The 54,916-nt window shown below is 30.4% G+C and overlaps 3 protein-coding genes and 2 pseudogenes across 5 annotated transcripts; 1 reads left to right on the top strand and 4 right to left on the bottom strand.

The window, feature by feature from the left end:
* Positions 1 to 13,041: 13,041 nt before the first annotated feature.
* LOC111316673 (plant cysteine oxidase 2-like) lies at positions 13,042 to 17,376 on the bottom strand. Of its 2 annotated transcripts, none has more exons than XM_022918732.2 (5): positions 16,477 to 17,376; positions 14,941 to 15,059; positions 14,665 to 14,827; positions 13,538 to 13,756; positions 13,042 to 13,444 (listed from the first exon to the last, which is right to left on the bottom strand). In XM_022918732.2, the coding sequence occupies exons 1-5, from the start codon at positions 16,772 to 16,774 to the stop codon at positions 13,320 to 13,322; spliced, it is 924 nt and encodes a 307-aa protein (XP_022774467.2). In that variant the 5' UTR covers positions 16,775 to 17,376; the 3' UTR covers positions 13,042 to 13,319. The 2 variants fall into 2 exon arrangements, with proteins under 2 accessions (XP_022774467.2, XP_022774466.2); XM_022918731.2 differs by having other exon boundaries at positions 13,538 to 13,759.
* An 18,900-nt stretch (positions 17,377 to 36,276) lies between these two features.
* Positions 36,277 to 39,260, bottom strand: LOC111316277 (V-type proton ATPase subunit d2-like; annotated as a pseudogene). The gene is made up of 10 exons (XR_016333374.1): positions 39,065 to 39,260; positions 38,745 to 38,865; positions 38,079 to 38,186; positions 37,891 to 37,993; positions 37,607 to 37,687; positions 37,423 to 37,506; positions 37,250 to 37,309; positions 37,108 to 37,156; positions 36,898 to 37,032; positions 36,277 to 36,727 (listed from the first exon to the last, which is right to left on the bottom strand). The product of XR_016333374.1 is annotated as a V-type proton ATPase subunit d2-like (transcript).
* A 1,120-nt stretch (positions 39,261 to 40,380) lies between these two features.
* Positions 40,381 to 42,648, bottom strand: LOC111315959 (AP2-like ethylene-responsive transcription factor AIL5; annotated as a pseudogene).
* A 2,827-nt stretch (positions 42,649 to 45,475) lies between these two features.
* LOC111316674 (FACT complex subunit SSRP1-like) lies at positions 45,476 to 50,942 on the top strand. Its single transcript, XM_022918734.2, has 16 exons — positions 45,476 to 45,660; positions 46,738 to 46,923; positions 47,109 to 47,214; positions 47,539 to 47,675; positions 47,847 to 47,930; positions 48,021 to 48,115; positions 48,290 to 48,398; positions 48,513 to 48,599; positions 48,684 to 48,776; positions 48,881 to 49,078; positions 49,190 to 49,335; positions 49,415 to 49,562; positions 49,961 to 50,059; positions 50,157 to 50,327; positions 50,416 to 50,494; positions 50,588 to 50,942. Exons 1-16 carry the CDS (start codon positions 45,607 to 45,609, stop codon positions 50,713 to 50,715), a joined length of 1,920 nt encoding a protein of 639 aa, XP_022774469.1. The 5' UTR covers positions 45,476 to 45,606; the 3' UTR covers positions 50,716 to 50,942.
* Positions 50,943 to 51,516: 574 nt separating this feature from the next.
* Positions 51,517 to 53,821, bottom strand: LOC111315960 (pectate lyase-like). Its single transcript, XM_022917982.2, has 4 exons — positions 53,417 to 53,821; positions 52,450 to 53,149; positions 52,115 to 52,357; positions 51,517 to 52,002 (listed from the first exon to the last, which is right to left on the bottom strand). The coding sequence occupies exons 1-4, from the start codon at positions 53,641 to 53,643 to the stop codon at positions 51,775 to 51,777; spliced, it is 1,398 nt and encodes a 465-aa protein (XP_022773717.2). The 5' UTR covers positions 53,644 to 53,821; the 3' UTR covers positions 51,517 to 51,774.
* Positions 53,822 to 54,916: the final 1,095 nt, after the last annotated feature.

The following is a 54,916-nucleotide window of genomic DNA, read 5'->3' on the forward strand; positions in this document are numbered from 1 at the left end:
AAATAGCCATCAAAATTTTTGATATAATAGCAATGATTTGCTTAAAACCTTAAAAAATCATTACTACACATGAAGTCATCAAACTTTTTATACCACTGTCTAGGAGCTTGTTCTAGACCATATAAGCTCTTCATAAGCTTGCACACCATTTTCTTTTCTTAAACCTCAAAACTTTATGGTTGTTGTATGTGAATTTTTCCTTTTAAGTCATTATGAAGAGAAGTTGTTTTTACATCCATCTACTATAAGTGCAGATTTTTTGCTATTAGCCCAAGCAAAGTTTTGATTATGGTCAATTTAATTAATAAAAAGAAAACCTCAATGTAGTCAATGCCTTCTTTTTGTTAAAAGTCTTTAACCACTAGCCTTATTTTATATCGTTTGCTACTATCATGTTCTTCTTTTATCCGATAAACTCATTTATTCTGCAATGCTTTCTTTTCTCTTAGTAGCTTTACTAACTGTCATATTTGGTTCAACATTAACGAATCCATCTCATCTTTCATGGCTAGCTCCTACGTGATTGAATCATCAACTTATATTGATTTTTATACATTTTACTTCACCTTTGTCAATTAAAAGAATGTAATTCAATAAAAGAGAGAATCTCTATGGTTGCCTAATTGTCCTTGAATATTTTTTGAGTTCTACTATTAGAATGGTTGATTAATATCTGAAACTATATTCTTTTGTTCTTTTGTAAATGTGTCTACTTGAGTTTATCAGACATTTTGCTATAACTCATTCATTGAAAAGTCTTTCAAATGAATTACCTCAAACTTTTTTCATTTTAGAATTTGTAGTTTATGAAATCTTACTTAAGCTACCTTTATATAGAACCTACTTATTGAAAATCACATCTCTACTTCTGATAATTTTTTTATTTTGATCATCCTAAAAAGAATAACCAAATTCAATGTCTCCATAGCCGATGAAGTAGCATCATCATCAATATGAACATAGGCAAGACATCCAAACACTTTTAAAAATGAAAGTTGTACCTTTTTGTTACTACAAACCTTTTTTGGTATTCTACAATCCAAAGGTATTGAAGGACCTTTATTGATCAATAAAGTAGATGTTGACTGCATTTGCCCAAAATGCTTTAGGTAGCCCAGCGTGAATTTTAATACTCTTTACATGCTTATTTAGAGTTCTATTCATCATTTTGGATTTTCTATTCTATTAAGATGTCTCTGAAATGGTTTTCAAATTTTTGATCCCATTCTTAGCACAGCGACATTTAAAATTAGTGTCTTCCATTGTCGGACTTCAAACACTTCACTTTTATATTTGTTTCATTCTCAACCGTAGCTTTCAATCGTTTAAATGTACCAAACACATCAAATTTATTGTCAAAAAATAAACCCATACCTTTCTGGTTTAGTTATCAATAAATATTATATAATAGCTAGACCCTCCAAAAGAAGTAACTGGTGAAGGCCCTTATACATCAAAATGGACTAACTTTATACATCAAAATGGACTAACTCTTTTTTTTTTTTGTGGTTTCAACTCCCTTCCTACTTTGGAGAAGCTAACTATTTTCTATTTTCCAAAAGTGCAACTTTCACATAGTTCATATTCAACAGATTTTAATCTAGAAAGTTTTTTTTTTTTTATGTAAGTATTTTCATTCCTTTCTCGTTCATATGTTCGAGTTTGCAATGCCACAAGTTAAAGTTTACATCAACATCAATTACCGCTATTGTATATCTTCAACATGCGATCATATAAAAAGTCCATGTTTTGCTTCCTTGAGTAATAACCATAGCATTTTTTGTGACTTTTCACGTGTAACCTATGAATGTTACATTATGCCCTTCATCATCAAGCTGCCTTACCAAGATCTGGTTATGCATCAACTTTAGTACATACCTCACTTTTTGAATCTTCCACATAAACCCATTTAGCATCTTTAAATAAACGTCACCCATACCAACAAAATCCAAAGGTTCTCTATAGCTAGATAAACTTTTTCATAATTTCAACAACATAATTTTTCATCATGTCATGGTGAACAATGGTATGGAAAAATGCTCTAAAGTCTAAAACCCAAGAGTTAATAGGGCTATTGATAGATAAAATCAATGCATCATTCATCCATTCAATGACAACATTTGCAGCATCTCATTTGTTTCTTCTTTTTTCTTTTAGGCCTAGTATTATTTCTTTGTGTCGCTTATTTTTTTCACAATTCCAATACTCCATATTTAGTCCAACTTTGAAATTACTTTTTTTTGTTTCTAGACTTTGATCTTCCTCTATTTCAGTTAGAATTTTTATTATTTGCTTTGCCTTTATTCTCGAGATTTAAGGCAGAACCTTATGTCATTGCTTCACCAAAGTCATTTTTATGAATTTCTTCAAAGAGAATTCGATCTTTGACATCATTTAATTTTGCAGTACCAATAAAATTACTAACTACTACCCTAATGGGCTTCTGGTTATTTGGTAGGAATGCTAAAAGAATTAGGGCACGAATTTCATCAGCAAAATCAATTTCAACATAAGTCAATTGAAAACTCATTGAGATGCAATGCCAGTGAAACACCTTCAGCCATTTTCAAATGAAACAATTTCTATATGAGAAAAAACTTATTATTTGTAGTAGGTTTTTCATACATATTTGAGAGCACCTTCATTAAATCTATGGTCAATGTCTCTTTGGCTATATTGTGTGTTATGTTATTATACACTATTAACCGAATGACTCTTAACTCCTGTCTGTCCATGAGCTTCCAATCTTCGTCCAACATATTTTTTGGTTGTGTACCATTAAATTTGAATCGTTTTTATTCACATCACTAAATTTTCATAAATGTGAATAGTATCATATATGTAAACAGTGCCACCTATGACAAAACTTCATCCTTGTAGTCTTATACCAATTGTTAGGGATTAAATGCCTTCTACAAACCAAAAGTGATAAATATGCAAAGAATATTATGCAAAATAAACCAAAGATTTATAGTCGTATACCCTTAATACAAGAACTATGTCCACTTTTAAAACCACTACAATAATTTTATTATGATGAAAATGGGAACTATAAAAAAGAAGAACTATCTCTCGCTTTCTATATTTTGCACTAGCTCTCTAACTTTTTTTTTCTCTTATTTATCTTACTTCTCACTTTCTCATTTGATACTTGCACACTAAAGTACAAGCAAAGGCCTCTTTTTATGAATAGAGTTCAAGCCCTCTATTAATTATAACTTCGTATCAACCAACTATCACCTAATTTTTACAAACAATTTACAATTAATGGTGAAAGTAATAACAATCAATTTCCATCTCCAATAATAAATGAAAGTTGAAGTTGTCTCTATATCTTCTAACTCTTTATGCATATGGATTTTTTGAGATTGATATTTTGGATCAAAGAAAAAAAAACTATTGTTTGATATTACAGATTTTTGGCATATAGTTTTTGATGTTAAGCTAACCAATTTCTTTTTCCACTAAAAAAGTTTTGAAGATGGAAATTTTCAAGAAATTTAATTAATTTCCAAAAGTATTGGACAATATTCTTCTATCAATAGTCTTAATTTGATGGATTGTTAGGAATTTGTACTCAAAGAAGTTATCACGAAAGTTTGACGTAGCTCAATTACAGCTATTGAATTAAATCTCATCAAAATTTCATGATAATTCTCATCAAATCAAGTTGGTAAAATCATTGTAAACTGACAAATCATCAATGTTAAAAAATTTCTAGACTTCAAAGGATAAACCGCGAAAGGGAAATATTTCTCTCATTATTTATTAATTAATAACCATAAATAATCTTAAATTTGTTCTAACCTAGAGCAGCTTCAAACAATATATGGGTATCTATATCTTAAACAGATTTGTAAGATAAAGAATATGAATTTTTGCCTACCCCAATGGAAGTAGCTTGCTCTACTATATACTAATCAACTAATTGCAAAAAAAAAAAAAAAAGGAATATTATTCTGAACTTTTATGACCAGATCACTTGGCCAAGTGACTATATATAAATAAAATTCTTAAATGAAATATATACATTTTATGTGATCAAGAATCTGAATTACAGCCTACCCCATTAGAATTTGGCATCTTAAATCATGGTTACTTTTCAAAAACTAGATATGAGTGAATTTCACTACACCACTAAATCATTTCAAGCCACCTTGAAATGCTCTCTTGGCTTCAAAAATCTACTGAAGATCTGTCACACTAATCCCACACTTTATTCTTACTGTTTCATTCCTTTGCATCCAAATTATTTTTTCATCAAATTATGGAAGGGATTGTAAAATTAAAAAACTTTTTGGACCAGCAAAAGTCAGGAACATTTTACCAACAATTCTTTTTATTAGAATCTTACAATTATCCAATTGCAATCAAGAATTATCTAGAAATCTATCACTTATAAATATGGGTTCTACATAAAATTTTGATAAATCCTATATAACTCTAAATTTTGATTAGTTAATAAATTTTAGTGCAATTATTGTAGGTAATATGCTCCAAAAAAAGTTCAAAACTCTCTAACAATCCCATAAAAAATAATTTGATCTCTCTTTTGGGACGAATATAAAGATTTATTCTCTCTTGCATATTTCTCCATATATTTCCATATGGATAGTTATTTATACCTTTTACAAAAAGAAAAAAACAAGTGCTACTTGAGATCATGAAAATAAAAATTGTAGATATTGAGATTTGAATTTTAAATTTATTAAATATTATTTTTTAAAAAATAATTGTATTAATCAATTAAATTACACCCCAAGTTCAACCACAAAATATCATTAAAACCAAAGATAATTATTTTATGTTATACAGTAGGCTTTAAAACTCCACAAATAGGATTAAAGGATTTTACAAAAAATTAATAAATTAATATGATAAGTGAAAAGATACATGTAATAAGATTTTAATCTTGTTTATAGAATTTAAAATTTCATCTTCAAGTGTATAGAATAATAATTTTTAAAATAATCCCCACTGCAAGTGAATTTTTTTACCGTGCAATTAACACTCGAGATTTCAAAAAAAAAGAATAGTATGGGATGGAGAAAAATATTGTAAATAGTATTATATCATCTCCCTATAAATACATGATAGTCTTGTAGAATGTTTAGGGCATCTCAAATGGGGATGACCTGATTACTTGAGAGCGAAAGAGGAAGAAAGTGAGGTTAAGGTGAACTCTTGTCGCAGGGAGATGGCACCTCCATGTATATGCCTAAGCGTTTCGTAGCATGTATGCATGCATGTGCCACCCCCCTGCGGCACGACTCCATCCAATCTCTAGAGCAGAGTAATCATGATCATCCCACTTCAGCTATTTCATCGTCTAGACACCAATTTTATTCATGTTCATGAAGTTGGAAAGATATCGTGTTTTATTATTATTATTATTATTATTAAAATGTCATTTATGGCAAATTCTTGTTTCTCAAAACTGTGGCTCTTGGCAAGGTGCTGATAAATATCATCTTCTGCTCATGTTATCTCCGAAGAAAGGTAATTTTCTTTCATCCGTAAAGTTTCATCGCATCCATTTCTGATTTTCAATTTAAAATCTTCAAATTAAAGTCTTAAATCCTAATTGTTCAAACGTTTTCGTAAAACAATCGTATAACTTTTTCTTTGATAATTGATGTTGTTAGAATTTATATTCTAATCACTTAAATTAAAAATCCAACACTTTAACAATCGATAGAGCTTGTTGATCAATCACATAACATTTTATATGCAAGAAACTACTTATGAATAAATTCCGAGTACACATATTATTTCATAAAATAAGTGTATTAAAATTTATTAATTAAATAAATAGATTATAGATATAACAAAATTCGCTAATATTTTTATCATTTGTATCTTGGAGGTGTAAATAAATAAAGCATTTGACAAACAATTCATAAATAGTTAGGTTTGGTTTTCATTAGTTTATATTCATTAATTAAATTTAATAAATGATCATGAATAATATTTTAAAATTTGTAATTAAATGAACATATCATAAATATAACAAAATTTATTTATATTTAGTTCATTTATATCTTTAAGTTTGGATCTCAATTATTTTAGATAAAAAAAATTCAGGATGTTTTTTGTCTGAGTCATTTGCCTTTTACCTTTAGGTTATTCAAATTCTGACCATGTTGAATTCACATTATTTTTTTTTAAATTAAATCAATTTAAAATTAAAATTATTTAATTAATTTTTCAAATTGTTCAAGTTCAAATATTTAAGTTTGAGTTAGAGTTAATTCAAACTTGAATCATTTTAAATTTGAAAGATTGTTGATTATTTGTTATTAAATTGAATTTGGATCAAAATTAATGAATTAATTAAGTCAACAGCTTATTTTCTGTTTAATATTGATTTGTGATTGAGTTGAGTTCAATCAAAGGCCATCTATGTCAAAAATGAAGATTTCCACTATTAAAATTGAAATATTACAAATTTATCATGATGAAAATGAAATTCCCATTTAAGTATAATTTTTTATTTAATTAAGGCAAACTTCAATATACAAATCATTTTAAGAAAGAAGGCTATCCATTTTTTAATTGCTAATAAAATTAGTTTGGCTTAGAATTGAATTGTTTAATGTGATTGATAACCCTAAACATGTAAAAAAAAATTAATAAATTAAATAAGGATTTATATTTAATACACTGTCAATGTATAAATTTTATATACGATCAGTAAATCAAATGATGCCGCCTCATTAATAAACAAATATCAACCCTTAAAATAAATATACAAAAATTAATATTTATTAAAAAATTTACTCATTAATGAAGTTATATAATCCAATTCACTTCATTAATAAGATGGTATCATCCTATTCATTGACAATGTATAAAATTTATACACCGACAAAACATCAAATATAAATTCATTCAATAAACATTATATTTGTTTTTTAATAAACATGATCTTTGGTTTTTTTTTATAATAAATTTATATCCTGCAATTTTAAATCATCAATAATAATTAATTAAACAAGAAGGTGGACCTTAACCAAAATTCTATATCACCAACCAATCAACTAAGCAAATTAATCCTAACCATCCACTAATTTTTAAATCATAAAAGTGAAAGGGAAGTTATACCATCAAGGCCCAAAAATGTTGTTTAAATATAAGAGGTGCTAACATGAAAATAGTGGAAGAAATGGTAAATATTGTATTTGAATTTTAAACCTATGTTTTGATGCTGGAGCAATAAATAGGGAGTCTGCCCCGATAAAAATGAAGAATTTGAACTTTGTAGGTTCCAAAAACAGTAAAATAATAATTCCTTGTAATCTCTCATTCTTTGGTTAATAATAAATTTTGATTTTTTTAATCTTTTTGGGATGAATGATCAAGTTTGCATTCCATCATCCAAAGAAGCAGAATAATCTGGTACAGTCTATACAAATGAGATAGTTCTTAACAAGTAATCAAATTACACAGCATTAACAGGAAATTGAAAACCCCAGCAGCTTTCACATATTCTTCTGTTATTCGATTTATCAGCAATGGCAGGAAGCTGTGCAATCTTCATGCTAATATCTGCAGGTATTTCTGGCTCTCCAGATGTGATGTATGCAAGCAGAACAGGATAACAGAAGGATCAAGGATACCTGCGGTGACCTCCCCTTAAAAGTCTTAGCAGCCCAGTGAATTCAATAAACCAATCCCCTGGCTCCCTTTGGATGAGAGATAGATAAAAAATCCTATTCCAGAATCTGCTGTTTTACTCTATCCGTTCCCACACGGAACATAACACGATGTTATTACCCCAGAAAAATGTGCAAAAATATACAAAGCCTCTCTGATTATCATTCTAAAAATTAAATTCTCATTTTAAATTCTCTAAAGTCAAAGTATTAGGGTCCATGATTTTGTATGTAGTGTGCTCAGAGTTTGATATATAAATATATATTTTATATTACATGGTCCAATTTCGAGTTTCTGCACTGCAAGTTACTCGATCCTTGTTAAAGGTGTCTTCATCAATCACAAGATCAGACTTCCCCTTTATAATTTTAAATCCCAAGGTCAAAGTCCATGACTAACGGAGAGGCAAAAGAAATTTTATTTCCTAACACAAAGTCAAAAGTCAAGCCAATAAGATGAAGATTATTGAGTTATTACAATTCTATCTGAGCTAGTGGCTATATTCATTGATATAAATTCACACGGTGATATCATATATCAAAAATCAACTTCAATGGCGGCTCCTGTATGCTACAATAAAGTTATTGTCATTTTTCTATGCATTTACACATTTTTCAACAGAAACTTTGCACAATTTGGTGTAAGTTCCTTCTTACTACAGATCCAAAAGTTTTATGTGATTCGAAGTGTATTAATATTGTGGATGGTTGTTGCTTGCAGTGGAACACAGTTGCCAAAGAGCAGAAGTCTTCACAAAACTAGCTCAACCATGGTGGAGACTTGTATAACAGAAGATATGCTGTGAAAAAGACCAGGATCAGCCCCGAAACAGTTTCCAGAAATGGGAATTTTATGCAGGCAAAGACATAACAGCAACACTAGCAATTTTCAATGAAACCCTTTATTTTCCAAGCTGGAATGGAAACATCTATGCCGTTAAAGCATCTGATGGATCCCTTGTTTGGGAAAAAAACTTATATGAGTTAACTGGCCTTAACTGTACCGGTTTTCTTATCAATGTTAACCGGACAGTTGCAAGAGCAACACCAACAATAGCAGATGATTTGCTTATTATTGGAATCTGTGGCCCTGCTATTGTTATTGCTGTTGAAAGATTAACTGGTGAGCTTGTTTGGTAAACCCACTTGATAACCATGCTGCAGGTGTTATTACATGTCCGGAACTTACTACAAGGGGTTAGTCAACTTATTAATCTAACATAATTCTTTTCTGTCTTTCCTTTTTTATCTTCTGATCTTTCAAAAGCTTTTCTGCACTGAAAATTACTACATCTGTTATACTTAGAAAGTATTCTACCAAAGTTGCATTGCATTCATGTTTTACTAATTTGAGTAGTATAGATCATCTAATCAAGAGTAATAGAAAGACTTCAAGTGTCTGATTACAATATTTAAGGGTCTACAGCTCAATTGAATTAAAAAACTGCTTTTATTCTGACTTTGCTGACTTTAGATGCAGCGTGGTTTATAATGCTGCAATTTGATGGAAACAATTTAAGCTTCGTCGGCAATGTCTGGTCTGACTTTTGGGGCACGGTTGATTAATCGAATCAATTAGACAAGGCCAATATGCTATAGGGATGATTTATATTAAGGGTTACAATTGAGTGACAGTCAACTAGAGGGAATACAATAACTCAAATTTTGTCTTAAGTTTTGAAATGTTGCAGAAATGATGATTTAACCAGCATAGCTTAGTAAATAATAAGAATGATGCAGTGACCTTGTGCAATGTGCAACTTTTGAAAATCTTTTTGGTATTTGAAGCTGTTAGAATTTTGAATCTGATCACTAATTAAAAGTCCAGCACTCTACCAACAAATCTCACAGGTTAACAATTTACATTCAGTTTGTGTATTTTTGAAATCTTCATGTTACTTATATTGTTAACTTTACATTCAGTTTGTAAATTGTGGGTTTTTTATATTGGCACATCTTCACAAGAAGAAAACCGCAGTATTGAGCAATGCTGCACATTCAGGGGCAGCTTTGCCAAATTAGATGCCCGATCTGGCAAAGTCCTGTGGCAAACATTTACTCTACCTGACAATCTCGGTCAGAAAAGTGAATATACTGGAGGAGCTATATAGGGAAGCAGCCCATCAATCGATATAAACAGGAAACCTGTATTCAGCTCCTCTTCGTATACGCCAATGCCAAGAAGCTGAAAATAATCAAACAGTACCAACTAGTCCTGACAAGTGTATTGAGCCAGAAAACCACTCAAATTCTATCCTAGCTCTTGATTTGGAAACTGGGGAAATCAAACGGTATCGTCAGCTAGGCGCCTATGATGTATGGTTCTTTGCCTGCAACAATCTTTCAACCCCTAATTGTCCTCCTGGTCCAAACCCTGATGCTGATTTTGAAGAGGCACCAATGATGCTAACTATCATTGTCAATGGGACTAAGCAAGATGTTGTTGTTGCTGTCCAGAAAAGTGGATTTGCTTAGGCTCTAAATCGAGATAATGGTAGCCCTTTTTGGTCTACTGTAAGTTTGGCTTATGCTACCTTCTTTAAAAATTTAGGGATTCTTTTGCAGCCGCCGCTTCAAACTTTTATATCAATAAATTGCCAACAAATTTATCAATTTTGTCAATGTAAAGAGTGTCTAAGGAAAAAATTTGGGGTGTGGAGCAGGATATTTTCTTTTTTGTCCATCTAAACATATAGATCCGCCATTATTCTTTTGTATTTACAATTTTCCTTAAAAACTTTAATATTTACATACAATGCCTCGATAGATAGCAGGCAGGACCTGGTGGCTTTGCTGGAGGAGGCACTTGGGGAGCAGCAACAGATAAGAAGAGGGTCTACACCAATATAGCCAACTCGCAATCCAAAAATTTTACTCTGAGACCATCCACAACAAATAAAACCGGTGGTGGATGGGTGGCAATGGATGCTGACAGCGGCGAAATAATATGGTCAACAGCTTATCCTAGCAAATCTACTGCTAGTGGCCCTGTTACGATAGGTAATGGTGTACTCTTTGCTGGTTCAACATATAAACAAGGACCTGTAAATGCTATTGATGCTGAAAATGGAAAAATTTTGTGGTCATATGACGCTGCTGCTACCGTGTATGGGGGAATGTCTGCAAGCAATGGATGCATTTACGTCGGTAATGGATATAAGGTTAGTTTTGGGGCTGTTATTCCATCCTATTCTGCTGGGACCTCACTCTTTGCCTTCTGTGTGTCCTAAAGCTTCAATGGTGTGATATTTGCGCACATGAGATGGGACTATTCCTTGTATAACTTCCTGTTTCAACTAACTAAAAACAGTGTTGTTTATTCACCATCACTTTTTTTTTTTTAAATAAATGTAATCTCATTTATGGAAGATTCTTTTGTGGCAAAGATTTATTAATGAAATGTCTCGTTACAACTCAGACAACACTTCACTTGTCATTAATAATTAATAGCACAGATAAATTTAAAATTTAATTCAGTTGATTCGTATAACAATTCTTAACAAATAATATTCAACAGATATGAGTTCAAATTTGGCATTTATAATCTTTTTTCCCATCTTCAAATTACGACCTCTTATGTACCAAAAAAATCTTAACAAATTCCTTTTATGTTCTTTGATTGGTTACTTTGACATTCAAGCAAGCATAGATCGAATGTTTTTATCATATTTCTCTTTCTCCCTTCTCCATTTGGTGATGGTCACAGATCGAATCTAATCCATTGGTGCAAGTCTATGCTTCATTTCTAAGCAAAAATAGAGGAAGAAGAAAATCTGTGTCTTATCCCAAGTCAATTATCTCTAAACCACTAGGGTAAATTTGTGTAAAATAATTTTAATTATATTATATTGGTAATTTTAAACACAACAACATGATTTAAAATTTTATAAAAAATCATATATAGATTTGATAAAAATTAAAATATATATATTTTATATTTAACATATTAACATGAATTATAACATGATAATTTTCGTATTTTACACGTGTGAAAGATGAAATAATCAAACACAAATACACAAATTGATGGACCTATTCTATTCCTATAAAATATCATGCAAGTGGAGATATCTTTTGAGTATGAAATGTTAAGCTAAAATGTAGATCCAGAAAGAAAATATATTGGTTTGAAGTAGGGCGGTATTGTCTTAGATTCATTCCAAAGTCAACATTTCCTAGATGAATTTTCTATTCGGTTAACTTTATATTCAAAAGTCACAAGCCCTAATAGAAGACCTTTTCGGCCCCTTACATTACATGATATCCAATTAATAACAAGTTTATAGGTTTGCTTAAACCAACATAAATTCAACCTGAATGGTACCACCAAGATGCTACAGTTATCTTCCAGTTTTTTTCCTGTCTATATTTTTTGTCTAATTCTCGCTAAATCATCTTCACATTCTGATCTAAGCCTCTCTATGATCTCTGTTCTCTTGCACAAGCACATGCACTTTTGATCTTTTCTCTTACATGTAAATCTACCAAACTTGCACCACCCTGCAATATAAAAATAAGACTCGAGTTCAAGCCAATTTTTTTTCATAGGAGATCATAATTTAGAGATAAAACTTTAAATTTCAGATATGTTGGATTTTATTATTTACGTATTTAAGATGTACAAGTGTAAACCTCGTTTAAGAGTTCTCTCCGTAATAAAAATCTTAGCAATTTAGGAGTTTTTTAACTAAATTTGGCTTGATGGATAAATTAAACTTTTTCTTCTAAAACTATTAAAATATACAAAGCACCATACAAAAGGGTGGCAATAATGATGATTGCAGTCAAAGAAGATGCATGATTTTTCTCTGCAATTGCATGTTAGTATGATATCGGCTACTGCTAGTGCTAGAGATAGAGCAGCTTTCTTCTAATGTTTTATGAAAATAGATAAGCATGTAGCAACCATTCTTGGAACAGAAAGAAAAACCCAGTCCAGCTGATTGGTTATCATTAGCACTATTGCTATTTATAATAAAAGATGATGATTATGATCATGATCAACAAATAATGTAGACTACATAAGACAAAACAACCGTCCTTGTTGATTTATCGTACTAGAACCTCAATTCAAATCAATGTTTCTGCCCTGCACAAGTAGATGGTCTCAAGAGGTCATTCGAAGAAAAGAAAGCCTCCGGATTCCCTAGTTCTGGCTATGGAAAAAGTGATAAAAAAAAATGAGTCATATTACAAAATTTACATGAATAAAACCTCTTATGCATTTCATGTTATCAGAATCATCTAAAAATTATAATAAATTAATTAGGATAATAAAAGAAGGGGTTATAGTTGGCTTCTTTGACATTAATCTCTATCAAGTCAGTCATTTACAACATAACATAAGAAGGGAAAATATAAAGGAAAAAAAGTTGGAAAAGAAAGGTGCCACAAAATAACGCACTTTTAACATTTTTCTCATTGAGCTACAAACTTCATCCGGTGCACTTACTACAGTTTTCCCTTTTTTTTTTCTTGTTTTTCCTTTTATGTACAGAAAATTGTAAGGAAAAAGCAAAACAAAGAGTACCCACCCATGTCCCATTAAGAGGAGAAAAAAAAAAACCAAAGGAAATAAAAGTTCCTAATGCTGCAGGCAGACACTGACAAGACAAGAAGGACAAGAAAATGGTGTGTATGACAGGATGATGTAGATGGCTGAGATCAGTTTTCCACGATCTCTGGGCCTGTGTATAATGCGCCAACAACAGTCAAGTCCTCAGGCTTCTCCCTCTCTTGGAGCCATGCATGCTTATCCTTCTCCTCTTCAGGTACAGTTGCTCCATCAACTGAGTCAAATTTTCAAGAATTTCACAGTAAGAAGCATGATTTCAATAACCAAGAGGAAAATCATGGGGAAGATTGGATGTCAAGAAGCAAACCTGAGAACTTTGTAAAGGGGTAGTCATAGTAGTACGTACAGTGCCTTCCTTCAGGATCAGAGTATGGAGGACCTAGAACATCCAGCACTGCGCATGCTGTCACAGCTGTGAAGCAATGCATGTTGCCTCCATCAGCTGGATAAAGTATGGAGGTGTTGCAAGGAGAAGTGAAGTCGGAATCAACCTTGACCTTAGCCAACCTGACTTCAGGATGTTGCACTGCTGTGACAAAAAGACATGTTGTCAACGTAATTTCTTTCCTATTGAGGCTTTCAACTATAGCTCTCCAAATTTCATTGGAAAAAGCATCTTCCCAGCTATCACCATCCAAACCTCATTGAAAAAAGCATCTTCATAGACTGCATTCTAACCGTATAACTCGATCCAGTATCTAGTTTTAAGCAAATAAAGCTTTTCAAGCTCATCTAAGAACTGTCTCTAATGGACTATCATTTCCAACATAAGAACAGCAGATCCTAAGAGGTTGTGACGTGCAAAATTTTACAGCTAAGGAAATTTGCTCTTTATTTCTTCAACCTACCCCTCGTTCTTTTTCTCTTTTCTTTGTCCATGCTGCCATTGCATCCACATACTTTAACTATGCATTTGGAAGCCGTTTCATCAGGTGACATTACAAATTTTACTTCCTTCTCTAATTTATTTAAGTGGAAGTTGGCTGGTCTGTTACAGAAGAAAACCAGGAAAAAGCAAAGAGAGGATGCGAGTGATGCAAATCAGCGCTCAACAAATGAAGCTTTTTGAGACCAGTCCACTATTCTACCGTGGCTCTTAACCGATGGCAATACATGACCCTTCAAGAGTTTCAAACATAAACCACCATAAAAAAATTTCGTTTTAATATGCCAATCTGTGATTATTATTATTATTTATTTCCCTTTGCCACAGAAACCCCAATCATGGAGTTTATCTTTTTCTTTCCTCCAGTCCCACCTCTGCCCTCTCTCTTTCTTTCTCTTTTCCAAGAATAAGTACCTATATTAGCTTTTGCAGCATCTCAAATCGGCTCTTGGAAAAACCACTCTTTCTATGAACATAAAGAAAATGCATATAGACAAATATGCTTAGAAAGAAACAGAACAAACAATTAATCTCAGAAAAACACCTACTTTGTGAAGAATCCACAGCAGCTGATGCATTGCTAGGGACATTAACCACCCAATCATATGATTTGATGTGCATAGTCCCAAAGAGAAGCTTACTGAAAACCGTCATTCCAGGGTGATTGTGAAGTGGAAGGACACCAGATGGCGGCAAGCAAAAGATGCCCATCTGCAATAAATGGAAATTTTATAAGTCCCAACCAAGACATGCTACACTTAGTCAAAAATTTTGGCTTCTGTCTCTTAAAGAGCAAAAAATCATTTCAATAAAGCTGTACATACCGAAAACTTTTCACACTCATGGATGTGCAGGTATGTTATTGGTGGAGCTTGTCGAGTTACTGGTGGACTGAAAAATGGCATATGTGGAGTAAGACCAACATCTGCCGGCTGGATTTCATCTGCACAAAAAGAACAAACAGAAGTAATGCACTATCGCATGAATAGTATCTGTTATAGTTACATCATTTTTATTCTTTGGCTCTAACTTCGCCAGTTACACCTTTGCATTTTACATATGTGGAACATGACCGCTTCTTTTTTACTTTGTACTTATAAACGGTAGATAACAGTTAATATAAGCTGAATAACTTTATTTCAATTGCAGTGACAATTCATTATCAGTGAAAACAACCACATTCACAGTGCACAGAAGAAACAAAATGCAGACATGATAGTAGAGTTTGCATTACACAGAATTAAGGTGCATCAAAATTGGAGCAATCAGAATGGCTGTATACAAGATGAATGCTCCCTTCTATTTTTCCAGTTACACACTTCCCAAGCATAAAAAATGTAGTAAAAATTGAATGCTCCACATTATAAAGAAATATCTGACATATCCAGACATGAGATATCTTTCCTGTGACATCTGAAAAACATTATACCAAGATGACACATAATTTATTGAAAGACTTTAACCGACGCTTATAACGTAATAAAGTACAGCAAAAATGCATGTACGAAAGCCTTAACTGATACTGATTAACCATATGCAAGTGTCACGGTCCTAAAAAAGAGTCACGAATCTCACATCGGCTGTGTATTAAAATTAATCTTGAGATATAAGTGGTTCACACATTCCCCTCGCTTTTTATAAGACAAAACCATAAGTTCAGAGGAACCAAAGCAGATAATACCTCACAAAAGTGTGAACCATGATAGATAAACTGATCTAAAATGCCAGATGAATGCATGCTCGGGTCCTAAAACTGCACGGACCTGGAGGTTGAATCTCGACCCGTGACACAAGAATCACACGAATAAAATAACAACACACGCACCCTAAAACACAAATATTCAAACGAATAGCAATAAAAAAGAGTAATGAGGTATATTCCCCAACATTTCTTTTACAGTCTTATCTTCTTAAATAGTGTGACAAAAGCATCTGCCACTAGTTTATGATACCACATTCCTATGATCTTCATATGCTAACAAATGCATAGGCAAATGAGTGGTAAGCCAATTACTCATGCCACAGATGACCCTTTTGAAAAGAGTAGTGTGTTATATGTATATATTGAATGAAAGGCATTTTCTAAAACTAAAAAATTCTATGACAGATGGTAAAGTTTTTGATTATTTCATCAAATATTAAGAGTATACAGCATTCTTAAAAGATAAAAATTTCAGAAAAAAATGCTGAACCAATTTCCCAAGTTTCATGCTGAATCATTCCCGAAAGTCAATCAGGAGCGAGACAATTCAAAGCAATTAATATCAACAAATTTAACAACTTTTTGGTGTCAATTAACCACATTTAGACACTAAAGTCAACCTATGCTATGATCCAATAAAATCACAATCAAAACATACCCAAAACAGCTCTAAGCTGTTCAATTTTATCCGGGGTAGGGACAATTCCAGTCCCAGATAAGGCAAAAACATCCTTGCAAGTATCGAAAAGCCTTTGAACCGGCGACACCACGACTGCAGCCGGCATCATCATCTTCCTATGCTGCCGACGGCTCTTCTTTCCCCTTCTATCTGAAGTAGTATTCCTATTCTTATTCGAATTGGAAACTTTATTTTTATCTTCTGTATTTGTTTTGGTTTCCTTAACCAATTCACCAAAATCTTTCTCTTTTATATCAGCCAAAGTTGCTCTTCCCATTCAGTCCTCCAATTTACCCTTTAGAATTCTGAATCAACTCTATAAGGAACACAAAAAAGAGCTAAATTTCGATATAGGTATTTCCCAAAAGTGTTTAAAATTGAAAACTACAATCTGGGTATCAACGAAAAAGTGAAAAGAACCAAGAAATGGTGATGAATAAGGGAAAACAGAGGAAACAGGGGAGACAAAAGCGTAAAAAAAGAAGTTATTTTTTCCTTTTTGGAGTAATTTAAGAAGGGATTTTTGTGCAAGTTGAAGGAAGGCAAGACAGAGATGTGAAAGTTGGCATCTCTGTTGGTGAAGAAAAAGAAGAGGAAATGAAGGGGTATAAAAAGGGAGGCGCCAGATGAAGAACAAGAAATAAAGAAATGCAAGTGCTCAGGTGAAAGGGAAAGAGTGAAGAGTAGGTTGTTGAGAGAGAGTGAAAACCAGGGGCCATAGTCTTTGGAAACTACTTCTCCTGCATGAATCTATGGGCTATTTTAAACAGCGGATTTCTTTATCCAACTCCGCTCCCTTCTCTCGCAACTACTCTCTCTCTCTACATATATACCCATTTTGACTTTCCTTCTTTTTGCCCTTGATTTTTTCAGGTTCTTACGAGATAACCTTTACAACCCCAGCTTTAAAAACATAATTTTCACAGATTTTTTTATGTGTTTACGAAAACAAAATTACAGTTGAGGACTTCGGTTATAGGAATTTTTGGAAATGGTTGGAATTTGGTGATAACTAATGATTAATAAGGAAGACTTTTTCTTTTTTTTTTTTTATGTTCATAATTAGATATTTTATTATATTCATGTTTAGTGAAGGATAATAGATAGAATAATATAATAATTATTTTATATTATATTTAATTTATATTTTAAAAAATTATTATTTTTGTAAAATTATTCAATCATTTCAATAAAAAAATTATTTTTAATTCATAAGATTAAATTTATATGTCTTATTATACTTTTAAAAATTATATTAATAATTTAAATTATATAAATTTTAAAAAAATATAATTTTGATAAATAAATAAATTATCTTATTTTAATCTTTATACATATTAAATATAAGATAAGATGACATTATTTAATCTAATCATATTCATAATATTATTTTATCTTATTTTATCATAATTTTATGTACCAAAACTTAAGATATACTATATTTGTTTTTAGCCTTCTTCAAACAAAAATATATTTTTTAAAGAAATATAATCATAATTTGAGATAGGAAAGAAATTGAAGTTGTTTAAATTTAAATTTCAAATATATTAAATATCATTTTATATCAATTAATTGAATTAAGTGTGGGATTAAAAAAAAATTGTTTGCCATTACAATATTAATACTATGACAGTGCTAATAAACCTAATAGGTAAATTTATCTTGCAAATATGTTAATAACTCGAAATATAATTTTGTTTTAATTAATAATTTCTCATCTTAAGGGATACTTTTTTTACTTAATTAATTAATTAACCCACAAATAATTGTCTCATAACTGTCAAAGTTTGATATTTTAATTTATAAAATTTGAATTTAAATTTTGAGATAGAAGAGTTTGAATTCATGAAATTAAAAACAAATTGAATTTTTTTGCACATGTATAAAATTAGAAACAATGACCTACCATTGTATAATATAAAGGCTAAAATATTAAATAAATCTCAAAACTATTTCACTTTTTTTATATTTAAATAAATCCTTATACTTTTATTTATATCTAAATAAGTTCATATTTTAAACAAAAGATTTATTTATATTAGAGGCTTGTCTAAGTATAAATTAAAGTTTAAAAATTTATTTGGGGGCAAATTAAAGGTTAATAGTTTATTTGAGTGCAATAAAAATATAATAATTTATTTAAATAAAATGATAAAATTTAAAAAAAAAATTATTATTTTAACCAATATAAAATTTAATGGATTTTCTATATATATAAAAAAATGCATATATAAACATGCATACATGATTTTTGAATAATTTAGTTAATTGGCTCAAAAAATAGTTCCTCTAGCATAAACAATGAGTATCTTACAAATATTTTTTCTCATATATTAATATCTAATTAAAAATTTTAAAAATTAGTAGCCATGGTATTAGCCCCATTACCGACTACATAAATAAATATTATAGGTGTGGAAATATGTAACTAAGGTGAAAATTTTGCTCATTCTAATTTATTTTATTTTTTTCAATTAAGTAACTTTAGATGGATAATTCACTATGAGAATGAAAATAGGTAGTTAAATATTCTTACAATACTCAAAATTTGATTGGGATTTGGGAAGAACATAAGGCTTTTTTCTAGAAAATTAGCAATCATTTTCACATATGTTAAATGCTCTATATATAATTACAAATTTCTTTCCTATAAAAAAAATTACATATATATAATTCTGTAAAATATATCCAAGCAAAATCACAAAAACCTACAAAAAAAAAAAATCAAAGCATGAATTTAAAGAAAACATCTTAAAAAGATAAAAAGGTCTTGGAGAAGTTGTACCTAATATTTATCTTATTATTTGACTTAGAACCCTTAAAAATTAATTTTTGTTTGTACAATAAAATTCCTGGTATAAAAATAGAAAAAGAGATTGAGTTTGAATATCATATTTTAAAAATAATTATATGAACTAATTAAGTTAATCATGAATTTTCTTAAAATTTGATTTTAAACATTCAATCATCTCAACATTATCATTTTCATCATTCTATGTATAAAAATTTGCAATCATAAAGTTTGAACAAAATGTTTGAAAATTTAAGATAGCAAATTTTTTAAATGAAAACCATGACACTTACTTTTCCAAATAGAAATGGTGGAGCACTTCATTTCACAAACCCAATGGATATTTACATCAATAACTCGAGATAGCCCTTTCTCTACACGTAACAATGAGATGAACTTGCTCCTTCCTAGATTATCCACCATTTTTGCTATCTGTTCTAAAATAATAATGAAGAGAGTAAATGTTTAGATTCAATCAAGATATAATAAAGAAAGTGTGAATAGAAAAAAAATGCGTTACTTAAAAATGGCACGTGTAAATCATGCTTATAATCGAACAAAATTAAAATCAGTACATCTGATAAATTTTACTTTTAAAAAACAATACATGTGTTTATATGTTATTTTGGTTTATAAATGAATGCTTATTTATTTATAAACATAGTGTAAAAGAAAATTTGAAACCTTAATCTATATACAAGTGATTTATGTTATCATAGTTTCAACTAATTTTGCTTAGCTTTTTGTAGTTTATGTGTTTTTTACCACTTAGGTATGCTTAAAAGTTAATATTGGTATGATGTTATTCCATATTTAATTCCTTTGAAACTACAAGAATAAACCCTTCAAATACTCCATATTTTCTTTGCCATATATGTATAATATACATAGATATATACATTAGACATCCTACTTATTATTATTTATTTCTTTTATCTCACTTAATTTTAGGATTCTCCCCCCATCATGAGCAAGTCCACACAAAGTTATGCCTGGATTTTTTTTTTTTTCTTTTTACATTAGAGACTAAAAATCATTTGTTGTCCTCACTACAACAATTAAGTCTTTTAGTGACGATTTTCTTGTGATAATGAGCAATTTCGTCATAAATATAAGATTTTTTGTGATGAAATTTTCATGTGACACTATTGATATAAATAATTGTGATGTCTTATTATTTGACCACTACTATATTAGTAATTGTGGCATGTTAATCTTTATCATAATTAAATTGTCACTGTTAATATATTAATGGTGTCAAAAAATTGTTGGTCACAAAATGTCGTCACTAGTAAAATATGCAAATTGACTTCATATTGAATTTTTGTGGGAACGAATGTATTAGTGACAACACATGAAGTGGTCACTGTTGTTAAGGTGTACAGTGACAATTCTTTGTGTTGATATATAAATTAGTCACTATTATTGTGTTTCTACCGACAATAATTCCATATGTAATTGTGACCACTTGTTATTTAGTCATAATTATGGTATTATTTGTGACACTATAAGGTTTTTCACTGATAAATAGTCATTACTTCTATGTTAATAATGTTTTTACAACTGATTAATGATAAATTATGTAATAGCTTATCCATAAATATAATTATGTCTAATGTAGTAATTTTTAAATTCTTATTTTTATGTTGAAATGAAAAAAAAATTATTCACACCTCCCATGAAAAAAAGTGAAAAAGAAAAATACCGCCCTCTAAATTCTAATTTTTTTTTCAGGCGGTCATTCTTTCCACCATTATCCAAAATTAAAACCAGGCAACCACCGACCAAGTAAAAAATAAAATCAAAATACCCTAGCCGCCTCTCTTATAGACCTTTGCTGGAAGGCAAGGTTATGACCATTCACCTTTGTCCTTTTTTTTCCTATTCAACCAAACTTCATCGACAACCACCCATCTCTCAACTTTGCCAACAGCTAATGCTTTTTACTTTGTCATTTCAACCATCTTATTAATAGGATTTTTTTGCCATTTGAGTGGTTGCATCATGATATTAATCTAAATTTGGTGAATGATTTTTTGTTGGTTGTTCTGAAAATTAGCATTATAATAATAATTAAGGCTTTTAAGTATTTTTATAGCGTTAATCTCAATCATGTCGGTAATTAATGAAAATTTTGGATTAAAGATCTAATTATAGGAGTAGTATGAAATGATTTTTTTTTTTTTTTTGCTTATTTTCTGTGTGATTGTATGGATATTTAAATTTGAGTTGAATACTTGGGATTTTGAGTTTTGATTAAATATTCTCTATTTAGAATATATTACTCCCTTTTCTTAGGCTCATGATTTCTTAAATGTTGCCCATTAAATCTTATAGAGCCTAAAGGCAATTTCAACTTTTTGTAATAAATTTAGTGGTAGGATGAGTTGTGTTGAAAGTGAATTGCAAGGGAAAGATTGTTCCTATTAAAAAATTTTCTTACAATCATTGGAAAGATTGTTTTTGTTAGAAATTTGTTAGAATGGCTATTAAAAGTTTTTCATTTAATTTTTTGAAAAATTGTTTGCATTTGCATTGTGTAATTGAGCAAGAGGTCATTAAGTTTTTTCTTCAATGGGGTTTATAGTTCAATTATCTCCTATGCTAACGACGTGGAGGATGGTGATGAAGTTAGTTTTTCGCAACAATAAAATTTATTATTTTGTTTAAGCATTATTTAAAAAAAAATTAGAATAATACATGTGAATGATGCATAAATTATGGGAGCCATTTGTTGAGGCTAATTCCATACTTCAAATAAAATGCAATTTCAACTTGTAAAACTTAAATTGTAGAATTAAGGTTTGCATCGAGACAGGGAGTCAACAAATGAAACACATATCAATAATTGACATGCTTAACAAGTATGTACATTTCATAATTTAAAAATAAAAAAAGTATAGTTAAAGTTTTTATTATTTTTGTATTATAATATGTTTTTTTAATTATATTAATGGACTTTTTTTTTTCTTGTGTTTGCTCATTTTGTAGGGAATCAAATGCAAATTACCTTGTTTTTGGAATTGTGGATTGTTAGCTTGGTTTATTTTTTTAGGCCTACCTGCCTCATTATTCCATATTCTCTTCTACTTTAGGACTTTTTCATGAATTATTGCAACTATCCAACATATCATAATATATATATATATATATATATGCTTCTATATTAAATTATGTATTGATTCATGCAACACTTTTAAAAAGTGTTAATTAGCAAGTTTAGGGTTGAAATTTCAATATTTATAATTTTTTACTCTATCTCCAAGGGACGACATCTGTTGTAAAAAAATTTTAATTTACTTGTCAATAAGATTAATTAATAGTACTATATATATTCATCATGAAAAAAAAAAAAAAAAAAACAGTTTTATACCCATATTTTTGTAATGAAGGAATGACATAGCTTTCATAAAAAAAAAACAAAAAAATGGCATAGCTAGCTCAACAACTTGATAATTTTTTTCTTTATAATTATAAAGACAAATGATAACAAGATTTGAACGTGACCTTTTAGAACTCATATAATACCTACCAATGCCATCTATATCTATACATATATATTTTTTTCCCGCACGTTACTTTCTGTTACTGCCAATCGCCCATAGAATTGATTAAGTTCCTGGTCTTTGAAGTTTAAATTTTCTCTTGAGATTTCTGCCTGGATTCAATAATAGTAATCTTATGTCTTATATAAATATATAAAAATTAAAGCCTCTAATAAAAAAGAAATAGTTTGATATGGATAATTTATATTTTTTACATATGGATAATTTAAAAAATTGACATTTGTATTTTAATAAACGCATTTTAATAATTCAAAAAAATTAAATTAAATAAATTTATTTTTATTTACCTTGAATCATTCTCAATTAAATTTATAAAGAAGTTAATAAAAGTTTAATTGCCATCATTAATATATAGAATAATTTTCTTAAGATTTTTTTCAATTATAAATATTCAACTTTGAATTACATTTGTGTAAAAAATATTCAATTCTACTTTTTGAGATATGAATAGGTTTTCATTGATTTTTTTGCATTGACATTCCAATTAATGAATGTAATTTTGATATTTAATAAGTAAGCTATCGGCCTAAATAAATATATAAATCATTTAATATCAAGAATTCAAATAAAAATATATGCTTAATTATTTTTAAACATATTTTTTGCTATATACTATATATGTGCTTTTTTTAGAAATCATTTACAAGTGATTAATTAACATATAAAGCATCTTAATTTCAAGGCACAATTTACTCCTAATCAAAAGCTTTTAAAACATAAAACATAAACTTTTCAAAATAAAAGCTAAAAACATGTTGATAATTAAATAACTCATTATAATTTATTTGCTTAAATTACTCCAAAATTTACAAAAGTTTTGTTATTACTAAAATTGTTCAAAGGTTTGTCAAAACCCACCAAATGCATTTTATTGTTCAAAAGTTCACCAAAACCCTCCAAATGCATTTATTTAGTTTTGATTAGACAAATCATTGCTCAAAAAATTCCATTGAATCTTTTATATAACAAGTAATGATTTTTATTTTTAGTTATTTTCAGGTTAATTTAGTTTTTTAATCACTGTTAACAGTAAAAATGTATTGTTTTTACTTTAGGTATTGTTACTCTTTTGTTTAACTTTTTCAACCAATAAATGTTTTTACTTTATCATATTTGGTATTATTTCTCATTTGTTTAGTTTTTTATGCATATTTAATTAAACTCCATTTATAATTTATTCATTCTTAATGATCTTAATTCATTTACTTTTCTGTTGGCTTGTATTTCATACTAGCATGAATCTCTCTTTGATTTCAAAATATTATATTTAAAATTTTTATAATACAACAAGATAAAGTTTCACATTCCATGAAACAAGGAAGAAAACATAAAAAAATTTTTACGTTCGCTTACGATTTTGGCTTTCATTTATATTTTTTCGAACATCATATTTATTTACGTTTAATATATGTGATTTTATTCTATATATATTCTACTTAATTTGCTTTGCATGAATCAATTGCATAATTATTTTTGGTACAACAAAATAATTTTTAAATTAGGATGTTAATTACTTTCACTTATGCCATGAATAGATGCCTTTTGTAATAATTTTGTCATGATCAACTATTTGGTCATGATTAATTAAATTGTTATTGAATAAAAAAACTAAATAAGAAATAAGTGGTGTGTTTAAGGTATATTTTCTAATATATGCATCATTGTTTAATGATTTAAAAATTTTAAAAATAATAACTTAGATAATTTTGCCATTTAATATCCAACATGATACATAACAAACAATTAAATAAATTTTGTTATTAATGAAAATTGTTAAAAGACAAAAAACATAAGTACCTCTTTATTTTCAATTTTATGATATATAAAAATATAAATTATATAAGTTTTAAGCTAAGTGATATACTTATTTTTACCAAATAATTTAAAAACATTAATTCAATATAATTTTATATTCAACATTTTATTATGCACTTTCTTTTTTTTACAATATTTGTATTCTAATTTTTATATTTCAATTCATACAATTATACTTACAAAAAATATATTGCCAAATAGGTGTCAAAACAATTCATTTTTCTTATCCAGTTAAATTCTATTAAATTTGTTAAATTTCATGTTACAATTTCTCCAAAAAATGTTAACAAAAAATTGTATCTGAAAAATAATTTATACAACTTTTCTAATTTTGAAGAAAATAATAAAACCTTAAAATAAATAATTGATTTTCATTTTCAGTGATTTTTTTTCTTATAACTATATGTCGACTTAAAGCATTTAAATGATTTTCTTAATTAGATCAATCAAATACTAATTTTGATTGAAAGTTCACTAATCAAATAAATATGGTATTTGTTTTAATACATAATAATTGTTTCACTTTAATTTCTTTTGAAAATTTATATGTTGTATTTTTACAAATAAAAAAGTAAGATAATTCAATTGTATCTATAAAATTATAAATTTATAATAAAGATGAGATAAATATGAATATTAAATTATTAATTTATAGATATCAATCTATTAAATTCTCCTAAGTATACCATTATATTTTACATATTTTTCTAATAATTAATTTCAATAAATCTAAGGAATGAGTAAAAATAAGTAAGAAAAAAATAGTTTAATCTCATTCTTTGAATTTATTAAAATCAACGCTTAAAAATAAGTATAAAATTAAAAAGTTTTATCTTAGTGTAAGTTGATCCCTCTTTACATACATACATACATATATGTATATATACCACCCATATTACAAAATGATATTTCTAAAATTATAATTATTTAGAAATAAAATTTCTTATCAAAATTATAAATATACTATTTTTTTAAAATAAAAATTTTATTTTTAATAAATAATTCTTTACTTTTTAAATAATAGTGTATGTAACATATATATAATTGATTTGTTTGCCCGCACATAACACGGCCTTAAAATTAGTTATAGAATAAATGTGGCAATTAGCTTTAATTTCGCAATTAAGAGTTGGGAAATTAAAGGTAGTTTAGAAATTTTAAAAAAAAAAAGTGTGGGTTTTCACAAAAGAAAATACATGCAATAACTTGCTACAGTAATGCTGAAAAATGATAAAAAAAAAAAAAAGGAATATTTTCTAATTGCAAATGGTTTAGACTAATGGGTTTTGCTGACAATTGTTCTTAAGTAATTTATTTTTCATTATATTGAAATTCATAATACTAACGGTCAATTACTGCATTTAATCCAATAATATTACTATTAATAATATTTTAACTAATTTAAAAATATATATTTTTGAGATAATCGTTAACAAAATTCTTAGATACGTATGCCTTAATTGTCAAAAACCCTTTAATTTCATCTTTAAAAAAAATATAACCTATCAATTTTGTTTTATTTGACCAAAAAAAAAAAAAGTTAGGTAAACATTGAAAAGGATAATATGGGAAATTTATCAAAGTTGCTTTCGATTATGGAGAAGAAGAGTATTAATGCAGAAGGTTAGGTATTTGTAAAACAGCTATTAGAAAGACAGCAGTCAAGGCCTTTTTTTTTTTTTTTTTTTTTTGCCTTTTAAGGCATGCAAATAAAAAGGGTTGGCATTGGCCACACATGCACTTAACTAAAATTTGAGAGTTTTAGGTTTTGCCAAGTTGTAACGTAAAACTTTGAAAAAGATTGCCACAAAAGGCCAAAATGTTTGGTAGAAAAAAAAAATAAAAAAAAATCTGGGGGCTTTGGTTTTGGTTTTGATTTTGATTTCAATTCAATAAAACTTCAAATCTAATCCATGTTTTTAAGGAGAGAAGCATGAATTGCAAGGTCATCATGATTTAAAAAAAAAAAAATTAATGTTAATCTAAGCTGATAATTAATCATGAGTAAAGGGAAATGCAAAGGTGTGTTTATATATATTATTTGCTATACAACTTTTTCAACATTGATTCCCATTGTTTAATTTGTATACAATATACCCTTAGTCATTACATTTCATTATTTAGAATTGACCTAGCTTTGCTCTTAATCACCTCTTAATTGATTAGATTTATTAATTTTATATTTGTATCATATCTGTATTGTAATAAATACGTGTAAAACATGAAATTAAATTACTATTCCACAATTTATACTGATGTGTTAAACATGAAATATATTTTTTAATTTTTATCAAATTTATATGATTTTCATCAAAATTAAACCTTATCGCTTTAATATTAATTTTCATATTTTATCATCGTATTTATAATTATTAAATCTATTCTTAACAATGTTAGGTGCATATTAACGTTTCTTATACCCTTTTTTTTTTTTTGGGCCAAACTTTCTTCATACTCATTTTAAATGTTCAATAATATCATTGATTGATATAATGTTAAGGAAACTTTCCCCTAATTAATCATATTTTATGGACCACTTTTTTTTTTCTTTTAGTACATTTTTCATGGACCCACCATTTCAATGCTAAAATAAGTGCATGGATATCCCTTAATTTGTTCAATAAGTTTGAACAAAAAAAAAACCTTTCTTAAATGAATTTTTTTTAAATTATAAATATAAATTACAATTATTATCAAATATTACATTCATATATAAGAAATCATTGAATAATCAAATAAACAAATCAACCAACAAAATATAATATAATTAAACAAATAATATAAAATTGAATCAAACCCACACATAACAAGATTTAAATTTAAGACCTTCAAATTTTAGAATCTTCTATGTATCAATAAGTCAAGGTCTCGTTAGCTTAAATGAATTAATTATATTTATTCATTTGACATTGTTGCACCTTATTTTTTGCCTTCGACTATATATTTCAAGGTTGTTAGCTAAAGCAAGGCTTGACTAGTGGAACCTCACCTTGTTTTGGGGCTAATTATTGGTTTTAAAAAAAAGTCTTAATAGACTTTTTTGAGAATATATATATAATTTTAATATTTATTAATTTAAATAGTTAATGTAATTATTTTAAAAATATGATACTTATTTTTTCAAACTACGACTTCCTTTATATATATACATAGAAAGAGAATTATCTCAACAAATTATAAGGTCATGGCAATTGTTTAGGATGGGTTATTAGTATGAACCAAGAATATGTTTTTTGACCTTAAGCTCAAGTGCTATCTCATTTTGATTTGAGAATTAAGCAATTTATCTATCTTGAGCATACAAAAATTGGGTTTTTTTTTTTCTAAATATATATATATAAATATATAAATGTTTAAGGACAAGAGCTCATAAACATTGATAACCTATTTTCGACCAAACATGGTAATGTGGAGAATAAATAATAATGTTAATAAATTGTCTCAAGAATTTTGAGGACCATATATTTAAAGTTTAACTTTTTTTTTTCTTTTAAAGGTTTAAGAAAAATGAAAATATTGAGGAAGAGATGGGTTAGGAGCATATTTTTTGGCCAAACTTTCTTATACCCATTTTAAATGTTCTATAATATAATTGATTGATATGATGTTAAGGAAACTTTCCCCTAATTAATCATATCTTATGGACCACTTTTTTTTTTCTTTTAGTACATTTTTCTTGGACCCCATTTCAATGCTAAAAAAGGTGCATGGGTATCCCTTAATTTGTTGAATATATTTGACAAAAAAAAATTTAAAAAAAAAAACACCTTTCTTAAATGAATTTAATTACAAGTACAAGTTACAATATAAAAAATCATTAAATAATCAAATAAATAAATAAATCAACAAACAAAATTCTAATTAAACAAATCTAACATAAAGTTAAACCAAACCCACACATAATAAAATTTAAATTTTAGACCTTAAAGTTTCAAAGATTCCTACTTGCCAGTAAGCCAATTCCTCATTGGCTTAAACGAATTAATTATATTTATTCATTTAACATTGTTTCACCTTATTTTTTTGCCTTTGACTATATATTTTAAGGTTGTTAGCTAAAGCAAGGATTGACTAGTGGAACCTCACCTTGTTTTGGGGCTAATTATTGGTTTGAAGGAAGTTTTAATAGACTTTTTGAGAATATATATATATATATATATATAAATATATATATATCCAATATTTATTAATTTAAATAATTTTTTTAAGGTAAAATTTTATTGGAACGTTTGAGACATCAAGTTACAGCCACGCTAACAAGCCAGTGGCTCAGTTCACAGCCATCTTAGCTAGAGAATTCGCAAAGTGATTTACATCTCTAGGCTACGGGCATGAACAAATGAAATGTTTTTAATAACAGCTAGAAGATTACAGAGGTGATTGATCACATTGCTATACATCCACGGACATTCACACCTATGCTTCACCCGTGAGATAGCTACTTTTGAGATGTTTTCTATTAATTTAAATAGTTTATGTAACCATTTTTTAAATACGATATGTTAAACTTTTAATTTAAAATCGATTGATAATAAGTAGGAAAGTCCAATTTGAATATAAACCTATAACAAATTAGATATTTATTAAATATGAGATAACATCATTTTAACAAGTTCTTCATCACGTGTGTAGAGAGAGATAAAAAAAAATTTATTATATGATAAAATTTAGAAAAAGTAACAGAAAAAAATTTCGACTCTGATATCATATTATGCATCCAACTTAAAATTAATTGACAGTAAATGAATGGACCCAACTTAAATATAAAATTATAAAAAAATTAAATATTTATTAGATATTAGATAATATCAATTTTAAATGATATTTAATAAATTTAAATTTTAAATTTTAATATAATTTCTTTTCATATATATCTTCATATTATTATTATTTTTATATCAATATATATATATATATATAGAATTATCTCAAGTTCTCAAGAAATTATAAGGCCATGGCAATTGTTTAGGATGGGATTTTATTATGAACCAAGAATATGTTTTTTTTTTACTTTAAGCTCACGTGTGAAGAAATTTGTGTCGTTTTCTTTGTTTGTTTGGTTTTCTGGAAGCTTTTGTTTTTCCTTTTGTTCCGAATCCAAAAAATTAATTAGATGCATGAATTAATTGACCCCAAGCCCACGCATGCCAGACCTATTGATTAAGGAAAACAAAATTGAAAAAAAAAAAAAACAGAAATTAAAAGAATAATTATAAAACCGGCCATGTGATTTAAATAGATATATAAATATTTTATTGTACGAGAAATATACCAAAATGTTCGTACAAATATACATAAATACGTACATAAATATTATAAACTGATTTCTTTGCATATTGCTATGGCTGTGAAACAATGCCCCTGGCCATGTCTCTCCCTCAAAGAAGCCATAAGGAATGTGCCTTCTCTTTCTTAATGTGAGCCCAACAAATATATGTACTTTCTAGATGTGATTTTTCCTTCCTTTCTTTCTCGAGAAAGTTTAAGAATAGTGACATATCATGCCACTGTAATTTATAGAGTTAAAATATTTAATTATATGAGTGTTTTTAAATTAATAATCTAATTATTAATTTTTTAATTTAAATTTGAGTAATTATTTTTTTATCTCTCTATCATTAATTTATAATGATACTTACTTGATACTATTATGTCAACGATCATATCACGTTATACATTGATAATTGACATAAAAAATAATGTATCAATATCACATGGTATTTGATAACTTATGTATGTCATGTCTATATATAGTTAAAAACTAATGGTTGAATTAAAAAAATATTTTTTTAACTTAAATGATTAAATAAAAAAATTAATTATCACATCAATATATCATTAAAAACTAATAATTGAGAGTGGCTTGAAGTATTTGACCTAATTTATAATTTTCCAATCTTAATCGTCGGTATAACAGTAGATTGTTTTTAGATGCACATGTTTCTAAAGTTATTGGACAATGCCAAAATAAAGGTGGGATTTGTCTTTCACAAAAACAAAAATTACAGACTAACTTGATTTGAGTTTATCAAATATATAAAAAAAAAAAATTTATTGGAAATGATCAATAATTGAATTTTGATAATAAAAATTAAGAATTATTGAACAGAACACATGACTATTTACAAATTCCTAATGACGAATTTAAATAGTTCAAACCAAATTATTTTTTGTCACACCTTAGATTGAATGTAACAAAATGTGTTGAGTTTAATTGAAATATATCCGAAATTTATTTCAATAAACTCATAATAATCAATTTGACAATTAAATTTTAATTTAAAATTAATTGATAAGATTATAAAAAATATAATATTTACATATGTACAATAGCATTACTTTAATAGGTTATAATCATAAATATATTTTAAGAGATCATTATCATGAATATTAGTTACAAAAATTTATCATGTAACAAAGATAACTTTACATAACAATAGAGCATAATTTAAATTTTAATCCTATGCTAATGTTAATTTAAAATGAATTAATAATAAAAATTTATTTTGAATATAATCATAAAAAATTAATATCTAACAGATACAGTTACCTTTACTTTAACAGGGAGTTCGAGAGACTGTTTGGGCAGTTAACCGAAACAGTCAGATAGCAATGACCTGTAGTATGGCGTCATCGTAGAGTGGAGCGTTCAACTGCTGCGCACATGGTAGCGCCTGACGTGACATCACGTGTTTTTTTTTTTTTTTTAATTTGTGTGTGTCTGTGCGTCTATGACGATTTTTGTGTGATGATTTGATTATTTTAATGTTGATAGAATAATTGAAACTAAGTTTATGTTTGACCTGCAATTTACCATGCTTAAATTACATTATTACCCTCACAAATTCAAAATAAGGGATGATTGTTAAGGGAAATGCCTTAAAACTTTTTTTTTTTTGACAAAACGATGAGATTAAGCCTATATTTTCAGTAAAAAATTATGCATTAATTACTAAACAAAAACTCGAATATGAAAAATATCTTTCTAATATAATGGATCAGAGAAAAGAAATTGTTAAATGTAACAAAGACAATAGAATTCATCAACTATTGAAATCTATTCATCAGTTACACTTTACAATTTGTTTGGGAAATATAATAGTTAGGTGTACTAGAATGCAAAATAATAAATGGTCGTTGATTTCTTTCAAATTAAATATTATTTCATGTAATGAATTAATTATATTTATCGTATAACTAGATCTAATTTATCCTCATGGTGTAGGATAATGGGAGAAAAAAAAGACAAAAATAAAACCAAAAATAAAAAATAAAAAGGCCAAAAAATCTTTTATGAATATTTTCAGTATCTCATTATTTTTTTTATTACACTTGATAATAATTAAAAATTTCAGGATTTCGTTAAAAAAATTACATCGAACATTATTTATTTTTTAATAAACCAGTAATCATTAATATATTTCCATTTCAATATACGGTATATACCCAAGTACGAATTTTCCTTTTTTTATAATATTATTTTCATTGCACTTAAAAATGAATTCCCCATAATTGTTCCTAGTAATGTAGAACTGCCAATTTGCTCCTGAACTATGATGGAATATTGATGATTTGGGGGAATAAAAAACATAATAATATTGAAATTGTGAGTGGCAAAGTGAATCAGGAAGGGATCTTTCCTTCAGAAACCAAAGTAGATCACTCCCTTTCCCAAGCAACAAGCAATTTGAATATGCATGCATGTGATTCAAAGCAACAAAAATTCAAACTCACAAGCCAAGAATGAAGAACGGAATCATCTCAAGTTGTAGATACAGCTTTTTTCAAGTCATGGTATAATATGCTTAATTACTGCTAATTGCCTCAGCACATTTTTTCTTTTAGATTTTTTCGTATAATTAATCATACAACAAGGCTGCTATTGCTGCTGCACTCTTCTGCATTTTTGGCGGCTTCGTCGAATGCTACATGGAAATTGTCATTCACGTGGTATTCCTTCAATTTTTGTGGCAATGGACATCATCTTTAACTCAATCTAACACACCAAAAGTTAATCATAAATGACTATTATATGGTTGTAAACAGCTTCTCCAATTGGACTACAATAGTACGTTCTCTTGTTCATATTTATTGAGAGGTCAATTACTGTATGGATTTTTTTCGTAATTTTAGCTCCTGAGTGTTTATGATGTACGTAGTAAACTTATTGTCTCTTTCTATTGCTTTAAATAAATTGATGCAAGATGATATTTTGAGAGTCACAAGACCTAGAAGCTGTTTAGTGTAAGCAAATCTCCACTTTTTATGTACCTAAAAAAATCTAATTTAAATTCGTTTGTTTTATTGGTAGAATACTTAATTCCAAATTTTAATGATCAGAATTTCAATTCTATTGCTTCGAATACCAAAAAAACAAATTTATACATATAAAATAGTGTATATTGATCTCAAATCATGTATGTATGTATATATATATATATTTATACATGATGAAGCAATTCTCTTCCATCTGATAAACCTCATTCTTTCATTCACGTATATTTTATCATTTTTCATTCAAAATCATAACCTTCAAACTAGTCGGGCACACTGATTTCATACTTTGAGATAAACCCTAGCATGTGCAACATTTTAAAATGATACCATCGCAAAGTTTGGTGCCAAACTTTCTTGTTAACAAGTTGAAAAAGCAAAATGATCAATGATATTAATACATATACTAATTGTTTTAGTATATGTATTAAAAGATCAAACCTATAGCATGTGCAATCCCTTTTAAATATGGTATCTCCACGATGTTTTGGACCTGCATATTAACTATGAAGGTGACAAAAACGGTACTATATATAGTTGCTTAAATAAATTTGTTTCCAAAGATTCGATCAATACACATTCATTGTTGCAGCATTTTTGCTTACAGCAAGATCATAGTTGGAATCCAATTGATAAATATATTTTTTTTAAAATAAAAGAGACCATAATTTGAGAATAAAAAAAGGATTGCATATGTTAAAATTTGAATTTCAAATCTATTAAATATTATCTCTTAAAAAATAATCATATAAATTAATTGAATTAACTTCTGAATTCAATCGATAAATACTTTGATGCTTTGTTAACTATAAATCTCATTTATCCCTAGAATAAATTATTAATTGTTAGCTTGAATCCATTTTTTTTAGTTAATGGGTTAATTTAGATAAATTCAAGTGATGGTATAATATGCTTAATTACTGCTAATTGTCTCACCACATTTTTTTCTTTTAAATTTTTTCGTATAATTAATCTTACATCAAGGCTGCTACTGCTGCTGCACTGTTCTGCATTTTTGGCGGCTTCGTCGAATGCTACATGCAAATTGTCATTCACGTGGTATTCCTTCAATTTTTGTGGCAATAGACATCATCTTTAACTCAATCTAACACACCAAAAGTTAATCATAAATGACTATTATATTGTTGTAAACAGCTTCTCCAATTGGACTACAATAGTACGTTCTCTTGTTCATATTTATTGAGAGATTAATTGCTATACGAATTTTTTGGTAAATTTAGCTTATGAGATTACCTATGATGTAGTAAAATTATTGTCTCCTTTTATTGCTTTAAATAGACTTATGCAAGATGATATTTTGAGAGCCACAAGGCCTAGAGTTTGTTTTGTGTAAGCGAATCTCCATTCTTTATGTATCAAATAAAATATAATTTAAATTTATGTGTTTCATTGATAGAATACTTAATTCTTAATTTTAATGAACAAAATTTAAATCCTAACACTTCAAATATCAAAAAATAAATTTATACGTAAAAATAGCATATATTGATCTCAAACCATATATATTTATATAGGGATAATACTCTATTTAACCCTTAAATTATTGTACTTTTTCTAATGTGATACCTAAACTCAAAAAAAAATAAAAATCTAATTAGATACATAAACTTCATTTTCATATATTAAGTTCCCTAACTCTTTTAATGTTAGAATAATGCTAATGTGATATTTAAATATTGAAGTGGATGACACATGACTATTATATGATTTTAAATGTGATTGTCACATATTTTTTAAAAAAGAAATTAAATAAAATTTATAAAATTTTTTTTATTTTTTTAGTTTTTAAAAATGACGTATAACAGTCACATCATTGTCATATGTCATTCACATCAGTATCTAAGTGTTATATCAGAGTTATTCTAATGATATTAAGAGGTTGGGGTAACTTAATACATAGAAATAAAGTTTAGGTACTTAATTAGAAAAATTTTTTTTGTTTAAGTACCATATTAAAAAAATTACAATAGTTCAATGGCCAAATAGAGTATTATCCCATTTATATTTATATATGATGAAGCAATTCTCTTCCGCCTGATAAACCTCACTCTTTCATGTGTGTAATATCTTATAATTTTTCATTCACAACCACTAACATAACTTCAAACTAATCGGGCACACTGATTTCATAGTTTGAGATAAACCCTAGCATGTGCAAGCATTTTAAAATGAAACAATCTCAATGTTTGGTGCCAAACTTTTCTTGTTAAAAGGATCAATAATATTAATACATATAATAATTGTTTTAGTATAGAAGTTAAAAGATCAAACCTATAGCATGTGCAATCCCTTTTAACAATGATATCTCCGAGATTTTTTGGACCTGCATATCAACTTTGAAGGTGAAAGAAACAGTACTATATATAGTTGCTTAAAATAAATTTGTTTCCAAAGATTCGATCGATACACATTCATTGTTCTAGCACTTTTGCTTACAGCAAGATCATAGTTGGAATCCAATTGATAAATATTTTTTTAAAAATAAAGAATATCATAATTTGAAGATAAAAAAAAAGATTGCATATGCTAAAATTTTAATTTCAAATCTAATAAAAATTATCTTAAAAGTGATTGCATGAATCAATTGAATTAACTTTTGAATTCAATAGATAAATACTTTGATGTTTTATTAATTATAATCTCATTTATTCCCAGAATTAATGATTAATTATTAGCCTGAATTCAGTTTTTTTTTTTAATTAATGGGTTAATTTAGATAAATTTGAGTTACGTTTTTTAAATTAATTAAGTGTAAAATGCTTGACTCCAATTCCAAAGCAGCCAACATGTACTTAAAAAGGTCTTGGGACAGTCCCGTATCAATGAACATTGAATTTCAATATTTTTTGAGGTCAACCAGTTATGATCAGAACATGGTGGATGTTGAGGGCACAACATATTTTTTTTTTGCTATTTCGTAGGAATCTAGAAAATTTTGAAAAGTAAATGCTGAGATCTCAATCCTACGTTAACAAGTTAAAATATGAATCAAATGGCCTGATACATATGTAGTAAGACAAATTCTTTAATCCAAAATTTCTCAAGGAACAACCATCATACTTGACTGGAGACAGGAGCTAAATTCAAACTCCGAGTAATTGATTTTTTGAGCAATCTTACACGACTAAATCCCCATTTGAATTCCATCACAAGTTGAATCCAAATACAAGCTCTAGTAAGATCAAATCAACATAAATTTCTCCTTAAATTTTTTTTTCAATCATAGCTACAGTAATTTTTACTACTTTTTCTCATCCAAATAAAGCCTAACTCTTTGAATCCGAGCACTAGATTCAGTGACTAAAACATGTATTCTTGTTCCAGCGTTAGCAATTTTTTTTTTCTCATAAACTGCGACTTCAAGAAATAAGGTTAAAAAACAGCCTCAAGTTACACATCAAAGGGTATGCGACAGACCAATTCTGTAGTTCAGGTGTCATCCAAGGTAGGGTAAGGAACACATGGGGAACAATGGATCCATTCTGAATACAACATATATAAAGGAATTTTTATTCTTTAACCCACAAATGTTGGAAATAAAGCAGCTAAACCACACCAATGAAAATATGGGTGGAGAATTTGTGAGAGGAAGGAAAATTTACAGCTGATCAAGCAAAAGGCAATAGATCATCTAAAATATAAAGACAACACTGTCATGAACCCTAGACTTTTGGTTTCGAGCCACACATTCAAAGATCCACATCAGGTTCCTGATCTCCTGCTCCCTTAATCTCATGTATACGAAGAAAACACCATAATGGAACTGCTCTATATTGTCCAAGAAAAGCAAATCAGAGAAAATCCAATACGTTATTTCCTTGATGATAAAAAGAGGGAAAAACAAAAATAAAATCAAGAATATGATGCTGCTGTGCTTTTCTTTGTTTACTATAGTGACAGCAATCATTGGTGCCTTAGAACTCAAGTACAAACCTGTTGCTCAAAAGCTAAGCAAAGCCTTTTCACTTCCTCCTCGTAAAATGCCCTGTCAAGCATCTGGCTCTCTCAATAAGAAAATTTAGAGAAAAATGATTGGTATGGGGGATATTTTTCCATCACAGCTCAAACCTAGACGGCAACCCAAGCATAAGTCTAAGAACTAGAAGTAAATTCATTTAGGCAAGCATAACAAATTAAACAAACCTGGTCGATATCCTCACAGACAGCAAGTTCCTTGTGACCATAAGGATAACTGTTTAACATGAAGCAGCATTGTCAGAGATCAATACTCCAAAATTATCTATAAAGTAAAAAAACCTAATCAGGCATGAGAGAATGATCTTACAGCAGACCAAAATTAGAGTATAGTTTCTTACGATCATCACGAGTAAGTTCAGTGCCAATGCTGCAAAAGGTAAACTGGACCAAACATGCTTATCAGAAAATCTGAGTTAAGAAAGTATCATGAGTAAAACAAGAAATAGCTAGGAAGTAAATCATTTCCACAAGTAACAGTACCTGTTAATGGTAATATTGACAGCCCTCCTATCCGCCTCAAAGGCTAAGAGGTGACATGATCTCTGCAGTTGCAGCACCAAGTTTCTATGAGAAAAAAATGTTCAGCTTAAAAGGAGGTAGGAAATAACAACTTGCACACCCAAAAAAGAAATAGTCACCCTTTTTCCTTTATTCGGAGCCTTACCTGACAAAACTTGTAAAAATCTTCAAGATACACTTTGTAGAGAGTGTTCCTCATAATTTCAATGTTCATGTCATCAAGGTCCTAGAGAAAAACCAGATGAATGAATGCAAGAAGCAAAGGCTTAGAAAATGAAATAATTCAACAAAAACAATAGTCCTTCAGCACCGGTACTAACAGTCTAACATGCATGCTTATACAGAGACAGATACATACAGACAGAATCAAAGACTAAAACTAATATGGCGAAACATTATTAGAGAAGTTGTTAGAACCCTGTACTGTACCTCAGACGTTATACACTCAGAGAAGTATGGAGCCAGTGGAGTGTCAACAAGAACCAATCTATAGAGTTCACGCATGTTCTGAGCAACTGCCAGGGTTGCAATGCTGAAGCAGCGACAAAAAGAAAAATGAGCATATGTATTATGAGAGGTCAGATACTAATCTGATCTCTATCCAGGTGTTAGATTACCTGTCAAACATGCCCAAAGGATGGCACTTCTCCAAAAGCTCCTGAACATCTCTCTCATGCAATGTTCCAGTAACAATCAAGACAACATTATCAATCATGTGACCATACCTGAATGGAACAATCAAAATGTTAGCTTCTCTTTGGTTGACACTAAATCCACAAAAACCTTTTAATCAAACTGCTTCTCTACACCATTTTAACAGATAGTTTTCCATATATCCATGAGACAACTCAAACGAGCCCATCCATTCAGGCAGCTATTTTCCATCTTGAGCTTAAAATTGATTAACCATATCAAAGGATGAGGGGAACAAACAACCCCTTCTAACTTTAAGGAAATATTAGATCAGATTGGTTTTTCCCCTACTAATAGGTTAAATAGTTGACAAAACCGCTAAGCAGCATAAAGATGTGCACAATTCATGCCACTATGTCAGAACCCCCAGTGCTCAGGTGTTACTGAATTAACACTTAGCATTTTATGCCTAGTACTAAAAAAAGACTAATGTTACAAAGAAAGCTGCACACTGCAAATATTCAATTAAATCAAATCTAGATCATATGATGTGAAATAAATCAATGCCATCCCTGTATCTAACAGCAGGATAAATCGACATCTCTCAAGCAATTCAAACAAAGAAACAAAAAGAACATATTTTTACATACATGATATACTCTCAGAAAGTGGACAATGGCTCGGTAGCTTGGCATAGCATATGCTTATACTCATCAACAAGTTTAAGTGTGCATTTCTCGACAATCGTAGTCGTATGCAATGGTGAAGGTTCTGCAAAGCATCAGCAAGTGTTATAAATAAAAAATTTAACAATACGTGCTTTAAATTAACTCTCCAAAGTTGTAATTAATATCAATTTCGATTCAAGTCAAACTAAAATCAATGAATTACCTTAGTAGATTTGAAATTGAAAAAGCAATTAAATTGGAGACCATGAATAAAGAGAGGGAATAGGAATAGAAAAAGATACCATTTTGGAGATAAGGGCTGTACTCGGTGGCGGAGAGGTGCATTTTGATATCGTCAAGGGTTTCGCATTGGCAAAGATTGTTGCAATCGGCAGCGGTTAAGAGCCCCGCCCTATGACCTCTCACGATCGCTTCCAAGTAACCGCCGTGGATGTTGAATGTCATCGCTTCGAATCCGTGATCGCAACATTTTTTGGAATTACAAAACTGTCCTCCATTTTATTTCTTTTTACAAAATTTGGAAGGTGATTTTTCCTTAATTTAATGATAGGCACTAGCTTATGAACACATAACGTAGATTAAATAAATAAAAATTAATTATTTAAATAAATGTTTTAAAATTTGTAAAAAAATGTATAATTTTTTAAATATAAAATATTAATAATAACCATTACAATTATATTTATAATAACCGATAAATGATTAAAACAAAATACCTTGGCTGAATTAATAATATATCTTATTATTATTAACTAACAATTCTTAGCATATTAAAATGAGATTATCGAGGATTAAAGCCAATGGTAAGAGAAGAGCTTTTTATGTTCTTTATAAAAATATTTCAAAAGTAAAATTTTGAAAAATATATCAAATCGATATAAATATATATATTTTTTAAAATCACGTTACATAAAAAAAATTAAATTTAAACAAAACATGAAAAATATTTATGTCCTTGATTGTCTTATAGAAAAACATATATAAAATGATTTTTTTTTTCAAATTAGCAATTTAAATGTATATATGCACATTTTAGAAATTTGGCATTCTAAAAAATTTTTTTGAAAGTTGTTTTTTTTTTTTTATATATAGCATACAAATTAGTAAGACAATTATTGATGTGCATAGAGACCATGTATTTTCTCATTCCTTCCAAACAAACCATATAATATAGTATAAGAGGGAGTATACATTATCCCAAATTCCACTTCCTTTAAGGCTATTGTCACCTAAGCTACACTCATTTTTGAGTTTGTTCATTACAAATCTCATGCAACAGCTACATCATTCAATTGTTTTTACGAGAATATTGTGGGTTCTACAAGTATTCCACAATTTTAGCTAATTACATAATTTACAAAATTGCGGATTTTGCAAGACATCCACAATGCTAGAAGTAGCTGCTTTTCCTGGTTTTTGGTTACAAAGGTAATCGTAGCCGAATACATGAAAAGGGATTGTAAATGTTAGGATTTGAACCGTAAATTTATTGGATGTCATATCTTAAGAATGACTGCATAAAATAAATAACTGGACTAAGCCTCGGGTTCTGCTACTTTCTTATCTTTCTAAACCATACAAACTACACATTCTTACTGTTTTGTTTTCTGGTAGATCATAAAATGAATGGGAACTCTGATTCTTGCAATTCTATGCTATCTTTACCAGAAGAACAAATGAATGGGAATTCAGCATTTCCATCATAAAATAGGCCTCCAAACTCATCATTAGTCTTTTTGGTTCTTTGGTTCGTCATCTGCATCAATGCTGCTTTCATCTTCAGACACATTTGCATTCTTTTCTACCAGTTCTTGAAATATCGAAGATCGAAGAAGCAGGCCTAGTGCAGTAGGTGATGAAGACTTGTTGTATGAGTTGACAGGGATTTTGGATTCAAGAACTTGTTGCTTTTGTGGAGATTTCATGTAATCTGTGGCAAAAGAGTGGTAGATTGAGGGCTTAGATTCCTCTCTTGGGCTGTAGCTACTTGTTAATTGTAATGATTCAGGTTCTGTCATTGCCACTAATTCATTAGCAGCAACTACATTATTTGTCCCTGGCTTTAACCATCTGATATAAGTACTCAAATCAAAGTTGGTCACAGCATTTATCCCTCTATATTCAATTGCTGCAATATCATAAGCGCGAGCAGCCTCCTCTTGGGTGCCTGCAAACCAGATAAACCAGTTGTTTAGGCAAATACTAGTCTATATCTTTTTATACATGGCTGCAAGGTTGGCCATATTTACACAGGCAAATATAGAAACTTACTGTAAGTGCCAAGGTAGAGATATTTGTTCCCAAAGACTCTCCCTATTCTTGCTTCCCATCTTCCATTGTGATGGTGCCTTCATGCTTTATCCAAAGAAATCTTTAATTTTTTTTTCTTTTGCATAAAAAATATAGATACTAATCACCAGATTATCAAGAAAAGTACCTTGCAACTCCCCTGTACTTGGATACACCTCTTGAAAACCCACTGCTCTTTCTGTGACAAAGAAATTCCGACCGATGTTATTTGGTAAGAACAGCCTTTAGATATAATTATATCAGTTTGTAATTTGATAGACAGAGCCTTACCTTCTTAATGAGGCCAAGTACTCCTCTTTTGTGACAGTTTGCATTATTTCAATCTCACATTCATAGTCTGATATCTGCAGAAACCATCAAGGGAGTTAGATCAGTTGTTTACATGGTACTTTTATTAAATGAGATTATGAGATATACATACCGGAAAATTGGTGAAAGTTGATGTCCCCCAATACTTCAGTGCAGCTAAATCATATGCTCTTGCAGCAGCTTCTTCATCATCATAAGCTCCTGAAAATTTTAGAAAAGAGACCATTGTCATTTCCCTTTAGCATAAAAAGAGTTTTGGGGGGTGGAATCTATGTAGAAAAGTGAAACTTGACTTAGCAGTGAAGTGATGTACTCGCCAAGATAAACTGCAGGATTCCAAGAGTCGATTCCACAGCAGGAATGAATGGAAGAACATAAAATCATGCAAGTAAGCATCCTGAATTCCAAATTATAATGAAAACAAGTGAAATGCAACAAAGAAACATAGTTTACCTTGTTTGCCTTTCTTCCTCTGTGTAACAATCCAAGATAGCTTATCCCACAAGTGGGCTCCATACCGGCCAGTCCATCTATGCCTGTTCATTTTCATGAGGATAAAAAGTTAGCCCTAGAGAAATAAAAGAAGGGGAGATAAAACAATCTCAGAATACTAGAAAGGTTTTTTTTGCACCTGCTGACTCCGCGAAACCTTGAACTTCTTTTCACAGAGGTAACAGCATTGATTTGATCATATTGTTGCTGTGGTTGCTGACCTTGATTGTCATCATAGGCAAGTGCAACTGAAGCTGGATGTCTTCGCCTTCTTTTGACTGACCTTACTACTTGAACCTCGCCATCAGCTGAGAACATGCGGCGCCTTCCTAGGCATTGTTCATCCTTAACAACCATCATTTCCATCTCTTGTTACCTTGATTGTTTTCCCTCTTTTTTTTTTTTTTTCTCTCTCTCTCTCTTTTACTGGCTTTTCTTTCTATGGCTGCTTGACCCAGAGGGTGTAAGAGTTCATGTATATATAATGTTCTTGTCAATAACAAGAGTGTCTCGATGATCTCTATGAGCAATGAAGACAAATCTGCAATGTCCATACAAATTTTAGGTGTCCATATTTTGTTTGGCAGCCCAAACATAAAAAGAAATTATTGTTTTTTCATTTCAAATTTCTTCACAAAGTCGGTTTGTTATTTGTGCATCAAGTAAGGTCAAACATATGCTGCCATTTTAAGAGATGTTAGTCTTTTGATTTACCTATACTAAGACTTCTTTTTTTTTTTACTAGTTACTGCAACTTGTGAACTTCTTATTAACCATTAGAAGATCAAACCTCAGCAGATTCTTAAGTTTTGTCCTGAATATTGGTGCCCTCATGGTTCATAGAACAAACCAATGTCATTCATTCGTGCTTGGCTTGAGACCTTTGATTGTTCTAAAGTGATCAAATTGATAGACTACTAGATTGCTATATTTAGAACTTGAAGCAATGGCCTCTAACCTCATGAACAATAGCTGTCTAGACAGGATAAACTGTCAAACTGGAATACTGTTAAATACGGTTATAATACCTGGCTGGAAAATTTAAACATAAAAACAAAGGATTTGTTTGGAAGTAAAAGTTTACTGTGACAATTTCAGACATGGCATTACCATATCAGACAAGTAAATTTCATAACAAATTATGTTCGGTATACCTTACAAGAAATTGTCCTGAAATTCCTTTGAGCTTTTGTTTTGTGTGAAAGAGGTGAAGATCATATATGGTTAACCAAGTTGTGATTACATGACTTGGTAATTCATAGTGATTGTGACAGACTGACAGTTTTCGGCTTCAGCTTCATTGGATTCCCCGTCCAGTTTGTTAAATTTTTTTGTATCATATGGAACTGACAGACTCTTGGAACCTCATTTAAGGGTAGCCTGTGGGAAGAATGGAGCTTGTTCCCCCTACGAAGCTCTAATTGACTGAGTTTCCTATAGAATCAACAAGCAAAGTATTCTTGCCGACTAGGTGAACTTATTATTTAATTGAGGTGGAAGGTAACCCAAGAAATGCCCTCTGGATTCTAGTTAGGAAAAATACTTGGATGAAGCATAACTTAATACTTGTTTGTTAAATACTGTGTCTTAGTTCACTATTTTTGTCAGGACAAATCCAGAAACTGCTACTAATCTATGAAAGCTGACAAATTAGATGTTATTGACTGATGGTTATATTTTTCAAACCGTGTGACAATCTCACATATAATGATCTTGTATTTCCTGTGATAACGAGAGAAACGATACTTAACCTACGAGATATTATTTATTTTAATAGAAGATGTCACCGTTTTGTTTTACAAAAAACACTTTATAAGTATGGGTTCAAGTTTTTAGATATAAATCATAATATCCTTATAATATTTCAATGTGAGATTTGAGTGTTACAGGTAAGTTCTTTCATTTTATAAAATTTGAATGAAAGGAAAGTAAAAACCTTGATTAAGCAAATATTAAAGGCAGTGGAACTTTGCAAAGTCTGTGCACAAGTAGCTATAAAGAAAATAAAAACAACTATGTTCACTTTTTTTTCCTTAATTGAAGAAATAATAGGAAAATAAAATAGCAAGTAAAAGAATGAGTAATAAACCCCAATAGAGACTGATACAATTCAATTCAACATTTTATTTGTTTGGGTTTGATTGTATCATATCTCTATAATTAATTCGGATTCTGTTTGTCATTAGATGAACAGCATAAGGCACTAACCTTCTGTATTAGTTGTAGTTAGAAGATTATAAAGTAGCTGCAACCTGCAAAGGGGAAGGTTAAAGTGGGCTGCGGAATTTTATGTCAGATTGAAGTTCCTTTGATAGCAGTAGTCACTCCATGGTTGGATCCATAAAAGTCAGGCAAAGAGAAAAACTGAAAATAGATTCTATATCTATGTGCATGGGTAGGGGACTTGACTAATTACCAAAGATTCACTTAACAAAATTATGGAGATGAAACCAAGCTGAACTCTTGCGTCTTTGAAATTTCCATTTCCAGATTCAACTAAGATAACCTGTTTTGCCATGGCATATTACATTATCCATTACAGGCTTTCAAAATTTTAAGGATCTTTACAACATTTATGTGGGTTGCCTCCCTGGTTACTTCATTCCATGTTTTGATGTGAGATTTAACATCATTTATCTTCCAATCTTTATGTTTTTTAGAAATCCAGAAATGTAACAAAACAGTCATGGGATAAGGCACAGACAGGTCAAGTACAATAATGAACTTGAATAAGGTAATGGAGAATGACCCTTTTTTGCTTAAAATTTATCATCAAATCTCCACTGAAAGCCTCAAACCAATGGAACATGGAACATTAAAATTATAAAAATTATGAATCCAAAACTTAATAATTGGTTCATGCAATCATTTTTAAAAAATTAATATGAAATTTAAGTTTCAAATTTTAATATTTATAATTTCTTCTCTTATCATTAAATTACGTTTTTTTTTTTTTTTTTGTACAAATAGAACATGAAACATCAAAACTATAAAGATTATTCAAGCACATGCAGCTGAAAATACCAAAAAAAAAAAAAAAGGCCCCAATTGCCTAAAGTGAAGTGCTTACTTCTTTTTACCCTAGATAGCATACGCATAGGACCATAATTTTAGAGTTCACAAGACTCATTCCCTTACCTATATTCTTATAAAAACAACAACCAACATCTGAATTTTTTTAATAAAATTATTATTTCATTCACCATGATGTAGTTCTAAAATTCATATATTAATTTTTATTATATTAATTAATTTTTAAAATATACATGTTATAACTATTTGATTCCACCGTGCTATGTTTTCACTTTTTTTTTCAAATTATAAATGAAAAATGATATGGCCCAAGATTCGTCCATAACAATTGATATGGCCCAAACAAACCATGACTTGGCCTGACTCAGTTATCAAAACCAACATATCAAATACCAGATGAGGCCCAATCCAATCACATAACCTAAAGTAAAAAATCTAATAACACGTGGCATAATATAATTGCTCCTTTCATCCCAACACCGATTCTAACAAACGTACCCTATCCGACCCAATTTTCGCGCCACAACGACAGATGTGCGCAGTACGCACCCCTCCCCGACCTATAAAATCCCCAGCTTTTACCCTCCTCAGAAAATTTCGATTTCCCTCTAGTCTCACTCCCTCGCTCTTTCTTTCTGAACCTCTTTCCCTTTCTCTCTCTGTAAATCGTGTTGCCGACATGACGGACGGCCACCTCTTCAACAACATCTCCCTCGGCGGCCGAGGTGGCACGGTCAGCCCTCTCTATCTCTCTCGATGGAACTTTCTTTTTTTTTTTCGATTAATTTGCAGTTTAATTTCCTGTTTTTAGTCTTTTCGATTTCGCTTTCTCTTTTGGAATAATTTCGAAACCCTAACTGGGTTCTTAGTATTTTTCTTCACGTGGCTTCACTTTGTTTAGGTTAAAATTTGGAGGAAACTCTATTGGTTCATGCAGATTTCAGTAGTTGTTAGTTCTAGGGTTTCTTCCTTTTTAATAGAAAACCCTAATTTTTTAGCTCCTTTTAAATTATTTTTGTTTTTCGATTTTTTTTTTTTTTGTTTTCTATCTGCTTCATAGATGCTTATGTTTGATAGAAGGAAATGGACCATAGCTTTTTATAAGTGTGGTTGATTCGTTTAAAAACCCTAATTTATTGAGGTTTTGAAGAATGCCTTGTTTATGGTGAAAATCTTACGATTTTAAGTTAAGGCTTTGTTAGTTGACGACATAAAATGTGGGCTCTTTATGCTGTTAGTTTTTCTGCTTACTAATCTAGAAACCCTAATTAATTTTGTAGATAAATATTCAATATTGTCGTTACATTTTAGTCTGCTTTTGTGCTAAGGGATCATTGTGAAAAGGAAATAAAATAAACTTGTTTCTATTTACAACTAGGGAGCCTAATCTGTTGCTATTATCATTCTTGAAACATTAATTGGAGAAGAAAGAAAAAAATCTAGTCTATCCCTGAAAGGTGAAAATTAGAAAATGGCAAGAATAGGGACAAACTAGTGGAACATATGAGTGCTGCCTTCTTTTGCATGTTCAGTTTAAAGCCTTAGGTATTACAGTTTGTGAATTCTATATTTTATATGTAATTTGCGTGGAAACTGCTTAGAAAAGTATAAATTTCTGCAATCTTGTGGTTCCGTCCATTTTGTCTGACTTACTAGTAAGGTCTTAAGAGATAGGGATTGACAATTTTTCCTTTTTTTTTTCCTCGTAATATTAAGTTCTTTTTTCCCCTTACTTTACTTTTCATTAACCTTGAAAAGAAATACAAAATTAGTATCTAACATGCCTGTCACTTTATGTGATGAAATACAGAATCCTGGCCAGCTTAAAATTTATTCAGGAGGGATTTTATGGAAGAAACAAGGAGGTGGTAAAGCAGTAGAAGTTGATAAATCTGATATCTTAGGGGTTTCATGGATGAAGGTCCCTAGGACAAATCAACTTGGTGTTAGAATCAAAGATGGGTTGTACTACAAGTTCACTGGATTCCGTGACCAGGTTAGTATACAACTCTCTCCCTGATAGTGGTATATTTCTCATTCTATGGAACTAATGGTTGTCGGTAGCTGTTATGTACTATGGTAATTGAGAAAAAGTATTAGCATTGTATTTATAGTCCTTGATGGGATGGGAATGCTATCAACTCGTGATTCTTATTTTGTTCTGTTAATTTTGCTTTGTAGGATGTTGCCAGTTTGACCAATTTTTTCCAAAATAATTGTGGAATAACACCAGAAGAGAAGCAGCTTTCTGTCAGTGGTCGTAACTGGGGAGAAGTTGATTTAAGTGGTCGGTGATTTTTTCTGCCTTGTTTCACTTTTATATAGTTGTCAGTCACTGTAATGTTTTGCCATTAGCGGATGGTGGTATATTATCTTTTATGCATGCTATAACTTCATATCTTGTACACTAGAGAGAAGTTTATGCTTCAGTTTGCTACATTCTAGCAGCCTTTTAATTGAGATCCCAAGGATTTCATCATTTATCTTTGTCCTTGGATCATTGATCTTTATCCTTTATGGCTAGGTTTTGGATTCTGGCATTCACCTGGTTTTGGTTTGCCATAAACTGCTTATTCTCGTAGTTTTAAAAGCCTCAATATTATGTATGTAGGAAATATGCTTACCTTTATGACTGGTTCGAAACAAGCTTTTGAAGTCTCATTAGCAGATGTGTCACAAACTCAGCTTCAAGGAAAAAATGATGTCATCTTGGAGTTCCATGTGGATGATACAACTGGAGCTAATGAGGTGTGTTTCTCATTGTTCTGCTGATTATTTTTTAATGTTGGAAGAAGTCTCTCTCTCTAAGTGCTTGCGACCACTTATTTGTATGTAAGCTTTACTAGTATAGGAAAGTTTACCTGCAAGGCACACATTTGCTTTTTTTTTTTTTAAAGTGTTTTTCTTCCTTTTTGACAGAAAGATTCTCTGATGGAGATAAGTTTCCACATACCTAATTCTAACACCCAATTTGTTGGTGATGAAAATCATCCACCAGCTCAGGTAAGTTTGTCATCACTTCTCTGTTAGGATTGTGTGAATGTACAACTTATGATTACTTTAGTGATGTCATTTCCCAATAACTTTCTCTAGGTTTTCCGTGAAAAAATCATGTCTGTGGCTGATGTTGGTGCTGGAGTTGAGGAAGCTGTCGTCACTTTTGAGGGCATTGCAATCCTCACACCAAGGTAGGTCTTGCCCAAACATATTGAGATAGGAATGAAAAATCCTCACACCTAATCACATTCATGCGTCATTCATATATATATATATATATTTGATTTTTCATTTGTTTCTTTTGTTGGTTTATAAACATTGTTTTCTTACTTGTATATGGCTGATTTAGCATGCTCTTTGTATAGGGGTCGGTATAGCGTTGAACTTCATCTCTCATTTTTGCGACTCCAAGGACAGGCTAATGATTTCAAAATTCAGTATAGCAGTGTTGTTCGACTGTTTTTGCTTCCAAAGGTTTTAATTCTTTACCCTGATATCAAGGCGGTAATGTTCATTGATAAAAGTGTGATAACATTTTATTTATAACCTCTTAACATTTTTTTTTCCACTCTTTTGTGTGTATCGCAGTCCAACCAGCCTCATACTTTTGTTGTTGTTACACTTGATCCACCCATCCGTAAAGGGCAAACTCTGTATCCCCATATTGTCTTGCAGGTATCGATGGTTGCCTTGATTTGTGTTCACTGGATATGCCACGAGTGTTTTGCACTTATATTCTCCCTGTTCAATTTTTTGCAGTTTGAAACTGATTATGTTGTTCAGAGCACCTTGTCCATGAATGAGGATCTTTTGAATACAAAGTATAAGGACAGGTTGGAACCATCTTACAAGGTAATAAATTTTTTTCATATATAAGTCCATCCAAAGCACTTATGCCCTTTATTTACAAGCTTGTTTTTTAAATTTATACCTATTTATTATGCTTGATAAAACAGGGACTCATTCATGAAGTTTTTACCACAATAATGCGTGGTTTATCTGGTGCCAAAGTTACAAAACCAGGAAAATTCCGTAGCTGTCAAGATGGTTATGCAGTCAAGTCTTCACTGAAAGCTGAAGATGGAGTCCTGTATCCACTTGAAAAGAGCTTCTTCTTTCTACCCAAACCTCCTACGCTTATTCTTCATGAGGAGGTATTAAGTCCAAACTGTCGCTACATTGATCTGTTGGTCCAAATGCAAATGATATATATCCATTTTATGTGAAATGCTTGGCTGTTATTTCCTTTTTGCTCAAAATGACAGATTGATTATGTTGAATTTGAGAGGCATGCTGCTGGTGGCTCAAATATGCATTACTTTGATCTTCTCATAAGATTAAAAACTGAGCAAGAACATTTATTCCGGAATATTCAGAGAAATGAATATCATAATTTGTTTGACTTCATCAGGTGAGGCTAATATGTTCTTCCATTGGATGAATAATTTTGGTCCTTTGGGCAATTTATTAACTGCTGTCTGTCCATGCAGTTTGAAGGGTTTGAAGATTATGAACCTTGGAGATCTAAGAACCACTGATGGTGTGGCTGAAATTCTTGAAAACGAGGATGATGATGCTGTTGACCCACATCTTGAACGCATTAAGAATGAAGCTGGTGGTGATGAAAGTGATGAGGAGGTAAATTCTTTTATCAGTTGTCTGGATTTATTTATTTGCAGTTTGAATTTTATTTTGGTAGTTGTCTTGTTGAAAAATGTATAGGTTGCAGTTTTCTATTCTTGCCCTGTAATGCAGCCAAGCAATCTTCAATTTATTTGCATCTCTTATGTGGGCAAATGTTTACATTAGGTTTATATGCTTTATCCCCAAACATGAAGCGTGTGTTAAGCCCATTGGTTTGGTAGTAGTAGTAGTAGTAGTAGTTATAGGAAAGAAGTCATGTTCCATCCTCTTGACTGCTTGCATGTAAGATCAAGTACCAATCATCATAGATGTCAGCATCTGACCTTTTAGCTTCTACCTGTCGTCACTGGTTGTCTTTGTGTCGGTGTTGTAAACATGGTGAATCAATGCAGGATGAGGACTTTGTTATTGACAAGGATGATGGAGGCTCTCCAACTGATGATTCTGGGGAGGAAGAATCTGATGCTAGTGAAAGTGGAGATGAGAAAGAGGCAAGTCATTTTGTTCCTTCACATACTTATTCTTGTAATGGAAATTTTTTGATGAGAAATTATCTTTTGGTATCTCACATTGAAACGGAAATTACAGAAGCCTGCCAAAAAGGATACCAGAAAGGAAGCTTCTTCTTCCAAGGCAAGTAAGAAGAAAGCAAGAGATGGACAAGATGATGGGAAGAAGAAAAAGAAGAAAAAGAAGGATCCAAATGCACCAAAGAGGGCAATGTCTGGTTTCATGTTTTTCTCACAAGTGGAAAGGGAGGTGGGTCATATTTTCTTATGTTTTTCTTCTGGCAGCCAATCAATGAAATGAGCATAGTGAATGTGGTTGGTTATGTTGTCTTTTACAGAATCTAAAGAAAAGTAATCCTGGAGCTTCGTTCACAGAGGTGTCGAGAATACTTGGAGAGAAGTGGAAAAAGCTGTCAAGTATGGTGTTATTTTTCTTTCTGTTTCTTTTAAATCGATTTCAATGACCTTTTTAAGCGGAGGATGGTAATAAGGAACTATATTTGTTTGCAGAGGAGGAGAGAGAACCATATGAAGCAAAGGCTAAAGTAGATAGAAAGCGTTACGACGATGAAAAGAGAGGGTATAATAATCCTCAACCAATGAACATAGATTCAGGAAACGAATCTGACAGTGCTTAAGTCACTGGATTTAGAGTGGAAAGACTGAATTCAGTATGTGTGGTGTGGCATATTAATAGATTAGAAAAAAGGAAAAATGGCAGTGAGACTACTAGCAACCCAAAGTTTTCGTTGGAAGTGTTATTCGAATCTTCACATTTTGTAAGGTGTATGCAGAGACGGGGCAGCAGCTGTATCCAGTTAAAATCCTATAACTACGTTAGTCTAAGAAAAGTTCTTATCTTTAACCACCTTCCCCCCCCCCCCCCCCCCTCCCCCTCCAACCCCCAACTTGAAATTTCGTTTGCATCTCACTTGAAAATTGATTTAAGTATTTACTTTTTTACCAAAAAAAAATCTAGTAGTACTTTATGGTAATAAAATTAAATTTTATTTACCAAAAGAAATGAAATTCCTTGAGATTATATGTTGTTAAGGTAAAGGTTTGATATCAATTCCATCATCACTGTTTTGAATTTTAAGAAAAAAAAAAAAAAAAAAGGTTGATTCAATTGGAAAGTTTAGTTGCGTCAAGACTATGGGTGTCAATGAATCGGAGGAGTCGATTCAGTTTGTTTCAAAACTTCAGTCTGAAACTTGGTCAAGTTCAACCGATTTTTATTTTTAATATTCAATTCAGTTTGTAATTTATATTAAACTTGATTCGATATAATTTGATAAAATTATAAATGTAAATATTAAATATTAAATTTTATTCTTTATATATATATATATATATATATATAACTTCTAGTTTTTAATGCATCTTTAATTGTATTTGTATCCAAAAAAATTTTTTTTTTTTTTCTGTTCCAAGTTTTTACCCAAAGATAAGTAGGGTTTTTCTATCCACTTCTAATTTGAAAAAAGAAAAATTCAGGATTGGATGAACCTTCTCTCCTAACTGTTTTCATTCGCAGAAAACCCAAAAGCTGGTTTCACAAAGAAACCAACACCATGGAACGTTTTTAAATTCTACTCCAAAGAAAAGTTTTACAGTTTTTTTTTCTTTTTTACATATAAGAAAATAACCTAAAAATTTTTGTAAACTCCATTCTTTCGTAGAAATGAGGATTGTCTCTAGCACTTAACCTTCTTTTTGCAGTTAAGAGCCCCTGCAAAACGAGTGAGCCTTCTGACAAATGATGCAGGCTTGGCTTTGATCATCTGCAAATTGTTGTAATTCCAATGGGGAGGTGAGGGTGGTCCAGAGGTTCTGAAGAAGGCTCCGTTCATGAACAAATCTCCTTCTGATCTCCATATCCATTTCCTCCATTCTGACTCTGGTGCATAGTTCCTGTTGGTTATCTGTAGAGAAGCAATCAACAAAACAAATTAGTTAATTGTATGAACATCAAGTTATGAAAATAATTACTCCCTACTTTGTTTGAAATTATTGTTTAGATATATTTGGATTTACCTCTTTGGCTTTGGGGTCGTCCGGAGCAATGAACCTGTTGCCCTGGCTGATAATGGTGGGATGCATGCTACCACCAATAGCATACATTTTCCAGTGAGTGTAGTCATTATTGACAACATGAAAGAAACCCCATCTGCATCTAGGCATTCTTTGTATCAGTTCCTTGCCAAAATGGTTGAATGCGAGTGTGACTTGCATGAATTTATCTCTTGCATAGGTGTCACTTGCACCCAACAAGATCACCTGAAGAACAAAACCAAGCATGCTTAGTTGGAAACTGCGTGATAACATGTTTAAAAAATATGAACCTTTCGAGTGTTTAAGGTAACAATTACATCGTTATGATGGGTGAAATGGCAGTTTGAGATGGTGATTGCAGTGGAACCCTGGATTGCATCAATGAGTCCATCTTGACACTCGGACATGGAAAGGTGATCCAGCCAAATGTTTGTTGATCCAAAGATATTAATTCCGTCTCCATCACCTACCGTCCGGAAACCATAGTGATCCACAGAGTCCCTTATTAGGCCACCACTTGATTTAACAATGTGATGAATATGAATGTTGTGAATGATCACATTGTCCACAAATTGAAGGGTGATGCCAGCTCCATAAGCAATATGAACATTTGCTCCACGGCCATCAATTGTCTTCTTGCTTTGGACTATTAGCTCCTGTGACAATTTGATGTTCATATCGCGAGCAAAAATGATCCACAAGGGCTGCTTCTGGATCACAGCGTGACGCAAAGTTCCTGGCTTGGGGTTTAGCACATTATCATCAGAATTATCTGTCACCAAATAGTACCTTCCCATCTTTCCTCCCTGAGTCTTGTGGCCAAAACCAAGCACGCAATTTGCCAGCTTCTTACGGTTCTTGGCCCAGTTCTTCTGGCATCGCCAGCACCTGTCAATTGGGTTAGTCGCCAGGCATGGACCAGTGTTCTTCATGTGCTTGCCCCTCAAGTTCCTCCTCGTGCTGTTAGTACCAACACCCTCAAATTCCCTGGTTCTATTACCAGCTTTTACAAGAGCCCTGCACCAAATCATTCAAGGAATTAATACGATTATGCCTCTATTTAACATTCAAGATAACAAAGTTTAATTTTGGTGCTACGAGGAGTATCCCTGTATGGTGGAGGGAATTAAATTTGGGACCTGTGGCTCTCTATCTGTCTAAAGGATGGCAACCAGACCATTGCCTGGTGACTATAAAACTTGGTAACATTATGCGCGAGAATGTTACAGAATATGAATACAATAATGAAAAGGAGAGACAAAAAGAAAATGCTATAAGATTTACATGTTAACATTGAAGTTCAGGCTGCTGGTGATATTTTCTGGGTCCGGTTCGTAAGCTGCCAGGGCATTCTTCCAGGCCCGTTCCTCACGTTGCTTCCAAACCTCATCAAATTCAGTAATATTTGCCCATAGGCTTGGAATTAGGGTGGCAAAAGAAAAGAAGAAAACAAGCCGCAGCTTAGTTGCCTCCATTCCTGTTTCCCTCGTACATATTTTTATGCTGATCATTTTTTTTTTTTTGGAGATTTTTTTCTTGGTTCAATTGCAGGATGATATGACAGGCCCTTGGATTAAAATCTGAACACAATGCACGTTCAATCCCAGCTACACCAAGAAGATGATGAAACCTAAATATCGAAGGCTCTATGATGCCAACTTGGTTGGCGGAGCCTTTGGTTATTCAGATGGAACCGAAGAGCTTTTCGGCTTCCTTTAAATAAACCTTCCAAGAAACTGAATAGTTCTAAAATTAGATCGCAGAGAATGGGCAACCATTCTCTTACAAAGCAAAAACCACAGGCTGTTTTTCTCCACAAAATCAGAAATCAATTCGGACTCTTTATTGAATCAATGCCACCAGCCAATATGTGTCACATTCAGGAGTTTTAAGCTCTCACATACAAACTTATGGCGTCATCGAACGTAACCTTCAACAAACAATTTTTGAACATGTTTATGTTTGATTTATATTTATTTATATTCATTTATTAAATTTAACAAATAATCACAAATAATATTTTATAATTTATTAATTAAATAAAAAATTATAAACATAAATAAAATTTAACCATAAATAAATAAAACGTTTGAAAAACAGTATATAAACATATTCAATTTTTATTTTTTTTATTTTTTAAAATTAACAAACGACTATACAAATATTTCAAAATTTATTAATTAGTCGAACATAACAAAATTCATTCATATTTAATTTTATTACACCTTATACAAAATTAAGCAACAGATCAAAAATGAAAAACCATTTTCTTTTTGTTATAAGTCCTAACAATTTTACCCAAAACCATTTTATTTATCCCTCACCAAACCACATTTTGTCTGTCCTTTACACAAGGTTCAAAATCCCACTGCAGCCTGCTCCTCATTTGTTGATGCTTAGAGCTCACAATTATCATTGCCTATTGTTCTTGAAAAATTGGAAAAGAAATATAGAATTAAAAAAGAAAGGAAGAAAGAATGAGACAAACTTTCCGAGTCTGATAATGAGACCTATGATTTATACAGTTCTGAACATGTCTACATATTCAACAATTCTGTTCATCCCTTCAGGAAATCTCAAGAGTATATTATATATATGTGATGAGATACACTTTCCTGAAGGGTTACATCAGCTGGAACAAAAATTTTGCAGCAGAATCTTGTTCCCTATACACATGCTTAATACAAAAATGAAACCAAATACAATGCCCAAGAAAAAACTTCAGCCCCTTTCGGCACTTGCCTATCGAATTCAAGGAGCAATTTGCTGTATCTTGTGGGAATC

This window comes from Durio zibethinus, chromosome 24 (assembly GCF_047325235.1).
Source record: "Durio zibethinus cultivar Kanyao isolate XHJ-2024 chromosome 24, ASM4732523v1, whole genome shotgun sequence".
Classification (NCBI taxonomy): Eukaryota; Viridiplantae; Streptophyta; class Magnoliopsida; order Malvales; family Malvaceae; genus Durio; species Durio zibethinus.

Excerpts from the sequence above, each read along its gene's own strand:
- LOC111316674 (XM_022918734.2), top strand. The coding sequence starts at position 45,607 with ATGACGGACGGCCACCTCTTCAACAACATCTCCCTCGGCGGCCGAGGT. Across the intron at positions 47,931-48,020 it reads AAAATCATCCACCAGCTCAG|GTTTTCCGTGAAAAAATCAT; the intron begins GTAAGTTTGTCA and ends AACTTTCTCTAG. Across the intron at positions 50,328-50,415 it reads TCTCACAAGTGGAAAGGGAG|AATCTAAAGAAAAGTAATCC; the intron begins GTGGGTCATATT and ends TGTCTTTTACAG.
- LOC111315960 (XM_022917982.2), bottom strand. The coding sequence starts at position 53,643 with ATGATCAGCATAAAAATATGTACGAGGGAAACAGGAATGGAGGCAACT. Across the intron at positions 52,358-52,449 it reads ATTTCACCCATCATAACGAT|GTGATCTTGTTGGGTGCAAG; the intron begins GTAATTGTTACC and ends TTTGTTCTTCAG. Across the intron at positions 52,003-52,114 it reads ACGACCCCAAAGCCAAAGAG|ATAACCAACAGGAACTATGC; the intron begins GTAAATCCAAAT and ends GCTTCTCTACAG.
- LOC111316673 (XM_022918731.2), bottom strand. The coding sequence starts at position 16,774 with ATGGGAAGAGCAACTTTGGCTGATATAAAAGAGAAAGATTTTGGTGAA. Across the intron at positions 15,060-16,476 it reads ACAGCTTAGAGCTGTTTTGG|ATGAAATCCAGCCGGCAGAT; the intron begins GTATGTTTTGAT and ends CTTTTTGTGCAG. Across the intron at positions 14,828-14,940 it reads ATGAGTGTGAAAAGTTTTCG|ATGGGCATCTTTTGCTTGCC; the intron begins GTATGTACAGCT and ends CATTTATTGCAG.